At 39.6% G+C, this 52,534-nt stretch overlaps 3 protein-coding genes and 2 pseudogenes across 3 annotated transcripts; 3 read left to right on the top strand and 2 right to left on the bottom strand.

Moving 5' to 3' along the window:
• Positions 1–8,450: 8,450 nt before the first annotated feature.
• LOC125078791 (olfactory receptor 145-like) lies at positions 8,451–9,383 on the top strand. The gene has a single exon (XM_047691966.1). It carries the CDS (start codon positions 8,451–8,453, stop codon positions 9,381–9,383), a length of 933 nt encoding a protein of 310 aa, XP_047547922.1.
• A 313-nt stretch (positions 9,384–9,696) lies between these two features.
• LOC125079676 (glyceraldehyde-3-phosphate dehydrogenase-like) lies at positions 9,697–10,681 on the bottom strand (annotated as a pseudogene).
• Positions 10,682–25,882: 15,201 nt separating this feature from the next.
• On the top strand, positions 25,883–26,815 carry LOC125078874 (olfactory receptor 8B3-like). The gene has a single exon (XM_047692103.1). The coding sequence runs from the start codon at positions 25,883–25,885 to the stop codon at positions 26,813–26,815; it is 933 nt and encodes a 310-aa protein (XP_047548059.1).
• Positions 26,816–38,706: 11,891 nt separating this feature from the next.
• Positions 38,707–39,216, top strand: LOC125079084 (olfactory receptor 8B8-like). Its single transcript, XM_047692448.1, has one exon. It carries the CDS (start codon positions 38,707–38,709, stop codon positions 39,214–39,216), a length of 510 nt encoding a protein of 169 aa, XP_047548404.1.
• Positions 39,217–39,619: 403 nt separating this feature from the next.
• On the bottom strand, positions 39,620–40,613 carry LOC125079675 (glyceraldehyde-3-phosphate dehydrogenase-like; annotated as a pseudogene).
• Between the last annotated feature and the right edge of the window lie 11,921 nt (positions 40,614–52,534).

Here is a 52,534-nt window from a genome sequence, read left to right as displayed (position 1 = left end):
TCTTTTATCCATTTCGAGTTTATTTTTGTGTACGGTGTAATAGGATTGTCAGGTTTCATTCTTCTACATACAGCTGTCCAATTTTCTCAGCACCATTTATTGAAGAGACTGTCTTTTTTCTTTTTTTTTTTTTTTTAAAGATTTTATTTATTTATCTGACAGAGAGATCACAAGCAGGCAGAGAGGCAGGGCAGAGAGAGAGGAGGAAGCAGGCTCCCTGCTGAGCAGAGAGCCTGATGTGGGGCTCGATCCCAGGACTCCGAGATCATGACCTGAGCCGAAGGCAGCGGCTTAACCCACTGAGCCACCCAGGCGCCCCGACTGTCTTTTTTCTACTGTATATTTTTTCCTGTTTTGTCAAAGGTTATTTGACCATAGAGTGAGGGTCCATATCTGGGCTCTCTACTCTGTTCCACTGGTCTATGTGTCTGTTTTTGTGCCAGTACCATGCTGTCTTGGTGATCACAGCTTTGTAGTAAAGCTTGAAATCAGGTAACGTGATGCCCCCAGATTTATTTTTGTTTTTCAACATTTCCTTAGTGATTCGGGGTCTCTTCTGATTCCATATAAATTTTTGGATTATTTGCTCCAGCTCTTTGAAAAATACCAGTGAAATTTTGATCGGATTGGCATTAAAAGTATAGATTGCTCTAGGCAGTAGAGACATTTTAACAATGTTTATTTTTCCGATCCAAGAGCATGGAATGGTCTTCCATCTTTTTTTGTCTTCTTCAATTTCTTTCATGAGTGTTCTGTAGTTCCTCAAGTACAGTTCCTTTACCTCTTTGGTTAGGTTTATTCCCAGGTATCTTATGGTTCTTGGTGCTATAGTAAATGGAATTGATTCTCTAATTTCCCTTTCTGTAATTTCATTGTTAGTGTATAAGAAAGGCACTGATGTCTGTGCATTGATTTTGTATCCTGCCACGTTTTTTCTCTTCTATAGAACCCCCCCTTAATATTTCCTGCAGTGTCGGCTTGGTGGTTGCATAGTCTTTTAAGCCTTGCCGGTCTTGGAAACTCTTTATCTCTCCATCCATTTTGAATGTCAGTCTTGCTGGATAAAGTATTCTTGGCTGCATGTTCTTCTCATTTAGTGCCCTGAATATATCTTGCCAGCCCTTTCTGGCTTGCCAGGTCTCTGTGGACAGGTCTGACGTTATTCTGATGGGCTTTCCTCTGTACGTAAGGATCTTCTTTTTCCTGGCTGCTTTCAAGGGGGTCTGCCTACAACTATAATTCTTTATTCTTAGTATTAGGTGTCTCAAGGACTTTTGAGAACCTACAGTCTTGGGGGGGAACCGTTCTGCCTCTAGTACATGAACGCTGGTTCCGTTCCCGAGATTGGGAAAATTTTCATGGACAACTTGTTCCACTATATCTTCTAGACTTCTTTCTTTCTCCTCCCCTTCAGGGATTCCAATAATTCTGACGTTGGAACATTTCATGGCATCATTTACTTCCCTGATTCTGTTTTCATGACTTCTAAGCTGTTTGTTCCAGGCTTCCTCCTGATCCTTTCTATTTGTTTGTCCCCCAGATCACTAATTCTATCTTCTGTCTCAGTTACCCTAGCTTTGAGAAAATTTAGATTAGATTGGAACTCATTGAGAGCATTTGAACATCATCCCTGGTGGCTTTCAGTTCTGCCCTAATCAATTCCGTTTGGTCATCTATGAGTTTCTCCAACCTAGCTATTGCCTAATAATTGTTAGCCTAAATTCCCTTTCCAACATATTGTCTATGTCAATAGCCATTAGCTCTGTTGCAGAAGGCCCATCCTCTGTATTTTTCTTCTGTTGGGCATTCCTCCTCCTAGTCATTTTGGTGAGAGATGACTGAACGGATGTAGCTGGGTGTATCAACCATGGTGCAGTCAAGGTGCACCCTGGAACGCTTCTGAGCAATCAGGATTCCCCACCCAAACGAGAGAAAAAAGAAAAGAAAAAGAAAAAAGAGAGACAGAGAGAGACAGGAAAAAAAGGGAAGATAAAAGAGAAGGCTCAGCCCAAATGGGCCCCAAGGAAAATTGATGAAGTATACAAACAGAAGCAGACAAACAAAAAGACTGATAAAAGTATATGACAAGAGAAAAAAATATATATATATATGCAAAAAAAGGAAGAACCTCGTCAAAAAGAACCCCACGTATAAGATTTATATACTATTAGGACAAACACAAATACACAGAAACACTGGCGGAAGAAAAAGATGGGAGAGTGGTTATAAATTCTCAGTGTGGGTGAGGAAGTTTGTTTTGATTCTTCCTGGATGTATCTTGATATCTTTGTTAAAAGGACTCAACTTTCCTAAGATAAAGGGGAATTAAAAATTGGTTTACCTATAGGGGTAGCACTGATTGGGGAAAGGGGGTTACCTTGAAGTTTAACTCTATATGAATATTAGAAAATAAAAATAGAAGAGGAATAAACTAGACTAAACTAAACTAAAATTTAAAAAAATTTAAAAAATAGAAAAGCAAAAGAAAAACACAGGTTATGTATCAAAAAGTTCAGGTTAGAAGGTTATTACGGAATTTGATGTACTGGACATCTCACTGTGATGGTAAATAGGTTAAAAATTATCTATACAAAAAAAATGAATCAGAATAGTGGGAATGAGTTAAAAATAAAAGTTGAATGTATGAAGTGGTGGTGGTTGTTCTCTTGTCATTTTTGTTTTTTTTTTTCCTTTCCTGGTTGGTTTTCTGGGGAAGGGGCCTGCTACGTGGGTTTTCAGTCAATGATGTTCCCTGAGTTAAGTCCTCCCGCCCCCCTCAAAGGGGTGGGCTCTGAGGAAACTGTTTTTTTCAGGCTTTTGTTCTCTGGAGGTTTTTATGTTTGTTCACTTCTTTTCTCTCACATTGACAGTTTTGATGGTATTTGGAGGTTTAGAGGAAAGCAAACTGCACCCTGACCTCCCTCTCAGAGAGAAGCCTCAGTCTGCTCCCCTGTGGGTGCTGCAGAGCCCATATAAATTCCCCCTTGGCCGCTGGCAGAGCAGGTTCCGAGTCGTGGTCCCTGGGGACCCAGGATCTCCTGCTTGTACCCAAAACCACGGCAGTGGTGGCTGTCTGGGCAGCTCCAAACTGCCAGAGAGGTTCCAAGCAGCGATCACACAACTGAGATTTTCCCGCTGGCCCGGCTGAGAGTGCCTGGTCTAAGAACACTGGGCTTGCATGCACCTCTCTCAGGGGAGGTTGTGGGGCACGCGAGGGGCACGTGCGTCTCAGGCTCTGATAGCACAGGCGGCGTTCTGCCATCTGGCGAGGCTCCCAGCCCCTCACAGTAGCCGGACCCCATGTGTTCTCAGGTGTGCTGGCGGTTCAGGGACCAAGACCTGGTTTCTCCACCACACTCTCTCTGGCTCAGCGCCAGTGGAGGCTGTCCTGGGTCCGGGGACTTAAGCCCCTGTCCCTAACCGCCCTGATTCCCACAATTTCCCACTTCGATCCTCTGCTCTTTTTGAGTGCTTTCAACCAGACTGCAAGTTAATGCTGGTCCCCAGATGCAGGGCACTCTCGTATTGGGGTATTACTTTCCAGTCGGTTGCCTCTGGTGGCTCCTTCCCTCTTTTGTTTATATTCTGATGCCAGTCTGACGTTCCCACTCCACTTTACCTGCCCACTGGTATCTTCTGCCCCTGTAGAGATCCAGACGTGTATAATTCTGATCTCAGGCTGATTTCATGGGTGACCAGAGTTCTTTGGTAGGTAATCAGCTCACTTTAGGGTACAGGTTGAAACAGCGCCTCCTCCTACTTCCCCACCATCTTGTCTCCCACCTATTTGACAAATCTAACCTGGGCCCAAGTATACCCGACACAGCGGAGTAGGGACTTGGAACCTGATCCAGATTACAGTCAGAGTTTTTAAAGGCAGAGTAGAGGTGGACTCGGTGGTGGGTGAGGACAAAGGGGATATTCAGAAGGGCTATCAGGGTAAAGAAGACTGTCAGGATATTGGAGGCCTGGTTATTATCAAACCAAGGTCGTTTTTCCCTCTAATGGGTCACTAACATGAAGACAGTTGGGAGTTTCCTGGTGGAATGTCACATTCCTCCTATCAAGCATCCTTGTTAGTGAGCTTTAGCACTGGGACATTTGTAAACTGAGGGAGACTCCTGTCTTGCAGGATTGTTAACTATTTTTTCACACATACTACCAAGGGGAGGGGAGTGGCTGGAGAGGGGGTGCAAGGTGCCAGCTTTTGCTTTGTCAAGATGGCTGTACTTATGTCAGGGCTAGACTTGAGGTGGGTACAGCCTTGTTTTTCTTGGCCTCCACAGTTACATGAATACAATTAAAAAAAAAATAAACAGGTAAAGTAGCAGGGCTGGAGGACCTGGAAACAGCTAAATCACTCCTGGTTTTTGACTTCTGTGTGCAACTCCTCTATGGATTTTAAGTTACAAAACCCTGAAATAGCAGTATGGAGAGCAATGACAACATGAAAGAAACATGGTGGATAATCCAAACTGCGACAGTTTCCTTTCTTCAGTGGGATGTTAGATTATTTTTCTTTTGACAAAACACAAAAAGATGACTACTCTAAAAGTCCTTAATCCTAAATTATATTCCTGAAACCAATATTAAACTATTTGTTAACTAACTAGAATATAAATAAAAGCTTGAAACAAAGAAAAAAGTTTAATCCTTAATTATGATTTAAATATTTCTTTTTTTACTTTTTATTTTATTATTTTTAATTTTTTTTATTTTTTCAATGATCCAAGATTCATTAAATATTTCTAAGATAACTTTAATAATACTTAGTATTTTACCACTTTTCTGATTTCCATTCAAGATTTAGCTATTGTGAAATTTAGCATAACTGGTTTGTTGTCTTGTTTGTGTTTTAGATGCTCGATTTATTTATTATTTGTTTTAAAAGTTAATTTTTAATTGAAGTATAATTGACATACAATATTCTTTTTTGTAATTTTTTATTTATTTTTTTATAATCATATAATGTATTATTAGCCCCAGGGGTACAGGTCTGTGAATCACCAGATTTACACACTTCACAGCACTCATCATAGCACATACCCTCCCCAATGTCCATAACCCCACCACCTTCTCCTGACCCCTCTCCCCCCAGCAACCCTCAGTTTGTTTTGTGAGATTAAGAGTCTCTCATGGTTTGTCTCCCTCCTGATCCCATCTTGTTTCATTTATTATTTTCTTACCCCCTTAACCCCCCATGTTGCATCTCCACTTCCTCATATATTCTGTTAGTTTCACATGTACAACATAGTGATCTGACATTTATATACACAACCAAATGCTCACCATGAAAAATGTAGTTACGATCTGTCATCACAGAGTTATTGACTTATTCTTTTAATGACCTGCCACATCACATCCCCAGACCTCCATATCAACATGTGTGATTTTCATTTGACAAGTTCTATTTATACAAAATAGTTGACTTTTGTTGTAATTTTTTTTAATTTTTTTATTTTTTCAGCATAACAGTATTCATTATTTTTGCACCACACCCAGTGCTCCATGCAATCCGTGCCCTCTACAATACCCACCACCTGGTGCCCCCAACCTCCCACCCCTTCAAAATTCTCAGATCGATTTTCAGAGTCCATAGTCTCTCATGGTTCACCTCCCCTTCCAATTTCCCTCAACTCCCTTCTCCTCTCTTTGTCCCAGTGTCCTCTGTGTTATTCCTTATGCTTCACAAGTAAGTGAACCATATGATAATTGACTGTCTCTGGTTGACTTAGCTCACTCAGCATAATCTCTTCCAGTCCTATCCATGTTGATACAAAAGTTGGGTATTCATCCTTTCTGATGGAGGCATAACGTCCCATTGCATATATGGACCATATCTTCTTTCTACAGAGATGTTTAATCAAATTCACGATCCTGTCTTTTCTTCAATCTCCTTTGCTCTTGAGCCCCTCTGCTGAATTTTTTAGTTCAGATATTGTATTTGCCAGCTCCATGATTTCTGTTGAATGCTTTTAAGATTTCTGTCTCTGTGCTGAAATTTTCTCTTGGTTTGTGTATTGTTCTCTGACTCCAGTGAGCATCTTAGGACGCTCATTTTAATTCTCTGTCAGGTAAATCACATATTTTCATTTCATTAGTGTCAGTTTGTGGAGATAGCTCTTATTCCTTTTTGGAAAGTATTTCAACTTGTCTTCATTTTCATTGATTCTCTACACTGGTGTTTGCACATTAGACAAAAACACTCATCTGTCCTGACATTCAGGGAATGGCCTTGGACTAGAGAAGGTACCACCAACAAGCCTGGCCAGAGACTTTGGAGACCTCTCAATTTTGTGCAATCTAACCCTCTTTCTTTGCTATTAGTTGCAGTGCCCCCAACTTCTTCCCATGCTCCCCCCCCACCCCTGTCTTCATCTGTTGTGTGCTGGATTGTGTCTGTGTTCTAAAACAAACAGGACTGAAGCCAATCCCTCAGGAAGCACACAGATAAGTTCTATTGCTTGCTGGATGCATAGGGCACATTTTTTTCCTCACCAGAGAGAAGCTACCAAAAAGAGCTTTTCAATCACTTCCTCTATGCTGAGCCAGGGGAAGGAGATCTGGTGGCTTCCAGCCCACACCACCATTTCTTTGTCTCTCTCCCAGGGCAGCTGAAGTATGCTGTGTCCTATATCCCCTCTACTTTCTGACACAGACTATCTAGAAGCCAGTCTTCTAGGCACATGTTTTAAAAGTTGGGACATTGTATAGATGGTGCAATTCTTTCCTTCCCCAGGGAGAAGCCAGGAACTGGTTTCAAATTATTCCAATTTGAAGGTGCTGTGCAAGTATAACTGTTAAAAAAAAAAAAAGGGAAATGTAGAATTTCCCTAAAATGTTAGGGAATGTGTCTAGATTCATTCTTTAACTGGAATCAAGACTACTTAATCACTGTCTGGATTTTTTAGAACAGGAATACATGTATGTGAATCATTTTTGAATCAGTGTGTCCATGGAGAGTAGGAAATTCTAGAGCTTCCTGTTCTGTCATGTTGCTGACCTGGAAATGGGAATTTATTTTTGGCTCCTCTAGGGGGATGTCTGATCCCTCCAGTGGAGTAAAACCTTGAGTAAAATTTTGAGCACCAAAGGAACTAGAGACACATTGTGGTCCTCTGTGAAAATACAATCCCCTCTAGACCCTATAAGCTCAGAAACCATTGCCTGCGTAAGAAACATAGCAAGCTTCTGCCCTGTTTATAATTGAGGACATTATATCATTGCCCTCACCTTAAGTCTTCTGTGATTTACCAAGTGCAAAATGATCATAATAAAGGCTGTTTATTTTGGTCTGCTGCTTAAGACAACTGATAATCAGAAATTATTGTCTGTGGTTCAGAAGGATTTCCAGGGCTCATCAGAAATTAAGTGTGGGCTGTGTCCTCATAGAATCAAAGGGAGAAAAGCCACAGAGATTAAATCTGCCCTTTCAGGAGGACAAGGGGTAATATCAGTGAGGAAAGACCAAGGTGTTCTTGCCTAAGGAGGGTGAGTTTCTGAATTCCATTTATACTCATGTCTTTCGCTTTATTTTTTAAAAGATTTTATTTATTTATTTGAGAGAAACAATGTTTGAGAGAGCAGGAGCAGAGGGAGAGGGAGATGCAGACTCCTTGCTGAGCAGGGAGCTGGATGTGGAGTTTCATCCCAGAACCCTGGAATCATGACCTGAGCTGAAGGCAGATGCTCAACTGACTGAGCCACCCAGGTGTGCCTATTCATGTCTTTCTTTTATGATAGAAGTCTAGGGATCAAAGATGCCAATTTCTTTCCAGTTCTTTGCAGTCCTCAGACTCACATGAAATTGGTAGAAGGACCAGTTTAGGGGAGCATGATGGAGCAAGGAAGGTTTAGAAACATTATTAGGTTTCAAGGATGCAATTTATTGGTCAGTTCCATTGATGGAACTCTCACTCTTCTACATTCATTGTTTTTACTCTGTACGTGGGGCAGGAACATGAACTCTCCTAGACTCTGGTCCTTAATTTTGGATTAGAACAATGTTCTTCATTCCCACCACATGAAGTCCAATACTCCTGAAAGCCAGCACCCGTTTGGTGGAGTTGCTGCCTCCATTTTACTGGTTAGGGGAGGGTTTATGTGTTCAAACAAGTGAAATGAGAGAAGGCAATTCCCTTCTGGTCCAATCTTCTCCCTAACCTTTGGTTTTGACAGCAGTCATGTTGGCATATAGAAGCCTTGGCCTTCATTTTGTAGGCCAAGTTTTAATGCTCTTTGTTTTACAGCTTATAGACTGTCTAATAAGAAAATGTCCATGTCACTAGATTTATGATAATGACAAAGCAGATTCTGTGGGTCCAGTCTGGGGTAGACTCAAATATTCCCAGTACAAACTCAACTTCTGTGAGAGGAGATATGGTGGATAATGTTGAATTGTTCTCCGTGTAACTTTTTTCTCCTGTGTTCACAGATCCCCTTAAAGAAGAATGCCTGCTGAAAATGCTTCCCTTGTGACTGAATTTATTCTTATGGGGCTAACAGACTCACCATATCTCCAGCTCCCCCTGTTCTTCCTGATTCTACTCATGTATGTGGTCACTGTGTTGGGAAATTTGGGCTTGATAACTCTAATCCTGCTGAATTCACACCTGCACATGCCCATGTACTTTTTCCTCTTGAATTTGTCCTTCATAGACCTCTGTTATTCTTCTGTATTTACACCCAAAATGCTGATTAACTTCACATCAAAGAGGAATATTATCTCCTACAGGGGATGCATGACCCAGCTTTTCTTTTTCTGTGATTTTGGTATTTCTGAATGTTATATGCTGACATCAATGGCCTATGATCGCTATGTGGCCATCTGTAACCCACTTTTATATAATGTTGCCATGTCCCCTAAAGTGTGTTCCATCCTTATGCTTGGTTCATATTTGATGGCATTTTCGGGTGCCATGGCTAACACAGGATGCGTGCTGAGACTGACCTTCTGTGATGCAAACACTGTCAACCATTATTTTTGTGACATCCTCCCTCTGCTCCACCTCTCCTGCAGCAGCACATATGTGAATGAGCTGGTGATTTTCATTTCGGTGGGCATAGATATCATTGTACCGAGTGTTACCATCTTTGTCTCCTATGGTTTCATCCTGTCCAGCATCCTGCGCATCAGCTCCCCTGAGGGCAGGTCCAAAACCTTCAGCACCTGCAGTTCCCACATATTTGCTGTTTCTCTCTATTTTGGATCTGGTGCATTTGCGTATCTTCAACCATCTTCTGTTGGGTCGATGGGTGAGGGAAAAATCTCTTCTGTCTTTTATACCAATGTGGTTCCCTTGATGAACCCCTTCATTTACAGCTTGAGGAACAAAGACGTTAAATTTGCTCTGAGAAAAACCCGAAGTGGTAGAACATTTTGATCAGAATCACTGTCCCTGAGTACAGTTACAGGACTGGTATATTCGATTTCTTTTGTCAGAATAGTTTAGTGGGATTGTTAATATCCTGTATCTTTGTTACCACCATGAAGGAAATTTGATTTTTCTGTCAGTTTGTTTCTAGTGTTTTTTGGTGGATACAGTGACAAGCTAGGGCTTCCCAATTCCTCCCCTGCTTCAGGGATTCTGGGATGGAAACTGTGTAGAGGTGTGGAAATTCTCAGTGTATGTGCTCCCCACAAGCTGAGATCCTCTTTCTTCTTGTTTTGTCTAGGGCTACTGGTCCAGTAGACTCTTATTCCTTGAGAGCCATATAGTGCATATAGTTCACCAACATGTTGCTATAGCCAAATTCATTACCATACTTAAATATGAACTTGACTAAGTGGTCATTGAGGACAACCCCAGCCCCAGCGTCAAAGATGGAAGATTGGGTGTCATTTTTAACATTGCAAGTGACTACCTGATCCTCAGTGAAGCCCAGGAAACTCTTGAGGGGGTCTTCTGATGCCTGCTTCACCGGCTTCTTGATGTTATAGTACTCAGCTGCTTTCTCCAGGTGGCAGCTCAGATCCACGACTGACACTTTGGGATGGTGACATGGAAGGCCATGCCAGTGCGCTCCCTATTCAGCTCAGGGATGGCCATGCCTATAACCTTGGTGCCATCAGTATAGAAGCAGGAATAATGTTCTGGGAAGCCTCTCAGCCATCATGCCACAGTTTCCCAGCCAGGCCTGGCAATGTCTTCTTGGTGGCAGTTATGGCATGGACTATGGTCATGAGTCCCTCCATGATGCCAACGTTGTTATGGATGACCCTGGCCAGAGAGGCCAAGCAGCTGGTTCTTCAGGAGGCATTGCTGACAATCTTGAGAAAGTTTTCATACTTCTCATTGTTCACTCCCATCCCAAACTTCAGGGCATCAGTAGAATGGGCAGAGATGCTGATCTTCTTGGCCCCAACTTCAAGTAAGGCACAGCCTTCTGCATTGGACTCCACAGCATACTCAGCAGCAGCATCTCCATGTTTGATGTTGGTGGGATCTTGGTCCTGGAAGATGGAGGTTTGCTCTGCATTGATGACAAGTTACCTGTTTTTTGCCTTGACTGTGCCTTTGAGTTTGCCATGGATGGAATCATACTGGAACATGTAGGTCATGTAGTTGAGGTCAACGAAGTTGTCCTTGACGGCAACAGCATCCACTTTCTCACAGTTAAAAGGAGCCCTGGTGACCAGGTGCCCAATAACACCAAATATGCTTACTCCAACCTTTACCATCTTGTCTTTGGGATGGTGCTGTCACTGCACCAGGAGATGTGGCTGTGTGTTAGACAGGGAGGAGCAGAGAGCCCAGTTTGTTTCCAATTTCTTTTTTTTAAATTTAATTTTATTTATCCATTTGAGAGAGAGAGATAGTGAGAGAGAGCATGAGAGGGGAGAAGGGCAGAGGGAGGAGCAGGCTCCCCATGGAGCTGGGAGCCTGATGTTGGACTTGATTCCTGGAATCCAGGATCATGACCTGAGCAGAGAAGGCAGTTGCTTAACCAACTGAGCCACCCAGGTGCTCCTGTTTCCAATTTCTTTATAGAAGATCTTCCTCATCATTTTCACAATGTCTTTTCCTTTTTACCTCTTTAACCATTTACAAATAACATTAATGAATAAATTTATCTCTGTTTTTTAAAAAAATTTTTAGTTCTTTTCAGCATAACAGTATTCATTGTTTTTTTGCACCACACCCAGTGCTCCATGCAATCCGTGGCCTCTCTAATACCCACCACCTGGTTCCCCCAACCTCCCACCCCCCACCCCTTCAAAATTTTTACTTTGTCAGGGAATTTGCATTTTTTTTTCCTCTTGGAAAGGATTAACAATTCTGTAAATGATCATGTAAAGTAACAGCTGGGTGATCTTGTACCTATGGGGGGGGAGTTTCTTACACTGTGCTATTGCAATCAGGAATCAGATAATGTGTACTCCTGTCTATACAGTTCCCTGGCCTATAATGTGTCTCCTTGAAATGTCACTGTTTCACAGATATAGCAGGTTCCAGAACATCCATAAAATATAATCCACTTTCCACCTAAATGCTACATGTTAAGCGTCTCTTGATAGAGGTTTCATATTTACCATAGGACACACAAGTGATCCTCAATATATATTTATTGCATAGACATGATACTGAAGCTGCGGAAAGTTAATGAATTACATCATACAGCTTATTAAGGAAACGTCTAGGTAAAGTGTAGCCTCCTGATTTTAAGTCTACTGCTCTTTCAAATATACTTTTTGTCTACTTCATTTTATTATTTTTATTTTTAGTTTATTTCAATAATCCTAAAATATGAGAATATTTTTTATTTTGAAAGTTGACTGTGCTTTTTGGCTTACACATAAATATCCCTCAGGGTAATGGTTGCTTTAGGAAAATAGTGTGATAGTTCTTTTCCTTGTCCAAGAGAAGTCCTATTAGGCTAGGATAGTAGAGAGATGATTGACTGAAACAAGGAGCTTTTTGCAAATTAACTAAAAAATATTTTAAAATATTTTCAAGTACTAGTAATTCAGAGACAAGGGCATGGGAGAGAAAGGAACCCAGCAACAAACATTGGGCCAGGACCCAAAAACCGCATGGACAATAAACAAGAAATCTCTCTGTAGGAAAAGACTATGAGGTTTAAAACCACCTTTCATCCGACTTTGTCTCCTGCTGTTCAGAGTACTGAAATTCTGCCCCCCATCGTGTCCATACAGCTGTGATAAAACTTACCATGCATGGGGATCCTACATTAATAGAGTTTTAGGGAATGAAGGCCAAAAGGCCAGATTGGTCTCCATATTTATGAGGAACCAGGAACCCAGAGGACAGGAGCTTAAATAGTGTTTGGTATTCAAAATTCAAGTCAAGATGAAGGGATTTAGAAAGCAAATGATGGAGAAAAGACATCTCTTTTGTGACTCTTCCTTTCTAGAAGGCACTAGAAATATTATGGGAACCACAGGATTTCTCTGGATAGGATAAAAGCACAAGTCATTTGATGTTTACACCAGGTGATGGGCATTAAGGAGGGCACATGTTGTGATGAGCACTGGGTGTTATATGCAAATAATGAACCATTGAACACTGCATCAAAATCTAATGATGTAGTATATGGTGGCTACATGAATACAGTAAAAAAATAAATAGATAAAGTAGCAGGGCTGGAGGACCTGGAAACAGCTAAATCACTTCTGTTTTTTGACTTCTGGGTGCGACTCCTCTATGGATTTTAAGTTACAAAAACCCTGAAATAGCAGCTGGGAGAGCAATGACAACTTGGGAGAAACATTTGGTGGATAAGCCAAATTGTGACAGTTTCCTTTCTTCAGTAGGATGTTGGATTATTTTTCTTTTGACAAAACACAAAAAGATGATTACTCTAAAAGTCCTTAATCCTAAATTATATTCCTGAAACCAGTATTACACTATTTGTTAAATAACTAGAATATAAATAAAACCTTAAAACAAAGAAAAAAATTTAATCCTTAAGTTATGATTTAAATATTTCTTTTTTTTACTTTTTTTATTTTTATTTTTAAATTTTCTTTTATTTTTTCAGAGTTCCAAGATTCATTAAATATTTCTAAGACAGCTTTAATTATACTTAATAGTTTACCACTTTTCTGATTTCCATTCAATAATCAGCTATTGTGAAATTTAGCATAACTGGTTTATTGTCTTGTTTATGCTTTAGATGTTCAACTTATTTATTATTTATTTTATTATTATTCTTTAAGATCTTATTTATTTATTTGAGAGACAGAGATCAAAAGTAAGCAGAGGCAGTCAGAGAGAGAGAGAGGGAAGCAGTCTCCCCACCAAGCAGAGAGCCCGATGTGGGGCTTGATCCCAGGACCCTGAGATCATGACCTGAGCCGAAGGCAGAGGCTCAACCCAATGAGCCACCCAGGCACCCCATTATTTATTACTTATTTTAAAAATTAATTTTTAATTGAAGTATAGTTGACATACAATATTCTATTAGTTTCACATTTACAACATAGTGATCTGAGATTTATATGCATAACCAAATGCTCACCATGAAAAATGTAGTTACAATCTGTCATTACAGAGTTATTGACTTACTGTTTTTAAATGACCTGTCATACCACATCCCCTGACCTCCATATCAACATGTGTGATTTTCATTTGACAAGTTTTATTTATACAAAATAGCTGATTTTTGTTGTAATTTATAATTTTGTTTTTCTTTTACTTAGTGTCTGTTTTTTTTTAACTTAATTTTTTTCTTTTCAGTGTTCCAAGATTCATTGTTTATGCACCACACCCAGTGCTCCATGTAATACATGCCCTCCCTAATACCCACTCTCAGGCTGTTTTCTTTTCTTTTTTTTTTTTTTTTTTTTAAGATTTTATTTATTTATTTGACAGACAGAGATCATAAGTAGGCAGAGAGGCAGGCAGAGAGAGAGGAAGGGAAGCAGGCTCCCTGCTGAGGACCCTGAGATCATGACCTGAGCCCAAGGCAGAGGCTTTAACCTACTGAGCCGCCCAGGCGCTCCCCCGCCCCACCCAGGCTCTGTTTTGATGACATTGTATTACTTATTGAAAAAGGTGTGTCAATATGTAAATAATGTTTGTGCTATTCAGGAACCCTTATAGACATTTCAAAGGTGCATCCATTTTGTTATTTATTTTATCACTATTTAAGGTACCTAAAAGTATATGTTAAGTCTGGTCACTAATCTTTCATTAGAGAAGCCTCAAAATTCAAATGCAATCTGCTTTAGTTTCAGAATTCAGGAATGATATATATATATATATTTTATTGCAGAAAGAATAAGCTTTTGAATTTAATTCCACCTTTTCACGTTATTTAGGGAAAAGTTCATTAAAATGGTTACAAAAGTTATAAAAACAGTTTATAAAGGTAAGATTTACAAAGTTTTCATAAAAGCAACTCAGCTGACAGCTTTCTGGTTACTAATTTAAGCACTGTATATGTTTGGGACTTTTTTCTTTTTTTTTTTTAGATTTTTATTTACTTATTTATTTGGCAGACAGAGATCACAAGTAGGCAAAGCAGCAGGCAGAGAGAGAGAGAAGGAAGGAGGCTCCCTGCTGAGCAGAGAGTCCAATGCGGGGCTTGATCCCCAGACCCTGGGATCATGACCCGAACCAAAAGCAGAGGCTTTAATCCACTGAGCCCCCAGCGCCCCTGGGGCTTTTTTCAAAAGGAGGAGAACCAAGTCAGGTGTGTTATACACACAACATAGAATATCCACTATAGTTTTTGCTTTTTTGTGTTATGTGAATGGCCATAAAAGAAGTTAGGAGAGGAAATATGAATCTATTGAAATTGTCCCAGCTAGGAGTCAAGCAGGGAAATCATGGGATTGGTCTGTACCTGTCCTAGGACAGAGCTGTCTCTGAATCAGTGTGAAAGCTTGGACTTTCTGGTCAATAATAGTAATAAAAAAATGATCCTCCTACTTCAGAATTGGAAGCAAAGTTGATTACATTCTGAATTGTTTTGTGCAAACTTTCTATACATGAGCTGCTGGTGCTGCTCAGACCAGGCTTGTAGTGGGCATGACTAGGGTTCACTGAGATTCAGGAGTCATGAAAAGCAGAAGTACAAGGGGTTCTGAGTTCCATGTCCTTTTAATTGCTGAACCCCTACATTTATTGAACCTCATTCTCCACTCCTCCTGACACTGCCTCCCTCAACATGCATGCGCGCGCGCGTGCGCACACACACACACACACACACACACACAGTCTTGAAGTCTTTTATTTTATGAGATTACTGCCCAGCATTGATTGCATGTTATGGAACCCAGGCCTGAGAAGAGGAGCAGATCAGGATGTACTTACTGAATTGAGGAAAGGAAGTGGCTATTGCTTTAATCATTTGCTTGTTCAATGTAACACACATACTATGCACACACATATGTGTACACACACACACACATGCACAGAGCATTTTGTACCTCTGAGTACCTAGCAATGTGTGGAATTGGGGTGTATGTTACAAATATAAATAAGGCATAGTAAGAGAATGATATAAATGTAGGTTTTCATAATCCAATAGAGTAGATAGATTCTAATTTCAATTCTATATGATCAAAATTACTTCTGAAATTGATTTTGTTGAATTGATGTCCATGTTGGGAGACACAAATGCTATTTTCCCCTGAGTCTGGCATAAGTTCGTTTTTCTTTGTGCATTGGGGCATGTTATTGTGTTATCAGCTGACCACCAGGTGAAGTAGTCGGTGTATCTGCAGGGCTTAGTTGTATAAAATATGTACCTTTAAACATGAAAATCATACCCAATGTGAAGTCTTACTTTCCGAGGGAAAGACTCTCTTCTTCTCAGTGAGTACAATGGCTGGGGGCATCAAAAAGGCTGGGGAGCCTCTGTCTCTGACATAAAGTTAAATAAGCCTATTCAAATATTAATATAGAGATGTGCAGGGTGTTACAATTGCTCTTAATGTGTTTTAATTTTTCTGCTCTGTCACATCAGTCACTTCTTATATTTCAAGGGAAAAGAAAGTGAGATAAAAAGGAGAGAGAAGCTTAGTTTCATTTCCTTGTTGATGAAACTGATGCTTAGATGTTTTCATGGTTTGTGACAGATTACAAATTGTAACTGGTAGAGCTGAGACTGGGACTTGGTGTTTTGATTCTACATATACCAGCTTACTATTTTTATTATTATTGTTAATGTACTATATTTTAAAATATCCATGGAACATGAAAATGGTTTCCATGAATAAAAAGTCTCAGAACACAAATGAAAGCAACATGCTAATCTAAGCAATTGTCGAGAGAGTATCTTTGCCACTTTATATTCGGAAGCTCTATTGTCTAATTTAGAACGTGTGAGTATATTCTTATTTTATATTGGCCTCCACAATATGTGGAAACACATCAGGGTTGACTCTAATAATCATTTCCACGTTCTCCTCATACTTCTTCTGGCTGGACGTGGAGCAACATGGGGGCCCACTTAAGAGATGAAGCTGTGAACAAAAACTGGGGCATGATTGTATCAGTATTGTGGTGGAGAATGGGAGGACTAGGGGCACACAGAGGGCTCTGGGACTCGGAATACTCTGTTTATAGGTCTGTAAGTTCATTGTAAGCTGTTCAGTTTATAATAATGGTTGAAGGGTATATTTTGTAGACTTTGATGTATATATGTAAGCTAACTATCATGGTAAATTATGGCTGAAAAACTTGGATTCTACCTGGGTTTAAATTAAATATTTAAGGAATCAATAAGCCAAGACTCAGAAGAAAGGCTCAGGTGAAGGGAACAGCCTTCCAAGTACAGAATAGAATGGCTCACACAGAAAACAAGATGGCGGGGAAGTAGGAGGAGGTGCTATTTCAACCTGTACCCTAAAGTGAGCTGCTTACCTACCAAAGAACTCCGATCACCCATGAAATCAACCTGAGATCAGATATATACACGTCTGGATCTCTACAGGAGCAGAAGACGCCAGTGGGCAGGTAAAACGGAGTGGGAAGGACAGACTGATATCCGAAGATAAACAAAAGGGGGAGGGAGCCACCAGAGGCGACCAATTGGAAAGTAATACACCAATAGGGGAGTGCCCTGCATCTGGGGACCAGCATTAACTTGGAGTCTGGTTGAAAGCACTCAAAAAGAGCAGAGGATCGCAGGGGGAAATTGTGGGAATCGGGGCAGTTAGGGACAGGGGCTTAAGTCCCCGGACCCAGGACAGCCTCCACTGGCGCTGAGCCAGAGAGAGTGTGGTGGAGAAACCAGGTCTTGGTCCCTGAGCCGCCAGCACACCTGAGAACACGTGGGGTCCAGTTCCTGGAAGGGGCTGGGAGCCTCGCCAGATGGAAGAATGCTGCCCGGTGCTGTCAGAGACTGAGACATGTGAGCCCCACACCCTCCCCTGAGAGAGGTGCGAGCAAGTCTGGTGCTCTTAGACCCAGAAAGACCAGGCAATCTCAGCCCCGGCCAGTGGGGAAATCTCAGTGTTCTATCACTGCTTGGAACCTCTCTGGCGATCTGGAGCTGCCCAGACAGCCGCCACTGCCATGGTTTTGGATACAAGCAGGAGATCCTGGGTACCCAGGGACCACGACTCGGAACCTGCTCTGCCAGTGGCCAAGGGGGAATTTATATGGGCTCTGCAGCACCCACAGGGAAGCAGACTGAGGCTTCTCTCTGAGAGGGAGGTCGGGGTGCCGTTTGCTTTCCTCTAAACCTCCAAAACCCATCAAAAGCTGTCAACGCGAGAGAAAAGAAGTGAACAAACATAAAAACCTGCAGAGAACAAAAGCCTGAAAAAACCGGTTTCCATAGAGCCCACCCCATTGAGGGAAGGAGGATTTAGGGAACATCATTGACTGAAAACCCACGTGGCAGGCCCCTCCCCCAGAAAACAAACCAAGAAAGAAAAAAAAAAAAAGACTACAAGAGAACAACCACTGCTTCATAGATACAACTTTTATTTTTAATTCATTCCCACTATTCTGGTTCATTTTTTTTATATAGATAATTTTTTAACCTATTTACCATCACAGTGAGATGTCCAGTACATCAAATTCCATAATAACCTTCTAACCTGAACGTTTTTTTTTTAACCTTTTCTTTTTTTTTTTTAATTTTATTTTTTTATAAACATATATTTTTATCCCCAGGGGTACAGGTCTGTGAATCGCCAGGTTTACACACTTTAACCGGAACTTTTTGATACATACACCTGTAGGGTTTTTTTGCTTTTCTATTTTTTAAATTTTTTTTAAAATTTTAATTTAGTTTAGTCAGGTTTATTCCTTTTTTATTTTTATTTTCTAATATTCATATAGAGTTAAACTTCAAGGTAACCCCCTTTCCCCAATCAATGCGACCCCTATAGGTAAACCAATTTTTAATTCCCCTTTATCTTAGGAAAGTTGAGTCCTTTTAACAAAGATATCAAGATACATCCAGGAAGAATTAAATAAACTTCCTCACCTACACTGAGAATTTATAACCACTCTCCCATCTTTTTCTTCCGCCAGTGTTTCTGTGTATTTGTGTTTGTCCTAATAGTATATAAATCTTATTACTTGGGGTTCTTTTTGACGAGGTTCTTCCTTTTTTTGCATATATATATTTTTTTCTCTTGTCATATACTTTTATCAGTCTTTTTGTTTGTCTGCTTCTGTTTGTATACTTCATCAATTTTACCTTGGGGTCTATTTGGGCTGAGCCTTCTCTTTTATCTTCCCTTTTTTTCCTGTCTCTCTCTGTCTCTCTTTTTTCTTTTTCTTTTCTTTTTTCTCTCATTTGGGTGGGGAATCCTGATTGCTCAGAAGCGTTCCAGGGTGCACCTTGACTGCACCACGGTTGATACACCCAGCTACATCCGTTCAGTCATCTCTCACCAAAATGACTAGGAGGAGGAATGCCCAACAGAAGAAAAATACAGAGGATGGGCCTTCTGCAACAGAGCTAATGGCTATTGACATAGACAATATGTTGGAAAGGGAATTTAGGCTAACAAATATTAGGCAATAGCTAGGTTGGAGAAACTCATAGATGACCAAACGGAATTGATTAGGGCAGAACTGAAAGCCACCAGGGATGATGTTCAAATGCTCTCAATGAGTTCCAATCTAATCTAAATTTTCTCAAAGCTAGGGTAACTGAGACAGAAGATAGAATTAGTGATCTGGGGGACAAACAAATAGAAAGGATCAGGAGGAAGCCTGGAACAAACAGCTTAGAAGTCATGAAAACAGAATCAGGGAAGTAAATGATGCCATGAAATGTTCCAACGTCAGAATTATTGGAATCCCTGAAGGGGAGGAGAAAGAAAGAAGTCTAGAAGATATAGTGGAACAAGTTGTCCATGAAAATTTTCCCAATCTCGGGAACGGAACCAGCGTTCATGTACTAGAGGCAGAACGGTTCCCCCCCAAGACTGTAGGTTCTCGAAAGTCCTCGAGACACCTAATACTAAGAATAAAGAATTATAGTTGTAGGCAGACCCCCTTGAAAGCAGCCAGGAAAAAGAAGATCCTTACGTACAGAGGAAAGCCCATCAGAATAACGTCAGACCTGTCCACAGAGACCTGGCAAGCCAGAAAGGGCTGGCAAGATATATTCAGGGCACTAAATGAGAAGAACATGCAGCCAAGAATACTTTATCCAGCAAGACTGACATTCAAAATGGATGGAGAGATAAAGAGTTTCCAAGACCGGCAAGGCTTAAAAGACTATGCAACCACCAAGCTGACACTGCAGGAAATATTAAGGGGGGGGTTCTATAGAAGAGAAAAAACGTGGCAGGATACAAAATCAATGCACAGACATCAGTGCCTTTCTTATACACTAACAATTAAAATACAGAAAGGGAAATTAGAGAATCAATTCCATTTACTATAGCACCAAGAACCATAAGATACCTGGGAATAAACCTAACCAAAGAGGTAAAGGAACTGTACTTGAGGAACTACAGAACACTCATGAAAGAAATTGAAGAAGACAAAAAAAGATGGAAGACCATTCCATGCTCTTGGATCGGAAAAATAAACATTGTTAAAATGTCTCTACTGCCTAGAGCAATCTATACTTTTAATGCCAATCCGATCAAAATTTCACTGGTATTTTTCAAAGAGCTGGAGCAAATAATCCAAAAATTTATATGGAATCAGAAGAGACCCCGAATCACTAAGGAAATGTTGAAAAACAAAAATAAATCTGGGGGCATCACGTTACCTGATTTCAAGCTTTACTACAAAGCTGTGGTCACCAAGACAGCATGGTACTGGCACAAAAACAGACACATAGACCAGTGGAACAGAGTAGAGAGCCCAGATATGGACCCTCAACTCTATGGTCAAATAATCATTGACAAAACAGGAAAAAATATACAGTAGAAAAAAGACGGTCTCTTCAATAAATGGTGCTGAGAAAATTGGACAGCTGTATGTAGAAGAATGAAATCTGACAATCCTATTACACCGTACACAAAAATAAACTCGAAATGGATAAAAGACCTCAACGTGAGACAGGAATCCATCAAAATCCTAGAGGAGAACCTAGGCAGTAACCTCTTCAATATCAACCACAGCAACTTCTTTCAAGATATGTCTCCAAAGGCAAAGGAAACAAAAGCGAAAATGAACTTTGGGGACTTCATCAAAATCAAAAGCTTCTGCACAGCAAAGGAAACAAAGAAACAAAGAAACAAAGAAAAGAAAGAGGCAACCCACGGAATGAGAGTAGATATTTGCAAATGACAGTACAGACAAAAGGTTGATATCCAGGATCTATAAAGAACTCCTCAAACTCAACACACACAAAACAGATAATCATATCAAAAAATGGGCAGAAGATATGAACAGACACTTCTCCAATGAAGACATACAAATGGCTATCAGACACATGAAAAAATGTTCATCATCACTAGCCATCAGGAGATTCAAATTAAAACCACATTGAGATACCACCTTACACCAGTTAGAATGGCCAAAACTAGCAAGACAGGAAACAACATGTGTTGGAGAGGATGTGGAGAAAGGGGAACTCTCTTACACTGTTGGTGGGAATGCAAGTTGGTGCAGCCTCTTTGGAGAACAGTGTGGAGATTCCTTAAGAAATTAAAAATAGAGCTTCCCTATGATCCTGCAATTGCACTACTGGGTATTTACCCCAAAGATACAGATGTAGTGAAAAGAAAGGCCATCTGTACCCCAATGTTTATAGCAACAATGGCCACGTTTGCCAAACTGTGGAAAGAACCAAGATGCCCTTCAACGGACAAATGGATAAGGAAGATGTGGTCCATATACACTATGGAGTATTATGCCTCCATCAGAAAGGATGAATACCCAACTTTTGTAGCAACATGGATGGAACTGGAAGAGATTATGCTGAGTGAAATAAGTCAAGCAGAGAGAGTCAATTATCATATGGTTTCACTTATTTGTGGAGCATAACAAATAGCATGGAGGACAAGGGGAGTTAGAGAGGAGAAGGGAGTTGAGGGAAATTGGAAGGGGAGTTGAACCATAAGAGACTATGGACTCTGAAAAACTACCTGAGGATCATGAAGGGGTGGGGTGTGGGATGTTGGGGGATCCAGGTAGTGGGTATTAGTGAGTGCACGGATTGCATAGAGCACTGGGTGTGGTGCAAAAACAATGAATATTGTTATGTTGAAAAGAAATTAAAAAAAAAAAAGAATGGCTCACACAGACGAAACCGGAACTAGAGTAGTGTGGAGTAATGTAAACCAGTCTGGAGCAGAGACAGTGCTTTTACTACACTCAATGAAGACCTTCCACCAGGTTCTGGGAGGAGCCAACTCCATCGAGAACCCCATTGTATAGGTCTCTTATAGGTTGTATGTCATTATGTTTATGTAAAGGTAAAGAGGAGATGGTTCTCCTACATATTATGTAATTTCACTTTCTGAACCCTTTCTGTATTCTTGATAAAGTCTTAAAGAACTTCTTTAGGCATACTTTGATAATGGTGTGATGATTAGAATTTGAGAATGTAGAAAGATGGACATATTTAGGCATAGAGAAAGTACTGCTTCAATCGCCAGAGTTAGCATAAAGCATAATGATTGAAACAGACCCAGATACGAAACACATAATTCAAGTTGAGAGGTGACTCAGCAGTCAGTAAATTTGCATTGAGTCCAGAATATTGGGTTAGAGGGTTTTATATCTCACCTGCCTAGATCAGCACTGTTCCTGTAAATTGGTGTAGACCTGAGTCTGAAGGTGGAAGTCAGGTTAGCCCAATTAAGTAAACTGGAGAGTGGGTAAGCAGTTGACCGTGTGTGTGTGTGTGTGTGTGTGTGTGTGTGTGTGTGTACTCATTATGCAATTTTTCTGGGTTTTATCTTTGTATAAATTGGTCACAGTGTTGAAAGTTGACATGGTTTGGAAATTTTTCAGCCGGTTTTTCCTTGAATAGGTTTTCTGGTTCTTTTGAACTCTCTTCTCCTCCTGGGGTTGCTGAAATGCAGATATTGATTCACTTGGTATTATACAATAAGTCTTTCAGGATTTCTTCAGTATTTTTTGTTCTTTTTCATTTCACCCTCCTGTCAGAATAATTTACAGTGATTTTTACATTTTATAAACATACAATTTTTATTTAATAAGTATACATCAATTAAGCTTGAGGAAAACCAAGAATTTTAGAGCATCGTATAAGATAATGTATCTGGGTTACTTAAAACATGCTTCGTGTAAGTCATCACTGAACCATAGCTGTGGCACTTTCTCTCGTTATCATCATCCAGAACATCAAGAAATGTATCATCAAACTATTTCACCTAGACACCGAGGTGTCTAGATGGTATTCCTAGATTCATCATCAGTATAGTTCCCAAATTAGCTATGTACTATTTCCATCTGATTTTCACAAAGTATCCAGATTTTTTAAACTTTATTTTATTTTTTCAGTGTTCCAAGTTTCATTGTTTATGCATCACACCCAGTGCTCCATGCAATATGTGCCCTCCTTAGTACCCACCACCAGGCTCATCCAACTCCCAACCCCCTTCCCTCCCCAAACCTCAGTTTCTTTCTCAGAGTCCACAGTCTCTCATTGTTCATCTCCTCCCCCAATTTCCCCCAACCTCCTTCTCCTCTCCTTGTCCCAGTGTCCTCTGCATTATTCCTTATGCACAAGTAAGTGAAACCTTATGATAATTGACTGTCTCTGGTTGTCTTACTTCACTCAGCATAATCTCTTCCAGTCCCTTCCATGTTGATACAAAAGTTGGGTATTCATCCTTTCTGATGCAAGCATAATATTCCATTGCATATATGGACCATATCTTCTTTATACAGTGATCTTTAATCAAATTAACAATCCTCTCTTTTGTTCAGTCTCCTTTGTTCTTGAGCCCCTGTACTAAATTTTTTAGTTCAGATATTGTGTTTCTCAGCTCCATGATTTCTGTTTAATACTTTTAGGTTTTCTGTCTCTGTGTTGAAATTTTCTCTTGGTTTGTGTATTGTTCTCTGACTCCAGTGAGCATCTTAGGACAGTCATTTCAATTCTCTGTCAGGTAAGTCACATATTTTCATTTCGTTAGTGTCAGTTTGTGGAGATAGCTCTTATTCCTTTTTGGAAAGTATTTCAACTTGTCTTCATTTTCATTGATTCTCTATACTGGTGTCTGCACATTAGACAAAACACCCATCTGTCCTGACATTCACGGACTGGCCTTGGACTAGAGAAGGTATCACCAACAAGCCTGGCCAGAGACTTTGGAGGCCTCTCAATTTTGTGCAGTCTAACCCTCTTTCTTTGCTATTAGTTGCAGTGACCCCCTTCTCCCCATGCTCCCCCCCAACCCTGTTTTCATCCATTGTGTGCTGGATTGTGTCTGTGTTCTAAAACAAGCAGGACTGAAACCAATTCCTCACACAGCTCACAGATAAGTTGTATTGCTTGCTGGATGCATAGGGCACATTTTTTTCCTCACCAGTGAGAAGCTGCAAAAAAGAGCTTTTCAATCACTTCCTTTATGCTGAGCCAGGGGAAGGAGCTCTGGTGGCTTCCAGCTCACACCACCATCTCTTTGTCTCTCTCCCAGGGCAGCTGAAGTATGCTGTGTCCTGTATCCCCTTTGCTTTCTGACACAGACTATCTAGAAGCCAGTCTTCTAGGCACATGTATTAAAAGTTGGAGCATTGGACAGATGGTGCAATTCTTTCCCTCCCTAGGGAGAAGCCAGGAACTGGCTCAAATTGTTCCACTTTGAAGGTGCTGTGCAAGCATAACTGTTATAAGAAAAGGGTATCTAGAATTTCCCTAAAATGTTAGGGAATGTGTAAAGATTCATTGTTTAACTCGGAACAGGACTACCATAACCACTGTCTGGATTTTTTAGAACAGGAATACATGTATGTGAATCATTTTTGAATCAGGGTGTCCATGTAGAGTAGGAAATTCTAGAGCTTCCTCTTCCTCCATGTTGCTGACCTGGAAATGGGAATTTATTTTTGGCTCCCCTCAGGGGATGTCTGATCCCTCCAGTGGAGTGTAACCTTGACTAAAATTTTAGCTCCAAAGGAACTAGAAACCCATTGTGGTCCTTTGTGTAAATACAATCCTCTCAAGACCCTATTATCCCAGAAACCATTCCCTGTGGAAGAGAGACTGAGCAAGCTTCTGCCCTGTTTATAACTGAGAATATTATATCATTGCCCTCACCTCTAGTCTTCTGTGATTTACCAAATGCAAAATGATCATAATAAAGGCTGTTTATTTTGGTCTGCTGCTTAAGAGAACTGAGAGTCAGTAATTACTGTCTGTGGTTCAGAAGGATTTCCAGGGCTCATCAGAAATTAAGTGTGGGCTGTGTCCTCATAGAATTGAAGGGAGCAAAGCCACAGAGTTTGCCCTTTCAAGAGCACAGGGGTCATACCGGTAAGGAAAGACCAAGGTGTTCTTGCCTAAGGAGGGTGAGTTTCTGAATTCCATTTATACTCATGTCTTTCGCTTTATTTTTTAAAAGATTTTATTTATTTATTTGAGAGAAACAATGTTTGAGAGAGCAGGAGCAGAGGGAGATGCAGACTTCTTGCTGAGCAGGGAGCTGGATGTGGGGCTTCATCCCAGAACCCTGGAATCATGACCTGAGCTGAAGGCAGACGCTCAACTGACTGAGCCACCCAGGTGTGCCTATTCATGTCTTTCTTTTATGATGGAAGTCTAGGATCAAAGATGCCAATTTCTTTCCAGTTCTTTGCAGTTCTCAGACTCACATGAAATTGGTAGAAGGACAGGTTTAGGGGAGGGTGATGGAGCAAGGAGGGTTTAGAAATATTATTAGGCTTCAAGGATGCAATTTATTGGTCAGTTCCATTGATGGAACTCTCACTCTTCTACATTCATTGTTTTTACTCTGTACGTGGGGCAGGAACTTGAACTCTCCTAGACTCTGGTCCTTATTTTTGGATTAGAACAATGTTCCTCATTCCCACCACAAGAAATCCAATCCCCTTGAAAGCCAGCACCATATCTTCTTTATACAGTGATTTGTATATCTTTATACAGTGATCTGCACCGGTTTGGTAGGGGTGCTGTCTCCATTTTACTGGTTAGTGGAGGGTCATGTGGTCAAAGAAGTGAAATGAGAGAAGGCAATTCCTTTCTGGTCCAATCTTCTCCCTAACCTTTGGTTTTGACAGCAGTCCTGTTGGCATATGGAAGCCTTGGCCTTCATTTTGTAGGCTAAGTTTTAATGCTCTTTGTTTTACAGCTTATAGAGCCCCTAATAAGGAAGTGTCCATGTCAGTAGATTCATGATAATGACAAAGCAGATTCTGTGGGTCCAGTTTTGGGTAGACTCAGATATTCCCAGTACAAACCCAACTTCTGTGAGAGGAGATATGGTGGGAAATGTTCAATTGTTTTCTGTGTAACTTTTTTCTCCTGTGTTCACAGATCCCCTTAGAGAAGAATGCCTGCTGAAAATGCTTCCTTTGTGACTGAATTCATTCTTATGGGGCTAACAGACTCACCATATCTCCAGCTCCCCCTGTTCTTCCTGTTTCTACTCATGTATGTGGTCACTGTGTTAGGAAATTTGGGCTTGATAACTCTAATCCTGCTGAATTCACACCTGCACACGCCCATGTACTTTTTCCTCTTGAATTTGTCCTTCATAGACCTCTGTTATTCTTCTGTATTTACACCCAAAATGCTGATTAACTTCACATCAAAGAGGAATATTATCTCCTACAGGGGATGCATGACCCAGCTTTTCTTTTTCTGTGGTTTTGGTATTTCTGAAGCTTATGTGCTGACATCAATGGCCTATGATCGCTATGTGGCCATCTGTAACCCACTTTTATATAATTTTTCCATGTCCCCTAAAGTGTGTTCCATCCTTATGCTTGGTTCATATTTGGTGTCGTTTTTGGATGCAACGGCTCACACTGGATGCATGCTGAGACTGACCTTCTGTGATGCAAACACCATCAACCATTATTTGTGTGACATCCTCCCTCTACTCCAGCTCTCCTGCACCAGCACTTATGTGAATGAGCTGGTGGTTTTCATTGTTGTGGGTATGAATATCATTGTGCCCACTGTCACTATCTTTGTCTCCTATGGTTTCATCCTGTCCAGCATCTTGCACATCAGCTCCACTGAGGGCAGGTCCAAAGCCTTCAGCACGTGCAGTTCCCACATAATTGCTGTTTCTCTGTTCTTTGGATCAGGTGCATTTATGTATCTTAAACCATCTTCTGCTGGGTCTATGGATGAGGGAAAAATCTCCTCTGTCTTTTATACGAATGCAGTTCCCATGATGAACCCTTTCATTTACAGCTTGAGAAACAAGGACATTAAACTTGCTGTGAGAAAAACTCTGAGTAGAAGAGTGAATTGATCAGAAACAGGGTGTATCTGTGTAGTTATTTTTGCCCGGTGGGATTCTGTATGTTTAAAATAAAATACCTTTCATGGCAATATTCCTAGCATTTTCTCCTAATATGGTCAAGGAAGTTCAAGTCTCAAAATTTATTTTCAAGGTTGGTCCTTCTTTTTTCCTCACGAATACCATAGTATCTTCTCTACCTTTTTGTTTGTTTAGTAATAGCATTAAGTAATAAACGTGTTGTTTTTTTTCCCCACCCATTTTCATTATCTACTTGTTTTTTCCTCTGGCATTTGAAATGCTCTTTAAAGAATTAAATTAGAAGGGTGATGTTTTATTATTGTCGGAGTTTTTATCTGCCACTTGGTATTAGAATATGGATTAGAAGGATGACATTTTATTGTTTTGGATGTTTTTGTCTGCTGCTTGGTATTAGAATGTGTATCAAGGTATAGTATATGTATATGGGTGGCTTTGTTAATCATCTGCCTTTGGCTCAGCTCATGATCTTGGGATCCTGTGATTGAGTCCCACATTGGGCTCCCTGCCTAGCTGGGAGACTGCTTCTTCCTCTCCCTCTGCTGCAACCCCTTCTTTTGCTCTCTCATCTTCTCTCTCTTTCTCTCAAACAAATAAATAAATAAAGCTTAAAAAAAGGATATGTATCAGAACATCTCTTTGTAATCCCATTTCTCCATCCTCCAATTGGTGAGAATATGTCTCCTTTCAATGCCAGGAGTTGGAGTCCATAATGACAATCAAGATTAATCCAGTTTGCATATGTAGACATCACATATGAAGAGTCTTTTTGCAGATTTTTCTCTTTTACCCCTTTACAGTCAACCAACATATAACTGATCATCAAAATATATTTATTGTATTGCTGGGAAAGTGAAGCTCAGAGTAGTAAGATTTCCCTAATGTCATACAGGTTTTTAAAGTAAGAGTTTAGACTAAATTCGTAGCCTTCTGATTTTATTTCTACTACTCTTTGTAGTCTATTTTGCTTTATTTTATTTTATTTATTTTTTTTTAGCTTCAAGTTTTTATTTAAATTCCAGCTAGTTAACATATGGTATATTATTAGTTTCAGGGGTATCACTTTTATCCAACACCCAGTGCTCATCACAGCCAGTTCCCTCCTTAATCTCCATCTCCCATTTAACTTATCTCCCTGCCCACTTCCCCTCCAGCACCCTGTTTGTAGTCTTTAGTCCAGAATCCATTTCATGGCTTGCCCTCTTTTTCCCCCCATGTTCATTTGTTTTGTTTTTTAAGTTTCACATATAAGTAAAATCATATGGTATTTGTCTTATTCTGACTGACTTATGTCACTTAGCATAATACTCTCTAGCTCCATGCACATCTTTGTAAATGGCATATTTCATTCTTTTTTATGGCACACACACACACACACACACACAATCTCACATCTTCTTTATCATTTCATCATTCAATGGCTGTCCAGGCTCTTTTCATAATCTGGCTCTTACTGATAATGCTGCTGTAAATTGGAGAGTGTGTATACCTCAAATCAGTATTTTTGTATCCTTTGGGTAAATACCTAGTAGTGCAATTGCTGGACCATAGGTTAGTTCTATTTTTATCCCTTTGGGGAACCTCCATACTGTTTTCCACAGCGGCTGCACCAGTTTGCATTTCCCACCAACAGTGTAAGAGGGTTCCCCTCTATCCTCATCAACATTTGTTGTTTCCTCTGTGGTTGATTTTATCTATTCTGACAGGTGTGAGATGATATCTCATTGTAGTTATGATTTATATTTCCCTAATGATGTGTGATGTTCAGCATCTTTTCATGAGTCTGTTGGCCAACTGTGTGTCATGTTTGGAAAATACCTATTCATGTCTTCTGCCTATTTTTTAACTGGGTTATTTGTTTGTGTATTGAGTTCGATAAGTTCTTTTTATATTCTGGTTACTAACTCTTTATCAAATAAGGTCATTTGCAAATATCTTCTCAACCTTCAGAATGGTTGCCTTTTAGTTTTGTTGATTGTTTCCTTCATTGTGCAGAAGCTTTTTATGTCAATGAAGTCCTAAAAGTTCATTTTTGCTTTTATATCCCTTGCCTCTGGAGACATGTATAGTAATGTCAAAGAGGTTCTACCTTAGTTTTCCTCTAGGATTTTTTTTTTTTAAGATTTTATTTATTTATTTGACAGAGAGATCACAAGCAGGCAGAGAGGCAGGCAGAGAGAGAGGAGGAAGCAGGCTCCCTGCTGAGCAGAGAGCCCGATGCGGGGCTCGATCCCAGGACTCTGAGATCATGACCTGGGCCGAAGGCAGCGGCTTAACCCACTGAGCCACCCAGGCGCCCCTCCTCTAGGATTTTGATGGTTTCCTGTCTTACATGTAGATCTTATATCCATTTCTAATTTATTTTTTTTTGTACAATACAAGAAAGTGATCCAGTTTCATTCTTTTGCATATTGCTGTCTTGTTTTCCAAACACCATTTGTTGAAGAGACTGTCTTTTTTTCCATATGATATTCTTTCCTACTTTGTCAAAGATTAGTTGGCCATATTGTTGTAGGTCCGTGTCTGGGTTTTCTATTCCGTTCCATTGATCTATGTGTCTGTTTTTGTACCACAACAGTACTGTCTTGACCACTACAACTTTGTAATGTATCTTGAAGTACAGACTTGTGATGCCTTGCACTGTACTTCCCTTTTTCAAGATTGCTTTTTCTATGCAGGGTCTTTGTGGTTCCATACAAATTTTAGGATTGTTTGTTCTAGCTCTGTGTAAGATGCTGGTGGTATTTTGAGAGAGATCGCATTAAATGTGTAGTTTGCTTTGGGCCATACATTTAACATATTTGTTCTTCCAATCCACGAGCATGGAATGTTTTTCCATTTGTTTTTGTCATCTTGTATTTCTTTCATCAGTGTTTCATAGTTTTCAGCATGTGGATCTTTTTACCTCTTTGGTGTGGTTTATTCCTAGGTATCTTATGGTTTATGGTGGAGTCGTAAATGGGACTGATTCCTTGATTTCACTTTCTGCTGCTTCATCATTGGCAGATAGAAATGCAACAGATTTCTCTATATTGATTTTGTATCCTTCATCTTTAACTGAATTTTTGTGTCAGTTCCCGCAAATTTTTGGTGGATTCTTTGGGTTTTCTATAGCATACTATGTTGTCTACAAAGAGTGAAAGTTTGACTTCTTCCTTCTAGATTTGGGTGCCTTTTATTTCTTTTTGTTGTCTGATTGCCGAGGCTAGGACCTCTAGTTCTGTGTTAAATATTAATGGTGAGAATAGGCATCCCTGTCCTGTTCCTGACTGTAAAGGAAATTCTGTTCTCCCCCCATTGAGGACAGTATTATTTGTGGAGTTTCATAGAAAGCTTTTAATCTTTTGAGGTATGTTCTTTCTACCCTAATTGGTTGTGGGTTTTTTTTTTTTTTAAGATTTTATTTATTTATTTCACAGAGATTGAGAGAGAGAGAGAGAGAGATCACAACTAGGCCGAGAGGTAGGCAGAGAGCAGTGGGGAGCAGGCTCCCTGCTGAACAGAGAGCCTGATGCAGGGCTTGATCCTAGGACTCTGAGATCATGACCTGAGCCAAAGGCAGAGGCTTAACCCACTGAGCCACCCAGGTGCCCCTGGTTGAGGGTTTTTATAAGGAATGGATTTTGTACTCTGTCAAATGTTTTTTCTGTCTTTATTGAGAGGATTATATGGTTTTTATCCTTTCTTTCATAAATGTGGTGTATCATGCTGGTTGTTTTGCAAATATTGAACTACCCCTGCAGCCCAGGAATGCATCTCACTTGATTATGATGAATGATTCTTTTAATGTACTGTTAAATTCTATTTGTTAATTTTTTTTTGATAATTTTTGCATCCATGTTGATCAGGGATATTGGCCTGGAGTTCTCTTTTTTTAGTGGGGTCGTTGTCTGGTTTTGGATTCAGGGTAATGCTAACCTCATTGAGGAGTTTGTAAGTTTTCCTTGCATTTGTATTTTTTTTGAATTGTTTGTGAAAAATGGGTATTAACTTTTCTTTAATGTTTGTTAGAATTTCCCTTTGTAGCCACCTGGCCCTAAACTTTTGTTTTTTGGGGAGATTTTTTATTACTAATTTAATTTCTTTGTTGGCTATTCATCTGTTCTAGTTTTCTATTTCATCATGTTTCAGTATTCATAGCTTTTATATTTCTAGGAATTTATCCATTTCTCCTAGATTGCCCAATTTGTTGGCATATAATTTTTAATAATATTCTCTTATAATTCTTTGTTCTGTAGTGTTGTTTTGATGGCGCCTATATAATTCATGATTTTATTTGTTTTGGTCCTTTCTCTCTCTTTCTCTTTTTTTGATAAATCTGGCTAAGGGGTTATCAATTTTATATATTTTTTCAAAGTACCAACTCCTGGTTTCATTGAGCTGTTCTATTTTTATTGTTGTTGTTTATTTGTTTCTATATCATTTATTTCTGCTCTAGCCTTTATTATTTCTCTTCTCCTACTGGCATTAGGCTTCTTTTATTGTTCTATGTCTAACTCCTTTAAGTGTAAGGTTAGGTTTCATTTTGAGACTTTTATTGCTTCTTGAGGTAGAACCTGTATTGCTATATGCTTCCCTCTTATGACTACTTTCACTGCCTCCCAAAGATTTTGGACCATTGTGTTTTCGTTTTCATAGTTTTTTTTTTTTTAAATTTTTTTTTATTTTTTTCAGCATAACAGTATTCATTATTTTTGCACCACACCCAGTGCTCCATGCAATCCGTGCCCTCTACAATACCCACCACCTGGCGCCCCCAACCTCCCACCCCCCACCCCTTCAAAATTCTCAGATCATTTTTCAGAGTCCATAGTCTCTCATGGTTCACCTCCCCTTCCAATTTCCCTCAACTCCCTTCTCCTCTCCATCTCCCCTTGTCGTTTTCATAGTTTTTAATTTCTTCTTTAATTTTCTGTTTGATTCATTCATTCATTCATTCTTCAGTAGTATGCCGTTCAACCTCCATATATTTGTGGTCTTTCCAATATTTTTCTTGTGGTTGACTTCAAGTTTCATAGTGTTGTAATCAGAGAATATGCATGGTATCATCTCAGGCTTTTTGTATTCGCTGAGGCCCAATTTGTGACTCAATATGTGACCTATTCTGGAGAATGTCCCATGTGCACTTCAAAGGAATGTGTATTCTGCTGCTTTAGGATGAAATATTCTGAATATATTAATTAAGTCCATCTGGTCTAATGTGTCCTTCAAAGCCATTGTTTCCTATTTTATTTTCTGCTTAGATGACCTGTCCATTAATGTAAAGTGGGTGCTAAAGTCCCCTATTATTGTGTTATTATCAATGAGTTCCTTTACGTTTGTTATTAATTGTTTGAATATTTGGGTGCTCAGATGTTGGGGCATAAATCTTTACAATTGTAAGATCATTGTTGGATAGTTCCCTTTCTTATGATTTAATCCTCTTCTTCATCCTGTGTTATAGTCTTTGGTTTAAAATCTAATTTGTCCTTTATAGATCTTGGATATCAGCCCTTTATTTGTAGTGTCATTTGCAAATATCTTCTCGCATTCCATGGGTTGCCTCTTTGTTTTGTTGACTGTTTTCTTTGCTGTGTAGAAGCTTTTTATCTTGATGAAGTCCCAAAACTTCTCAAACTCAAAACCCAAAAAACAAATAATCAAGTCAAAAAATGGGCAGAAGACATAAACAGACACTTCTCCAAAGAAGACATACAAGTGGCTAACAGACACATGAAAAAATGTTCATCATCATTAGCCAACAGGGCAATTCAAATCAAAACCACACTGAGATACCACCTTACACTACTTAGAATGGCAAAAATTGAAAAGGCAAGAAACGACGAATGTTGGAGAGGTTGTGGAGAAAGGGGAACCGTCTTATACCACTGGTGGAAATGTAAGTTGATACGGTCACTTTGGGAAAAACAATGTGAAGCTTCCTCAAAAAGTTAAATATAGGGGCACCTGGGTGGCTCAGTGGGTTAAAGCCTCTGCCTTCGGCTTGGGTCATGATCTCAGGGTCTTTGGATGGAGCCACACATCCGGCTTTCTGCTCAGCGGGGAGCCTGCTTTCTCCTCTCTCTCTGTCTGCCTCTCTGCCTACTTGTGATCTCTGTCAAATAAATAAATAAAATTTTTAAAAAAGTTAAATATAGAGCTATCCTGTGTCCCAGCAATTGCACTATTGGGCATTTACTCCAAATACACAGATGTAATGAAAAGAAGGGGCACATGAACCCCAATATTCATAGCAGCAATGTCCACAATAGCCAAACTATGGAAATAGCCAAAATGTCCTTCAACAGATGAGTGGATAAAGATGTGATTCATAAATACAATGGAATATTACTCAGCCATCAGAAAGGATGAATACCCACATTTACATCAACATGGATGGGACTGGAGGAGACTATACTAAGTGAAATAAGTCAGTGAGAGGCAGTCAATTATCATATGATTTCACTTATTTGTGGAACATAAGGAATAGCATGGAGGACATTAGGAGAAAGAAGGGAAACATGAAGGGGGGAATCAAAGGAAGAGATGAACCACGAGACCATATATGGACTCCAGGAAACAAACTGAGGGTTTCACGAGAGGTGTGGGGGGATGGGTTAGCCTCATGATGGGTATTAAGGAAGGCATGTATTGAATGGAGCTCTGGGTGTTATATACAAACAATGAATCATGGAACACTACATCAAAAACTAACTAACATAACATAATAAAAAAATAAAATTTAGTTTGTCTGATTAATCATTGCTACTTGGCTTTCTTTTGATGTCCATATGCATGGAAATATCTCTTTATTCCTTTATGTTATGTGTTTTTAGGTCTAAAATGAGACTTTAAAATTAGGTAGCAAATAGATGGGTCTTGTTTTTTTATCCATGACACCTACATCTTTTGATTGGAACATTTAGTCCATTTACATTCTGAGTAATTGTTGATAGATATGAATTTCGTGCCCCTTTATTACTTGTTTTTTCATTGTTTCTGGAGATATTGCTCCTTTCCAATTTTTCTCACTTTTGTTTTTTCTTTCCAACTCAAAGATTCCTCTTTAATGTTTCTTGCATTGCTGGTTTAGATCATGAACTCCTTTAGTCTTGTTTGTGCGGGAAACCCTTTATCTCTTCTTCTATTCTGAATGATAGCCCTGCTGGATACAGAATTTTTGGCTGCATTTTTTTTTTTCTCATTCAGCACGTGGAATAAACCATGCTATTTTCTTCTTGCTGTCATGTTTCTGTGGTGACATACGCTGCTAAACTTATTGGTCTTCCCTTCCCTTCTTCTTTTGTCTTGCTGCCTTTAGGATTTTTTTTTTTTCTTTATCACTATATTTTGCAACTTTTGTTACAGTATGTTTTGGTGTTGGCCTCCTTTTGTCGATTTCTCTCTCTCTCTCTCTTTTTTTTTTTTATTTTGTTTCAGTGTCCCAGCATTCATTGTTTATGCACCACACCCAGTGCTCCATGCAATACATGCCCTCCATAATACCCACCACCAGGCTCACCCAACCCCACCCCCAACCCCTCCAAAACCCTCAGATAGTTTTTCACAGTCCACAGTCTCTCATGGTTTGTCTCCCACTCCAATTTCCCCCAAGTCCCTTCTCCTCTCCATCTCTCCATGTCCTCTGTGTTATTCCTTATGCTTCACAAATAAGAGAAACCATATGATAATTGACTCTCTCTGCTTGACTTATTCACTCAGCATAATCTATTCCAGTCCCCTCCATATTGATACAAAAGTTGGGTATTCATCCTTTCTGGTGGAGGCATAATACTCCATAGTATATATGGACCATATCTTCTTTATCCATTCGTCCATTGAAGGGTATCTTGGTTCTTTCCACAGTTTGGTGACTGTGGCCATTGCTGCTATAAACATTGGGGTACAGATGGCCCTTCTTTTCACTACATCAGTATCTTTGGGGTAAATACCTAGTAGTACAATTGCAGGGTCATAGGGAAGATCTATTTTTTATTTTTAAAGGAATCTCAACTTTGTTTTCCTTTTGTTGATTTTGATGAGAATTCTCTGTGCCTCCCGAATTTGGATGCCTATTTCTTTCCCAGATGGGATGTTTCCAGATCTAATTTCCTCAAATAAACTGTTCTGCCCCCTTTACCCTCTTTTCTTATTCTGGTACTTCAATGACATGAATGTTATTATGCTGTATGGATTCACTGAGTTCCCTAAGTCTGCATTCATGATCCATTCTTTTCTTTTTTTTTTTTTAAGATTTTTTTAAAAAAATTATTTGACAGAGAGAGATCACAAGTAGACAGAGAGGCAGACAGAGAGAGAGAGGGAAGCAGGCTCCCTGCTGAGCAGAGAGCCCGATGCAGGACTCAATTCCAGGACCCTGAGATCATGACCTGAGCCGAAGGCAGCGGCTTAACCCACTGAGCCACCCAGGCTCCCTGATCCATTATTTTCTTTCCCTCTTCTTTTCTGCTTCATTATTTTCAATACTTTTCTTTTCCATATAACTTTTTGGTTCCTCTGATTGATCCATCCTTGTGCTCATTGCATTCAGTTTTGAATCTCTGTTATTGTATTTTCATTTCAGTCTGACTAGTTTTTAGATCTTTATCTTTGGAATAAGGGATTCCCTGGTGTCTTCTATGGTTTTCTCAAACCAAGCTAGTATACTCATAATTGTTGTTTTAAGTTCTTGATCATGCATATTACTTTTTTTAAGTATTTTTTTTAAATTTTTTAAATTTATTTTCAGCATAACAATATTCATTGTTTTTGCACCACACCCAGTGCTCCATGCAATCCGTGCCCTCTCTAATACCCACCACCTGGTTCTTCCAACTTTCCACCCCCCGCCCCTTCAAAACCCTCAGATTGTTTTTCAGAGTCCATAGTCTCTCGTGGTTCACCTCCCCTTCCAATTTCCCTCAGCTCTCTTCTCCTCTCCATCTCCCCTTGTCCTCCATGCTATTTGTTATGCTCCACAAATCAGTGAAACCCTATGATAATTGACTCTCTCTGCTTGACTTATTTCACTCAGCATAATCTCTTCCAGTCCCGTCCATGTTGCTACAAAAGTTGGGTATTCATCCTTTCTGATGGAAGCATAATACTCCATAATGTATATGGACCACATCTTCCTTATCCATTTGTCCGTTGAAGGGCATCTTGGTTCTTACCAGTTTGTCATACTTTTGTATGTATTTTAGCAAAATAAGCTTCTTTTTTTTTAAATAATTTTTTTTTAATTTTTTTATTTTTTCAGCATAACAGTATTCATTGTTTTTGTACCACACCCAGTGCTCCATGCAATCCGTGCCCTCTCTAATGCCCACCACCTGGTTCCCCCAACCTCTTCAAACCCTTCAGATTGTTTTTCAGAGTCCATAGTCTCTCATTGTTCACCTCCCCTTCCAATTTCCCCCAACTCCCTTCCCGTAACTCCCCATGTCCTCCATGCTATTTGTTATGCTCCACAAATCAGTGAAACCCTATGATAATTGACTCTCTCTGCTTGACTTATTTCACTCACCATAATCTCTTCCAGTCCCGTCCATGTTGCTACAAAAGTTGGGGAAATAAATGACGCCATGAAACGTTCCAACATCAGAATTATTGGAATCCCTGAAGGGGAGGAGAAAGAAAGAAGTCTAGAAGATATAATGGAACAAGTTCTTCATGAAAATTTTCCCAAACTCGAGAATGAAACCAGCGTTCATGTACTAGAGGCCGAATGGTCACCACCCAAGATTATAGATTCCAGAAAAACATCAAGACACCTGATAGTCAAATTGAGGAATCATAATTGTAGGTATAATCTCTTGAAAGCTGCTAGGACAAAGAGGCTCCTTACTTACAGAGGAAAGCCCATCAGAATAACATCAGACCTGTCCACAGAGACCTGGCAAGCCAGAAAGGGCTGGCAAGATATATTCAGGGCACTAAATGAGAAGAACATGCAGCCAAGAATACTTTATCCAGCAGGACTGACATTCAAAATGGATGGAGAGATAAAGAGTTTCCAAGACCAGCAAGGCTTAAAAGACTATGCATCCACCAAGCTGACACTGCAGGAAATATTAAGAGGGGTTCTATAAAAGAGGAAAAATCCTAAGAATAGCATTGAACCGAAAGATCATGCATATTACTTATATCTGTTTTGATTAGATCGCTGGCCGTGACCTTTACTTTTCCTTTCTTTTGGGATGAATTTTTCCATCTTGGCAGTTTGACTAGGACTCTGTCTTCTTGTGCTATGAAAGCCTGTTATGTTTCCTATTCCTGAGAATGATTGGTTTATGAAGAGAATGTTATCTACTATTCAGGGCCTAGCATTTAGGAAGTGTCTCTGTTGTATGTTATGTGCACTCAGCTGCTGTGTTTTGGCTATTCTTTCCTTCAGGTCAGTCCTTTGCAGAGTTTCTCCTTGCCTGTAGTGGGGAGTTTTTGGACCTTGGCTAGTGTATGGTGAGTTTTAACTAGAATTGGCTGCATTTTTGCTTGTGGGAGGTTGAAGTGAAGGAAAAGAGGATGAGTCCAGAGAAGGTCAATTTTGTTTTGGTCCATCTTGCTTCTCCCTTCTCCTTTAATTTTTCCAGCAGTCATGTTTGTATATGGTAGGACTGGACTTCCCTTTCTTGGCTAAATTGTGTAGTATTTGCTCTATTTATCTTATAAACCTCTAATAAATGGAAGAGTTAGTGTTTCTCAGTATCATGATAGACATAAAGGCAGATTTTCTGGGTCCAGATTTGGTTAGTCTCAGCCCTCAGATATTCCTCTTTTGCAGGTTGAAATACAGTGGGAAGAGCTGGCTTTTTTTCTTATGTAATCCTGTTTTTCTATACTTACAGATCCCCTTGGAGAAGAATGGCTCCTACAAACTCCTCTTTTGTGACTGAATTCATCCTGGTGGGGCAAAGAGACCTACCATATCTCCAGCTCCCCCTGTTCTGCTAGTTTCTACTCATGTATATGGTTACTGTGTTGGGAAATTTGGGCGTGATAATTCTAAATAGGCTGAACTCACACCTGCACATGTCCCCATGTACTTTTTCATCTTCAATTTGTCCTTCATAGACCTCTGTTATCCTTCTGTGGTTACACCCAAAATGCTGACAAACTTCACATCAAAGAAGAACATTATCTCCTACAGGGGATGCATGACCCAGTCATTCTTTCTTCTTTTCTTTTCTTTTCTTTTCTTTTTTTTCTTTTCTTTTCTTTTCTTTTCTTTCTTTCTTTGTTTCTTTCTTTCTTTTTTTCTCCTTCTTCTTCTTCTTCTTCTTCTTCTTCTTCTTCTTCTTCTTCTTCTTCTTCTTCTTCTTCTTCTTCTTCTTTTTTAATTTCTTTTCAGCATAACAGTATTCACTGTTTTTGCACCACACCCAGTGCTCCATGCAATATGTGCCCTCCCCAATATCCACCACCTGGTTCCCACAACCTCCCACTCCCCGCCCCTTCAAGACCCTCAGGTTCTTTTTCAGTGTCCATAGTCTCTCATGGTTCACCTCCCCTTCCAATTTCCCTCAACTCCCTTCTCCTCTCCATCTCCCCTTGTCCTCCATGTAATTTGTTATGCTCCACAAATAAGTGAAACCATATGATAATTGGCTCTCTCTGCTTGACTTACTTCACTCAGCATAATCTCTTCCAGTCCCGTCCATGTTGCTACAAAAGTTGGGTATTCATCCTTTCTGATGGAGGCATAATACTCCATAGTGTATATGGACCACATCTTCCTTATCCATTTGTCCGTTGGAGGGCATCTTGGTTCTTTCCACAGTTTGGCGACCGTGGCCATTGCTGCTATAAACATTGGGGTACAGATGGCCCTTCTTTTCACTTTTTTTTTTCTATTTATGAAGCTTAAGTGCTAACATCAATGGCCTATGATGGCTATGTGGCCATCTGTACCCATTTTGTATAATGTTGCCATGTCCCCCAAAGTGTGTTCCATCCTTATGCTTGGTTCATACTTGGTGTCATTTTTGGATGCCATGGCTCACACAGGATGCATGCTGAGACTGACCTTCTGTGATGCAAACACCTCTTATTTGTGTGACATGCTCTCTCCGCTCCAGCTCTCCTGCATGAGCACTTATGTCAATGAGCTGGTGGCTTTCCTTGTGGTGGGCATAGATATTATTGTGCCCAGTGTCATCATCTTTGTCTTTTATGGTTTCATCCTGTCCAGCATCTTGCACATCAGCTACACTGAGGGCAGGTCCAAAGCCTTCAGCACCTTCAGTTCCCACATAATTGCTGTTTCTCTGTTCTTTGGATCAGGTACATTTATGTATCTTAAACCATCTTCTGCTGTGTCTATGGATGAGGGAAAATTCTCCTCTGTCTTTTTCACCAAAACAGTTCCTTTGATGAACCCTTTCATCTACAGCTAGAGAAACAAAGATGTTAAACTTGCTCTGAGAAAAACCCAGAGTAGGAGAGTGTTTTGATCAGAATCACTGTCTGTGGTTATAGTTATAGGACTGCTATATTCTCTTTCTTTCATCAGAATAGTTTTAGGTGGGAGTGTTCATGTCCTATATCTTTCTTACTATAGTGAAGGAAATTTGAGTCATCTGTCAGTTTGTTTTCAGTTTTTTTTTAACTTGGTAAAATATACTTTATCAATATTATATGACAAGTTAGGGCTCTCCATACCCCTCCTTTATAGGGGTAATGGATGGAAACTATATAGAGGTCAGGGTATTCTCAGCATGTATGTGGATGCATTGGGGCAAGGACTCCCCAGGATCTGAGGGCCCCACTCTTCCTCTTGTTATCCCTGGGGCTGGTCATCTACGGGGCTCTTACTCCCTGGAGGCCATGTGGCCCATAAAGTCCACCACCAGCCCAATTCATGTCATACCAGGAAATGAGCTTCACAAAGTGATCATTGAATGTACTGCCAGGATCAACATGGAAGGTGGAAGAGTGAGCATCACTGTTAAAGCCCCAGGAGACAACCTGGTCCTCAGTGGAGCCCAGGATGTCCTTGAAGGGGCGCTCCCATGCCTGCTTCATCACCTTCTTGATGTCATCATATTAGGCAGCTTTCCCTAGGTGGCAGATCAGATCCACAACTGACAATTTAGGAGCAGAAACATGGAAGGCCATGCAGAAAGTTTCCTATTCATCTCAGAGATGACCTTGCCCAAAGCATTGCAGTACCAATAAAAGAAGGGATGATGTTGTGGGCAGCCCCTTGGCCATCACACCACAGCCTCACAGATATGGTTATGCACAGTTTCTTGATGGCAGGATGGCAGGGACTATAGTCACGAGTCCCTCTACAATGTCATTGTTGTTATGGATGACCTTGGCAAGAGAGGCCAAGGAGTTGGTGGTATAGGAGGCATTGTTGACAGTCTTGAAGGCATTGTCATACTTCTCATGGTTTGCACACATCACAACCATGGGGGCATCAGCAGAAGGGGCAGAGATGATGACCCTCTTAGACCCATCTTCACTTAAGCTCCAGTATTCTCCATGGTGGCAAAGACCCCAGTGGACTGCACAGCATACTTAGCATCAGCATCACCCCATTTAATGTTGGTTGGCTCTCACTCCTGGAAGATCAAGATGGGCTTTGCTTTGATGCCAGGATTCCTGTTCTCAACCATGACTGTACCTTTGAGTTGCCGTGGGTGGAATCATACTGGAATGTGTAGATTATGTACTTGAGGTCAAATGAAGAGGTCTTTAATGATGACAGAATCCATTTTGTCAAGTTAAAAGCAGCCCTGGTGACCAGGTGCCCAATATGGCTAAATCCACTTATTCCAACCTTCATCATTGAGTTTGGGGATAGTGCTGTAACTGCACCAGAAGATGTGGCTATGTGTCAGACAGGGAGGAGGAAAGTCCAATTTTTTAATGATAGGCCTTCCTTCCTCATAATTTTCATGATGTCTTCTCCTTTTTACCACTTTAACCATTGAGAAATGAGATTAATCAATAAATTTATCTTTGTCTTTCACATTGTCATTATGGAACTTGTTTTTTTTCTCTTGGGAAGGATAAACAGTTCTGTAAATGATCATGTAAAGTAACAGTATGGTGATCTTGTACCTATGGGGGGTTTCTTACACTGTGCTATTGGATTCAGGAATCAGATAATCTGTACTCCTCTCTGTACACTTCCCTGGACTATAATGTGTCTCCTTGAAATGTCACTGTTTCACAGATACAGCAGGTATCAGAACATCCATAAAATATTATCCGCTTTCCAGCTAAATGCTATGTGTTAAGCATCTCTTGAGAGAGGTTTCATATTTACCATAGGAAACACAAGTGATTCTCAATATACATTTATTGCATAGACAGGGTACTGAAGCTTAGAAAAGTTAATGAATTATGTCATACAGCTTATTAAGGAAACATCTTGATAAAGTGTAGCCTCCTGATTTTAAGTCTACTGCTCTTTCAAATATACTTTTTGTCTACTTCATTTTATTATTTTTATTTTTAATTTATTTCAATAATCCTAAAATATGAGAGCATTTTTTTTTATTTTGAAAGTTGACTGTGCCTTGTTGGCTTACACGTGAATATCCCTCAGGGTAATGGTTGTTTTAGGAAAATAGTGTGAGAGTTCTTTTTCTTGTTAAAGAGTAGTCCTATTAGGCTAGGCTAATGAGAGATGACTGATTGAAACAGGGAGCTTTTTGCAAATTAATTAAAAAATATTTTAGAATGTCTGAATCTAGTAATTCAGAGATGAGGGCATGGGAGAGAAAGGAACCCAGCACCAAACATTAGGCCAGGACCACAAAAACCACATGGACAACAAACAAGAAATCTCTCTGTAGGAAAGGACTATGAGGTTTAAAACCATCTTTCATCTGACTTTGTCTCCTGCTCTTTAGAGTACTGCAATTCCACCTCCCCCTTGGGTCCATACAGCTATGATAAAACTTATAATGCACAACGATCCTACATTAATAGTGTTTTAGGGAATGAAGGCCAAAAGGCCAGATTGATCTCCACATTTATGAGGAACCAAGAACACAGAGGACAGGAGCTTAAATAATGTTTGGTATTCAAAATTCAAGTCAAGATGAAGGGATTTAGAAAGCAAATGATGGAGAAAAGACATCTCTTTTTGTGACTCTTCCTTTCTAGAAGGCTCTAGAAATATTATGGAGACCACAGGATTTCTCTGGGTAGGGTAAAAGCACAAGTCATTTAATATTTAAACCAGGAGATGGGAGGGCACATGTTGTGATGAGCACTAGGTGTTATACACAATTAATGAATCATTGAACACTACATCAAAATCTAATGATGTACTATATGGTGGCTAACTGAACATAATAAAAAACACAGGTAAAGTAGCAAGGCTGGAGGACCTGGGAAGAGCTCAATCAGTCCTGTGCTTGTTGGCTTCCATGTGCTGCTTCCATATGGATTTTAAGTTACAAAATCCGTGAAATAGCAGCTGAGAGAGCAAAGACAACTTGAAAGAAACACTTGGTGGATAAACCAAATTCTGACAATTTCTTTTCTGGAATCGGATGTTGGATTTTTTTTTTTTTTTTTTTTTTTGAGGAAAGAATTACTGGCTACTTTAAAAACCCTTAATCCTAAATTTTGCACCTGAAGCCAATATTACACCATATATTAAGCAATAGAATTTAAATAAAAACTTGAAACCAATTTTAAAAACCCTTAATCCTTAATCAAGTTATGATTTAAAAATTTCTAAGGAAACTTCGATAATAGTTAATATTCTACCAGTGTTCAAATTTTCACTTAAGATTTAGGTATTGTGAAATTTAATGCAGCTGTCTTGTTGGCTTATTTGCTTTTTTTGGGGGGGTTTGTTTTTGTCATTGTTTGTTTGTTTGTTTGTTTTAGCTTTCATTCATTTTTTTTTTTTTACAGCTTTATAAACATATATTTTTATCCCCAGGGGTACAGGTCTGCGAATTGCCAGGTTTACACACTTCACAGCACTCACCATAGCACATACCCTCCCCAATATCCATAACCCCACCCCCTCTCCCAACCCCTTCCCCCCATCAACCCTCAGTTTGTTTTGTGAGATTAAGAGTCACTTATGGTTTGTCTCCCTCCCAATCCCATCTTGTTTCATTTACTCTTCTCCTACCCCCTCGACCCCCCATGTTGCATCTCCTCTCCCTCATATCAGGGAGATCATATGATAGTTGTCTTTCTCCGATTGACTTATTTCGCTAAGCATGATACCCTCTAGTTCCATCCACGTCGTCGCAAATGGCAAGATTTCATTTCTTTTGATGGCTGCATAGTATTCCATTGTGTATATATACCACATCTTCTTTATCCATTCGTCTGTAGATGGACATCTAGGTTCTTTCCATAGTTTGGCTATTGTAGACATTGCTGCTATAAACATTCGGGTGCATGTGCCCCTTCGGATCACTATGTTTGTATCTTTAGGGTAAATACCCAGCAGTGCAATTGCAGGGTCATAGGGTAGTTCTATTTTCAACATTTTGAGGAACCTCCATGCTGTTTTCCAGAGTGGTTGCACCAGCTTGCATTCCCACCAACAGTGTAGGAGGGTTCCCCTTTCTCCGCATCCTCGCCAGCATCTGTCATTTCCTGACTTGTTAATTTTAGCCATTCTGACTGGTGTGAGGTGATATCTCATGGTGGTTTTGATTTGTATTTCCCTGATGCCGAGTGATATGGAGCACTTTTTCATGTGTCTGTTGGCATCTGGATGTCTTCTTTGCAGAAATGTCTGTTCATGTCCTCTGCCCATTTCTTGATTGGATTATTTGTTCTTTGGGTGTTGAGTTTGGTAAGTTCTTTATAGATTTTGGACACTAGCCCTTTATCTGATATGTCATTTGCAAATATCTTCTCCCATTCTGTCAGTTGTCTTTTGGTTTTGTTCACTGTTTCCTTTGCTGTGCAAAAGCTTTTGATCTTGATAAAATCCCAAAAGTTCATTTTTGCCCTTGCTTCCCTTGCCTTTGGTGATGTTCCTAGGAAGATGTTGCTGCGGCTGACGTCGAAGAGGTTGCTGCCTGTGTTCTCCTCGAGGATTTTGATGGATTCCTTTCTCACATTGAGATCCTTCATCCATTTTGAGTCTATTTTCGTGTGTGGTGTAAGGAAATGATCCAATTTCATTTTTCTGCATGTGGCTGTCCAATTTTCCCAACACCATTTATTGAAGAGGCTGTCTTTGTTCCATTGGACATTCTTTCCTGCTTTGTCGAAGATGAGTTGACCATAGAGTTGAGGGTCCATTTCTGGGCTCTCTATTCTGTTCCATTGATCTATGTGTCTGTTTTTGTGCCAGTACCATGCTGTCTTGATGACGACAGCTTTGTAATAGAGCTTGAAGTCCGGAATTGTGATGCCACCAACTTTGGCTTTCTTTTTCAATATTCCTTTGGCTATTCGAGGTCTTTTCTGGTTCCATATAAATTTTAGGATTATTTGTTCCATTTCTTTGAAAAAAATGGATGGTACTTTGATAGGAATTGCATTAAATGTGTAGATTGCTTTAGGTAGCATAGACATTTTCACAATATTTATTCTTCCAATCCAGGAGCATGGAACATTTTTCCATTTCTTTGTGTCTTCCTCAATTTCTTTCATGAGTACTTTATAGTTTTCTGAGTATAGATTCTTAGTCTCTTTGGTTAGGTTTATTCCTAGGTATCTTATAGTTTTGGGTGCAATTGTAAATGGGATGGACTCCTTAATTTCTCTTTCTTCTGTCTTGTTGTTGGTGTAGAGAAATGCAACTGATTTCTGTGCATTGATTTTATATCCTGACACTTTCCTGAATTCCTGTACAAGTTCTAGCAGTTTTGGAGTGGAGTCTTTTGGGTTTTCCACATAGAGTATCATATCACCTGCGAAGAGTGATAGCTTGACTTCTTCTTTGTCGATTTGGATGCCTTTAATTTCCTTTTGTTGTCTGATTGCTGAGGCTAGGACTTCTAGTACTATGTTGAATAGCAGTGGTGATAACGGACATCCCTGCCGTGTTCCTGACCTTAGCGGAAAAGCTTTCAGTTTTTCTCCATTGAGAATGATATTTGCGGTGGGTTTTTCATAGATGGCTTTGATAATATTGAGGTATGTGCCATCTATCCCTACACTTTGAAGAGTTTTGATCAGGAAGGGATGCTGTACTTTGTCAAATGCTTTTTCAGCATCTATGGAGAGTATCATATGGTTCTTTTTCTTTCTTTTATTAATGTGTTGTATATCATCACATTGATTGATTTGCGGATGTTGAACCAGCCTTGCAGCCCTGGAATAAATCCCACTTGGTCGTGGTGAATAATCCTTTTAACGTACTGTTGAATCCTATTGGCTAGTATTTTGGCGAGAATTTTTGCATCTGTGTTCATCAAGGATATTGGTCTGTAGTTCTCTTTTTTGTTGGGATCCTTGTCTGGTTTTGGGATCAAGGTGATGCTGGCCTCATAAAATGAGTTTGGAAGTTTTCCTTCTATTGCTATTTTTTGGAACAGTTTCATGAGAATAGGAATTAGTTCTTCTTTAAATGTTTGGTAGAATTCCCCCGGGAAGCCGTCTGGCCCTGGGCTTTTGTTTGTTTGGAGATTTTTGATGACTGTTTCAATCTCCTTACTGGTTATGGGTCTGTTGAGGCTTTCTATTTCTTCCTGGTTCAGTTGTGGTAGTTTATATGTCTCTAGGAATGCATCCATTTCTTCCAGATTGTCAAATTTGTTGGCGTAGAGTTGCTCATAGTATGTTCTTATAATTGTCTGTATTTCTTTGGTGTTCGTTGTGATCTCTCCTCTTTCATTCATGATTTTATTTATTTGGGTCCTCTCTCTTTTCTTTTTGATAAGTCTGGCCAGGGGTTTATCAATCTTATTAATTCTTTCAAAGAACCAGCTCCTAGTTTCGTTGATTTGTTCTATTGTTTTTTTGGTTTCTATTTCATTGATTTCTGCTCTGATCTTTATGATTTCTCTTCTCCTGCTGGGTTTAGGGTTTCTTTCTTGTTCTTTCTCCAGCTCCTTTAGGTGTAGGGTTAGGTTGTGTACCTGAGACCTTTCTTGTTTCTTGAGAAAGGCTTGTACTGCTATATATTTTCCTCTCAGGACTGCCTTTGTTGTGTCCCACAGATTCTGAACTGTTGTGTTTTCATTATCATTTGTTTCCATAAATTTTTTCAATTCTTCTTTAATTTCCTGGTTGACCCATTCATTCTTTAGAAGGATACTGTTTAGTCTCCATGTATTTGGGTTCTTTCCAAATTTCCTCTTGTTATTGAGTTCTAGCTTTAGAGCATTGTGGTTCTGAAAATATGCAGGGAATGATCCCAATCTTTTGATACCGGTTGAGACTTGATTTAGGACCAAGAATGTGATCTATTCTGGAGAATGTTCCATGTGCACTAGAGAAGAATGTGTATTCTGTTGCTTTGGGATGAAATGTTCTGAATATATCTGTGATGTCCATCTGGTCCTGTGTGTCATTTAAGGCCTTGATTTCCTTGTTGATCTTTTGCTTGGATGATCTGTCCATTTCAGTGAGGGGAGTGTTAATATCCCCTACTATTATTGTATTCTTGTCGATGTGTTTCTTTGATTTTGTTATTAATTGGTTTATATAGTTGGCTGCTCCCACGTTAGGGGCATAGATATTTAAAATTGTTAGATCTTCTTGTTGGACAGTTCCTTTGAGTATGATATAGTGTCCTTCCTCATCTCTTATTATAATCTTTGGCTTAAAATCTAATTGATCTGATATAAGGATTGCCACTCCTGCTTTCTTCTGATGTCCATTAGCATGGTAAATTCTTTTCCACCCCCTCACTTTAAACCTGGAGGTGTCTTCGGGTGTAAGATGAATTTCTTGTAGGCAACATATAGATGGTTTTTGTTTTTTTATCCATTCTGATACCCTGTGTCTTTTGATTGGGGCATTTAGCCCATTAACATTCAGGGTAAGTATTGAGAGATATGAATTTAGTGCCATTGTATTGCCTCTAAGGTGACTGTTATTGTATATTGTCTCTGTTTCTTTCTGATCTACTACTTTGAGGGTCTCTCTTTGCTTAGAGGACCCCTTTCAATATTTCCTGTAGAGCTGGTTTGGTATTTCCAAATTCTTTCAGTTTTTGTTTGTCCTGGAAGCTTTTAATCTCTCCGTCTATTTTCAATGATAGCCTAGCTGGATATAGTATTCTTGGCTGCATGTTTTTCTCATTTAGTGCTCTGAATATATCATGCCAGCTCTTTCTGGCCTGCCAGGTCTCCGTGGATAAGTCTGCTGCCAATCCAATATTTTTACCATTGTACATTACAGACTTCTTTTCCCGGGCTGCTTTCAGGATCTTTTCTTTGTCACTAAGACTTGTCAATTTTACTATTAGGTGACGGGGTGTAGACCTATTCTTATTGATTTTGAGGGGGGTTCTCTGAACCTCCTGGATTTTGATGCTTGTTCCCTTTGCCATATTGGGGAAATTCTCTCCAATAATTCTCTCCAATATACCTTCTGCTCCCCTCTCTGTTTCCTCTTCTTCTGGAATCCCAATTATTCTAATGTTGTTTCGTCTTATGGTGTCACTTATCTCTCGAATTCTCCCCTCGTGGTCCAGGAGCTGTTTGTCCCTCTTTTGCTCAGCTTCTTTATTCTCTGTCATTTGGTCTTCTATATCGCTAATTCTTTCTTCTGCCTCATTTATCCTAGCAGTGAGAGCCTCCATTTTTGATTGCACCTCATTAATAGCTTTTTTGATTTCAACTTGGTTAGATTTTAGTTCTTTTATTTCTCCAGAAAGGGCTTTTATATCTCCCGAGAGGGTTGCTTTAATATCTTCCATGCCTTTTTCAAGCCCGGCTAGAACCTTGAGAATCGTCATTCTGAACTCTAGATCTGACATATTACCAATGTCTGTATTGATTAGGTCCCTAGCCTTTGGTATTGCCTCTTGTTCTTTTTTTTGTTGTGAATTTTTCCGCCTTGTCATTTTGTCCAGATAAGAGTTTATGAAGGAGCAAGTAAAATACTAAAAGTGTGGCAACAACCCCAGGAAAATATGCTTTAGCCAAATCAGAAGAGATCCTGAATTGTGAGGGGGGAGAAAGGGGATAAAAAGGGGTTCAGAAAGAAAGAAAAGAAAAACTATTAAAAAAAAAGAAAGCCGATAAAGAAAAAATATAAAAAGAGGAAAAAATATATATATATTAGATAAACTATTTAAAAAACGTTAAAAAAAAGAAAACGGTAAAAGTTAAAAAAAATTTAGCAGAAGAAGAGAAAAAGAAAAAAAAATTGAAAAAGAAAAAAAAATTAAATTAACTGCAAGGCTAAAAAATCATGGGGAGAAAGCCATGAGTTCTGTGCTTTGCTTTCTTCTCCTCTGGAATTCCGCCGTTCTCCTTGGTAGGTGAACTTGGTCCTGGCTCGTTTCCCATTGATCTTCTGGGGGAGGGGCCTGTTGTAGTGATTCTCAAGCGTCTTTGCCCCAGGCGGAGTTGCACTGCCCTTACCCGGGGCCACGCTGAGTAATCCGCTCGGGTTCGCTTTCGGGAGCTTTTGTTCCCTGAGCGCTTTCCGTAGAGTCCGGAGGACGGGAATAAAGATGGCGGCCTCCCGCTCTCCGGCCCGGAGGAGCCGAGAGCCCGGGGCCCCACTCCTCAGTGCGCCCTCAGAGAACAGCGCCAAATGACTCCCGTCACCCTGGCCTCTGGCCGCGCTCCGAGCTGACCGAGCCTGCGACCGATTCAAGGCAACCCTGAGCTGAGAGTCACTCCTCGGCTCTGTCTCTGCAGCCGGCTTCCCCGTTCTAATACCGGTAAGCTCTGTGACACTGAGACACCCCCGATCCTTCTGCGACCCTGCGGGACCTGAGGCCGCGCTTACCCCGCCTGGGCTTCACCCCAGTTAAGCCTCTGGAGCGATGTCCCTCAGCGGAACATACTTTTAAAAGTCCTGATTTTGCTCCGTTGCTCCGCCGCTCGCCGGGAGCCGGCCCCTCCCCCCGCGGTCTATCTTCCCGTCGCTTTGGATTCACTTCTCCGCCAGTCCTACCTTGCAGAAAGTGGTTGATTTTCTGTTTCTGGAATTGCTGTTCTTCTTCTCTTCAATCTCCTGTTGGATTTGTAGGTGTTTGCAATCTTTAGATAAGCTATTTAGCTGATCTCCCTCTACCCGAAGTAGTCTCAGCCTGCTACTTCTCTGCCATCTTGACTCCTCTATATCTGCTCTTTTAACTGACTGTGTATCAGTGCTAAAAATTTTTTGGTGGAGCCTTTTGGGTTTTCTATGTAGAGTATCATGTCATGTGCACATAGTGAATTTTGACCTCTTTCTTACAGGTTTTAGATGCCTTTTATTTCCTTTTGTTGTCTGATTGGTGAGGCTATGACTTGCAGTAGTATGTTAAATATGGTGAGAGTGAATACCCCTGTGTTGTCCTGACGATAGAGGAAAACCTCTCGATTTCCCCCCATTGGGGATTGTATTAGCTGTGGATTTTTCATATATGGCCTTTATTATGTTGAGGTAAGTTAACGCTACCTCTACTTTCTTGAGGGTTCTTTTTTACATGAATGGTTATTATATTTTGTTAAATGCTTTTTCTGCATCAATTGAAAGGATCTTATCCTTTCTTTTATTAATGCAGTATATCATATTCATTGATTTGGAAATACTGAACCACCCTTACAACCCAGGAATAAATCCTACTTGATTATGGTGAATGTTTTTGTTGTTGTTGTTCTTAATGGTTGTTTTAAAGTACTTTTTCAATTAGGGGTGCCAGGGTGGCTCAGTTGGTCAAACATCTGTCTCCTGATTTCTGCTCTGGTCATGAGTTCAGGGTCGTGAGATCAAGACCTGAGTCAGGCTCTATGCCAGAGTGATAGTCTGATAGAAATTCTTCCTCTTCCTCTGCCCCTACCATCACTTGAGCTCCTTCTCTCTCTTTCTCTCTCAAGTAAGTAAATAAATGTTTAAAATACTGTAGGATTATATTTGCTAGTATTTGTTGAGAATTTTTACATTCATGCTTATCAGATATATTGGTCCATAGTTCTCTTTTTTAGTGGAGACTTTGTCTGGTTTTCATATTAGGCCAATGCTGGCCTCATAGAATGAATTTGGAAGTTTTCCTTCCATTTCTATATTTTGGAATAGTTTGAGAAGTATAGGTATTAACTCTTCTTTAAATGTTTGGCAGAATTCCTCTGGACTTTTGTTTGTTGGGAAATTTTTGATTACTGATGGAATTTCCATGCTGGCTATCAGTCTTTTCAAGTTTTTTATTTTTTTCCTGTCTCAGTTTTGGTAGTTTATATGTTTCTAGGAATTATGTCTTTTTCTAGGTTGTCCAAGTTGTTGACATATAGTTTTTCATAATGTTCCCTTACAATAGTTTGTGTTTCTGTGGTATCGTTATTTCTCCTTTCTAAGATTTTATTTTCTCACTTCCCTTCTTTTTTTTCTCTTTTGTTATGTTCTGTTAGCCAGTATATAGTGCAACAGAAGTTTCTGATGTAGTGTTCAACGATTCATTAATTGTGTAAAACACCCAGTGCTCATCACAACACGTGCCCTCCTTAAAGCCATCACCTGTTTACCCCATCCTCACCCCCCTTCCTTCTGTAATCCTCATTTTGTTTCTCAGAGTCAAGAGCCTGTGGTCTGTCTTCCTCTCTGATTTCTTCCATTCAGTTTTCCCTCCCTTCCCCTTGGTCCTCCACTGTATTCCATATGTTCCACAAATAAGTGAAACCATATGATAATAGTCTTTCTCTGCTTAACTTATTTAATTTATCATAATGCCTTCCAGTTTCATTCATGTTGATGCAAATGCTGGGTATTCATCCTTTCTGATGGCTGAGTAATATTCCATTGTATATATGGGCCACATCTTCTTTATCCATTCATTTATTGAAGGGCATCTCAGCTCCATCTTCAGTTAGGGTAGTGTGGAAATTGCTGCTATGAACATTGGGGTGCATGTGCCCCTTCTTTTCATTACATCTGGCAAGGGATTTTATAATTTTATTAATTTTTTCAAAGAGTCAGCCCTTGGTTTCATTGATCTGTTCTGTTGTTTTATGGTTTCTTTTTTAAAAATTTATTTCTACTTATTTATCATTTAAATTCAATTAGCCAAATGTATAGTACATCATTAATTTTTGATATTTGTAGTTTTTATATCATTTATTTCCATCTAATCCTTATTATATCTCTTCTGTTAGCTTTTGGCTTCATTTGTTGTTGTTTTTTAAGCTCCTTTCGGTATAAGGTTTGGTTGTTTATTTGAGATTTTTCTTGCTTCTTGATGTAAGCCCGTACTGCTATATACTTCCCTCTTATGACCACTTTTGTTACATCCCAAAGGTTTTGGACCATTGTGTTTTCATTTTAATTTGTTCTCATATATTTTTTAAATTCATTTTGACTTCCAGGTTGACCCATTTGTCGTTAAGTAGCAGGCTTTTTAATCTCCACATATTTGTGGTTTTTCTGAATTTTTTCTTTTGGTTGATTTCATGTTTCATAACATTGTGGTCAGACAATATGCATGGTGTGAAATCAGTCTTTTTGTACTTGTTGAGGCCTGATTTGTGACTAGTATGTGATCTGTTCAGGAGAATGTCCCATGTGCACTTGAATGTGTATTCTGCCACTTTAGGGTGAAATATTCTGAATATATGAGCTAAGTTCATCTGTTCCAGAGTGTTCTTCAAAGTCATTGTTTCCTTGTTGATTTTTTCCTCAAATGATCTGTCCATTGATGTAATTGGGTTGTTAAAGTCCCCTACTATTATTGTATTATTATCAATGAGTTTCTTTATGTTTGTTACTAATTGTTCATGATATATGTGGGTGCTCAGATGTTGGGACATAAATGTTTACAATTGTAAGATCATTGTTGGATAGACCCCTTTATTATGGTATAGTGCTCTTCTTCATCCTTCATTATAGTCTTTGGTTTAAAATCTAGTTTGTCTGATACAAGTATTATTCTCTGGCTTTCTTTGAGATCCATTTGCATGGTAAATATTTTCTGTCTTCTCACTTTCAATCTGTAGGTGTCTTAGGTCTAAAATGAGTCTCTACAATGAGGCAGCATATAGATGAGTCTTATTTTTTTAATCCGTTATGACACCTTATTATGTGCTTTGCTTAGAGCATTTAATCCATTTACTTTCAGAGTTATTATTGATAGATATGAATTTAGTGCTGTTTTATTACTTGTTTGTCATCATTTCTGGAGATTTTCTCAGTTCCTTTCTAGTCTTTGTCACTTTTGGTCTTTCATTCCCAGTCAGAGTCCCCTGTAATATTTATTGCAGTCCTGGTTTAGTGGTCATGAACTCCTTTAGGTTTTGTTTGTCTGGAAAACTCTTTACTCTCCTTCTATTCTGAATTATAGCCTTCCTGTGTAGACTCTTCTTGCCTGCATTTTTTCCCATTCAGCATGGTGAATATATCATGCCACTCCCTTCTGGCTTCCCAAGTTTCTCTTGAGAGATCCACAGCTATCCTTATCCATGTTCCTTTATAAGTTAGGGGCTTCTTTTGTGTTGCTGCTTTCAGAATTTCAGTTTAGTAAACTAGAGCATGGATAAGCAGTTGACCCTTGCTCTCTGTATGTATGTATTCATTATCCAATTTTTATCGGTTTTATCTTTGTATAAATTGGTCACAGTATTGGGAAGTTGCCGTGATTTGGTAATTTTTCAGCCTTTTTTTCTTTGAATA

This window comes from Lutra lutra, chromosome 10 (genome assembly GCF_902655055.1).
Source record: "Lutra lutra chromosome 10, mLutLut1.2, whole genome shotgun sequence".
Taxonomy (NCBI): domain Eukaryota; kingdom Metazoa; phylum Chordata; class Mammalia; order Carnivora; family Mustelidae; genus Lutra; species Lutra lutra.
Note: the sequence above shows the minus strand (reverse complement) of the source record. Positions and strands in the feature narration are given on the sequence as shown.

Bases quoted from the DNA above. Each gene is read 5' to 3' on its own strand.
- LOC125078791 (XM_047691966.1), top strand. From the start codon at position 8,451: ATGCCTGCTGAAAATGCTTCCCTTGTGACTGAATTTATTCTTATGGGG.
- LOC125078874 (XM_047692103.1), top strand. From the start codon at position 25,883: ATGCCTGCTGAAAATGCTTCCTTTGTGACTGAATTCATTCTTATGGGG.
- LOC125079084 (XM_047692448.1), top strand. From the start codon at position 38,707: ATGATGGCTATGTGGCCATCTGTACCCATTTTGTATAATGTTGCCATG.